Source organism: Coptis chinensis, chromosome 7 (genome assembly GCF_015680905.1).
Source record: "Coptis chinensis isolate HL-2020 chromosome 7, ASM1568090v1, whole genome shotgun sequence".
Taxonomy (NCBI): domain Eukaryota; kingdom Viridiplantae; phylum Streptophyta; class Magnoliopsida; order Ranunculales; family Ranunculaceae; genus Coptis; species Coptis chinensis.
In genome coordinates this window covers 63,713,660-63,785,748 of record NC_141462.1, presented here as the reverse complement: position 1 = coordinate 63,785,748, position 72,089 = coordinate 63,713,660, and the positions used below count along the sequence as shown (strand labels likewise).

The 72,089-nt window shown below is 40.2% G+C and overlaps 4 protein-coding genes and 1 non-coding gene across 5 annotated transcripts; all 5 read right to left on the bottom strand.

Annotated features, from left to right (window-relative positions):
• Positions 1-21,774: 21,774 nt before the first annotated feature.
• LOC147488372 (uncharacterized) lies at positions 21,775-22,875 on the bottom strand. Its single transcript, XM_086573117.1, has 2 exons — positions 22,750-22,875; positions 21,775-22,225 (listed from the first exon to the last, which is right to left on the bottom strand). The coding sequence occupies exon 2, from the start codon at positions 22,218-22,220 to the stop codon at positions 21,819-21,821; it is 402 nt and encodes a 133-aa protein (XP_086429243.1). The 5' UTR covers positions 22,221-22,225; positions 22,750-22,875; the 3' UTR covers positions 21,775-21,818.
• A 1,032-nt stretch (positions 22,876-23,907) lies between these two features.
• On the bottom strand, positions 23,908-23,994 carry TRNAM-CAU (transfer RNA methionine (anticodon CAU)). Its single transcript is given in 2 exon segments — positions 23,908-23,943; positions 23,957-23,994. It is a non-coding gene; the product is annotated as a tRNA-Met (tRNA).
• Positions 23,995-32,059: 8,065 nt separating this feature from the next.
• LOC147488370 (uncharacterized) lies at positions 32,060-34,470 on the bottom strand. The gene is made up of 2 exons (XM_086574357.1): positions 34,097-34,470; positions 32,060-33,398 (listed from the first exon to the last, which is right to left on the bottom strand). Exons 1-2 carry the CDS (start codon positions 34,468-34,470, stop codon positions 32,060-32,062), a joined length of 1,713 nt encoding a protein of 570 aa, XP_086430483.1.
• A 213-nt stretch (positions 34,471-34,683) lies between these two features.
• LOC147488369 (uncharacterized) lies at positions 34,684-36,147 on the bottom strand. Its single transcript, XM_086574356.1, has one exon. The coding sequence runs from the start codon at positions 36,145-36,147 to the stop codon at positions 34,684-34,686; it is 1,464 nt and encodes a 487-aa protein (XP_086430482.1).
• A 2,436-nt stretch (positions 36,148-38,583) lies between these two features.
• On the bottom strand, positions 38,584-51,723 carry PAH1 (Lipin family protein). The gene is made up of 11 exons (XM_086570018.1): positions 51,546-51,723; positions 49,903-51,431; positions 49,169-49,767; positions 49,020-49,093; positions 46,796-46,880; positions 45,106-45,192; positions 44,469-44,541; positions 39,476-39,519; positions 39,255-39,383; positions 39,065-39,163; positions 38,584-38,965 (listed from the first exon to the last, which is right to left on the bottom strand). The coding sequence occupies exons 2-11, from the start codon at positions 50,333-50,335 to the stop codon at positions 38,909-38,911; spliced, it is 1,680 nt and encodes a 559-aa protein (XP_086426144.1). The 5' UTR covers positions 50,336-51,431; positions 51,546-51,723; the 3' UTR covers positions 38,584-38,908.
• Positions 51,724-72,089: the final 20,366 nt, after the last annotated feature.

The following is a 72,089-nucleotide window of genomic DNA, read 5'->3' as shown; positions in this document are numbered from 1 at the left end:
TCCAACTCTTTCACATCCATTAAACAAAAAGTCGTGGTCACAAGGCCACAAACAACTCTTTCACAAAAAGTCATAATAGTAGAGTGTGATTGACCAGGAGAGCTTACATGCCTGCACACTTTTCGTACATATTACATCTAAATCCCCACAAATAACAATTTTACATACCTTACTAATTTATATATTAAAAGTGAATAATAAGATCCTAATCTCCACAAGTCATGCTCTAAGCAGCCCAATAAAATAGCCAGGAGCAAATACAGTACATATATTGAGGCAATATCGACATCCATCATGATTATAAAGGATGAAACAATAATTTTCACTGTGATTAAAACCTAACCTCGACTCTAAAAAGCTAGTAATCTCCGGTTTTGAATTCTTACCTTGTTTTAAGTTATTTAAGGCTGACTATTATCTGCAGGGTAGCTTCCAAGAACTCTCAAGAATGTAGCAAATTCCTGTCAAAGAACTAGCATTTTAATAGCTTTTACTTGTATCACTCCACGAACAAAGGGACTAATTGAAGAAACCATACCTCTAAATGCCTAAGTGCATTTTGAGAATTGGGATTAGCCATTGAGGCTTCAAAGTCCACGTAAAAGAGATAGTCGAAGGACCTGGATAGTCAGAATAAAGACTTTGAATCAGAGTAGTGTCTCGTGCAAAGCATTGTTCTAATAGGGATTCTACACACAATTGGGTGTACAATGTTCTGTAGAACATAAAATAGTGCAAAATTTAGAGTCTTGCAGCACAAGACAATGTTTAGAGTCTTGCAGCACAAGACAAGAAAATTTAGAGTCTTGCATAGTACAATGTTCTGTACTATGCCGCCAAAATCCCAGATCGCAGCACAAGCAGCAGATCGCAGCACAACAATATTCAAAATCATCCATCTTGCAAATAAAACTGAAATCCTCATTTCTCCATACAAATGAAGAGTCCAACCAACAGCCAATAGCTGAAAGAAGTACATTGCATACAAGGGTATGGCACAGAGCAGTCTGCAAATCACAGCACAAGTAGCTGACTATGCAGATCGCAGCACAAGCAGTTTAGAAAACCGAAATCCTCATTTCTCCATAATATGAAGTTTCCAACACTGTCCGCAAGGAAGGGGGAAAAGTTGGGTAGGAAAAGTTTGTTGAGATTGGAGGCTGTGAAAATAATCAGAGGTCCTACATGCAACTCCACTCTTCCAACTTTTCTCTGATCGAAGCCCAACTTGTGGAGTCGCTGAATCGCCTATCTACCAAATAAATGCGGTTGCTTTTGGTGCAATCGGTATCTTTGGTCATGTACATTACTTGTTCAATTTCAAAGTAGCTCCTACATCCATGATGTAGACCAACCAACTCCACATCATATTATCTCAAACACAATAATCGAAAGAGCAGTTAAAAATCTCATTTGTATGTTTAAGCTACTAAGCATATCAAAATGGTCTTTAAAAAGCACATTTCCAATTGGATTTAGTAAGCAAACAAGCATGCCTCATGGCGTAAGCGGAAGAATTCATTCAAGAATAACGGACGCCATTACTATTTACTAGTCTAGAATATGTTGTTTCAAAGAAAGAGATCATTCTAATACCATTCCATACCCCTAACCGAAATAAGATCTCGATCGACTCACACTTAAAGGAAACCGAATTTCAACCAATCGAAAGTTCATAGACTAGTTGGCGAAGGATTTAGTCGCTAACTTATGTTTTAAATGTCACCGCAATTTCCAAATTTTACGAGACAAGATGATTTAAATATAACGATAATGGAGTGTTAATAACTTAAAAAGAAAGCAAGGAAAAGCACCAATTACCTCCTTCCATTGGCCACATCTGTAATTTCAGCTCTAGTAGGCGGACTGACTTGACAAGTGACTCCAAAACCTCGTGTTGCCCGGATGACTTGGAATATGAGCAGCAGCTCCATATATAGATATAATTTCTTCTTGAATGTCTCCGCTAGCCTTACCCATCCACATTCTACAAAAAGATCACCTCGGCAATCATAATCCCCAAGGGATTAGGAGACCGCATTGCTGCAAAGACAAAAGGGCAATTTCTCAAATGCACTATGGGTCTCAATCTTCAATACAACCCCCAAGTTCCTAAACTTCCACTTCTCCAATTCTTTCGTAGAACAACAATATCATGAACATCTCACACAAATGATACCCCAACCATGTGCGCTTGAAAAGCGAAGAACAAATTCAAGATCCATAAGATCCTTTGGCGTGAGGCCTTCAAAACCGAATTTCGCGCAAAATACAAATTATCTCATATAAATGCAATGAAACGCACCAAGTCAATTTTGGGCTCACCGAAAAGAATATACAAGCCAACTTCGTGATTTCATGTATAAATTCATTTAAAAGTTGACTAAATTTTCCATTTTACATGGTACCAATGGAATTAATAGAGCATTCTCCTGATAACAGTTAATAGTGAAAATGAAAAGAAGAAAAATAATATATAGAAAAGATGAAGGTGCTACACTTACATGGTTGGAAACCGAAAGCATTTATCCGCCAAGAACCAAGTGAAATTTTGCATCTGCATGCCATCTAAGAAATGATATTCAGAAAACGACAATATATGACTCAATAATTCATATGCGAAACTATAGAGATACGAGAAATAATACTACCCAACTATAGAGATATGACAAAATCAAGTAATGCTAATGCAATCTATATACCAGTGAAACAAGAAGAGTGTAAGTGACAACCGTCTTAACTAAGCTAGGCACAAAATTTTTTACATTATTCGACAAGCTACAGAAACACCAACAAGAGAAACTAAACTAAGTTACAACATGTTAAGCAAAGACTAGTACACACCTTTAGTTCGAGAATCCCAACATTCAATGGAAAAATAGTCCAAGGCTCCACCATCCTCCCTCCTCCTTTATCCGGGCTTGGGACCGGCAATGCAAACCAATTATATTAATTTGAACAGGCGGAGTTAAAAATGGGTTAGGGCTTTCTTAAACCTTCTAAGCAAACAAGCATACATACACTGCAATCAAATTTAATAAATAGATATAGTACGAATATATTAAAGTTAATACTCATCCATATCAAAAAAAGACCATAAGTTTGTCAAGTCACTATGACATCCATATTAAACAAAAAACAAACGACATTCAAAACATAAAGAAGCCAAACCATACTAAAAAATCCCAAGTTCAGAAAGTTTGCATATCCCAAACAACTTATTAAGAAAACTGCATCCTTGACTCGAGCCAAATTAAAGGACCTCCAAAGACTAAAACCATCCAAAAATCTAACTCCATCTTGGGGCCCATCAGAAACAAGAGCATCACCAACCAAGACTTCCTCTATGTAGACCTTTTTTTTCACCATGAGAACTTTTTCGCCATTGCAATCTCCAAATTGTCTCTGTCATGACATACCCCTTAGCAACCACTACACCATCCCTATCTAATAAGGATACATTTGGTGAAGAACCAAGCATCCCGTAAGGGAGGATTCAAATTTGCAAACATATTCATCAAGTTTTGTTGAGTCGAGTGACGAAATTTGGAACCGACTTCGGTTTCGGTGTTAGGCAGCATCTGCGGTTGTTGAGTAGTTGATGTTCCATTGTTTTAAACAACCTTAAGTACATCCCCGACAATTTATAGTAACAATTGGTCATACATAATGAAATTGTATGCAAGAAAGCACAAGTGCAAACTGCAAACTCACCTTTAACACGCCTATGACATTAGATAAGGAAGACTTCATCTCATTCATTTCCCCTTCAACTTCGAATGGATGAAGAGCTTGCTTTGCTGCAATAATGCCTTGGCAATACCTATACACGTTGCAATTGCTTCTTAGACTTGTTGGAGCTGATTCCACGTGTTCTACTCCCTTTGTCAGGCCTAAAGACTTGGACAACTCATCATTATCGGTCTACTTCCATTACACTGCCCCTCACCACCAAGACTTGCTTCTTTTCTTCTTTTATTAGAAGCCTCCACTTGTTCCTATATGAGTAATATATGCATAAATTATGAGAATGGTATGCAAGTATGCAACATAGCCTATATACAATACCAACACACGGGTAAGTTCAAGCTTCAATGTTATTAGAACTTACATAATGGGTTTGAGCTTCGCTAATATAGTTCCATCCACGGCTCATGTCCTTTTTTCCAACTATCTACCCGTCCATGTTTTCTATTAGGATCTTCTTTATCCTACAAAAATAATCCTTAATAGTTGTTAGCATAAGGTGATAAGAAAACGCGTTAGTACAAGAATAGACACCTACCATTTTATCCAATTTATGGGCATATGTGCCCCACCCATTAGTATGTCGATATATATTCTTTTTGGCATTCTCAAAGCATTCTTTGCGCTTCTAGCTCTCACTTCAGCGGTACTCTCATTTTCGACAAACGCAGCCCAATGATTTGGATCCTTGCCATCTCGGGCATGCCGCAATAGCTTCTTCCACGCCCCTGCACTTTACGAAAAATCTCTTTCGAAAGGCATACTTTGATGATCCGAACTTTTGGGGAAAGTCCTTTTCAACTTCTCGGCGTCGCTGTTTGGGAAACATTAGGCTCAAATTCTTCCTACATGAACAAAGTGATGTTTGTTCATTTCATATTAAGTAAATTTACACACATAGGGCTGGACAACATGTAGATATAGGATTGGAAAAACATACTAATTATCAAGAATAATGGATGCTATCAATGAAATTAAAGTACATGTAAACCATACCATTAATTTGTTCCAGACATTATCCTTGAAGCTTCCATCTATTTTTCTCCAATCTTTGTAATGAATTGGAATACGAGCTCGAACATAAACTCCAACCTGGGTATTCCATTTGGCATGGTTAGGACCCACAACGACGCCATCCTCATTGAACTCTATAGGTAACTTGGTAATCGTTGGTAAAGCTTCCGAAGGCTGAGATGTATGTGAGTCGAAAGTTAAATTATGAGATGGAAGTGGGACTGAACTTCGAAGAAGGCCGAAGCAAGATGTTGTGATTGACCCGATGACATTATTAAATAGCCTAATATGACAAAAAAATTGTTAGAACAGAGAGGTAAAACTAGGATACCACAAAAAAAAAATGACAAAGTTCAAAAGTATACATTTATAAAGACCACTCTTGATAATAAAAAAACATAACTCTCACCTAATTGCACAAACAAACTTCAAAAAGTAGAAAATGAGAAGTTCGTGATGCAACTAAGAATCTTAAAATATCTAAGAATCTTAAAAATGTGATAATGCAACTATTACAATCGGGTTAGACTTTGTATCAAAGGCTGCAAATTAGGTTGGTCCTCAAGAATAGATTGGAAGTCGGTTGGTGCATCTAGTTCATCAACTCGACTTGTCAATCGCCTAGGTGAATTTATCACTACCTACCAATTAGGATTTCTCAAATCCTTTGAGTAAAATACTTGACTAGCTCTCGGGAAGCAAGAATCGCCAGCTCATCAATATACTGATCAACACTCTTTAGCCTATTGAGATTAACCATCACCAAATTAGAATCTGGACAAAGTTTACAACCATTGGTCTTGTCCTCCACCTTCGCCCAATTGCAGTAAAAGACAACATGCTGGAAGGTCGTATAGTCCAGCTCTATTATCAGTTCGATAACCCCATACCACTTAGTCGATGCATTAATGGGATTTTTGTCCTTCCTACTTGACATAAATGTAGTGATTGCATTCATGCAAACACCACTGTCTTGTGTAGCAACTGTTTCATCATGCGACCTAGTAGAGAACACAAAACCATTAACACGATACTTTTTATAAGTTTTAGCTTTGAACAATGGTCCTTGGACAAATCGCCATAAGTCACAATTTGTGTCTTTTTCAGCCAACAACCGTGAAGTGAAAAAAAAACGACAATTAGAAAGTTAAAAGTACAAATTGTAATATCCTAGTAAACTAAATACATGAATAGAAAAAACATACCTTGTCATATAACCACACAATGAACTCACCAGATCTCCACTTCGCCTTTGATATCCCTTTTCTTCTACCACGTGTACTTTTTTGCAAGGCACGATACTCAATCGAATTTGTTTATGCAGTTTGACATGACTATTTATTACGACTTTCTAGACTAGTAATTTCAAGTCAAATGTGTCAAAAAAGAAATCAAACCTATAATGTTCATCAAGCTTTTCGACGCCTAGTAAAAAAGAACCCATCTACGGATCTCAGATCCATTGTTCCTTGCCTAGGGTCACAATTTTACCCTCAAGTATAGGCCCCTCATCACAATACTCTCCATCTTCATCTAGAAACACCTCACGAGTAGCTTTGTGATTTCCATCCCGTGAATTTGGCATGTACCATAGCATACCTAATGATTCGTAAATAATATAGGACTCCATAATAGAGCCTTCAACATAGCGTTTATTGCTCGGAATATTTTTACACTCCTTCATTGCCTTATTAAAATAAACAAATCCAAAATTGTACTTAGTAGTTTCGATGATAATTGCCATTAAATATGAAATAAAGGTAAAATTGTACATACCGTTCAAATGGATACATCCACCTAGGATACACGGGTCCACAAATCAGCCCTTCATCAGCCAAATGCACCAAAAGGTGGATGCTGATATCAAAAAAAGCGGTTGGAAAATACTTTTCCAGCACACACAATGCCTCTGCTATCATGTATTTGGCAACTTAGATTTCCTTTCGGATTAAGACTTTCGAACATAGGAGATTAAAGAATAAGCTAATCTGGTGAATAGCTCTACAAAATCACTTATGTTTTGGAAAAGTGTGTTGAAGCAAAACCGGAAGCAAGTAACACATAATCAATGCGTGATAGTCGCGGTGATTTCATTGTAAGCAAACCAGAGGACTCAAAGTGACAACATTTTTAAATTCGATTTAAAACCCAAGGAAGCTTCAAGTTCTTCAAAATTGTGCAAAACTCAAGTTTCTCATCTTTATTCAAGACAAATGGGGCCATTGGTTTAATCAGATCTCCCTGTGATTGGGTCCGCTTTGCATCCACTCCACCACTATGAATCCCCATTTTCTTCAAATCCTCTCGCTTTATCAGATCCTTTGTTTTCTCTTTCTTATCAAGAATCGCATTTTTATTATGTGTTCCGCCACATTCTTCTCATCGCATCACATCAATAACATGTCGAATCTTATGTTTTGGCCAATATTCCAGTTCAAAGAGAATAGACCTCTTATACCATGCTTCAAGAATCATAATCTTCATCATCTCCAATAGCAACCACATCTACATAATCTACACTCCGCTTTGGCACCTTTTAATACTTTACCGTATACATAATGGACACGACTTAGCATTTTCTCAATTACTTCTCCCTTTAACCTTGGTGGAGGGGGTTTAACTCTTTTGTCTTAAGTCCTAAGTACTTGCCCTGCCTAAATGGGTGATCGATTTAAGAAACATCGTAATTTGTATAAACGATCTTCCTTGCATTCCCAAGATGCATAGACGGAGTTTCATCACCACAAAATAGGACAAGCTTTGTAACCATGTGTTACACGGCCGATAAGTTACCATCACGCAGTAAATCATGAATCCCCCACATCAACATAGCCCTCAAAGTAAAGTGCTCTCTTTTGTACATGTCATAAGTTGCCACCCCTTTCTTTCCATAATCAAGTAACTCATCAACTAGTGGTTGAAGAAATACATCAATGTTTTGACTTCGGTGCCTTCGCCCCGGTATTAATAATGACATCATATGGAACTCAGATTTCATGCAAAGACGGAGGGAGATTATAAGGAACTATGTAAACAGCCAACAATCGTAACCATGGATTGAACTCCATGTGGATTGAATCCATCGGGGCTTGCAATCCTGCCCAAACATTACGCCCTTCCTTAGCAAAGTCCGCCAATCATCTTTACATGTCTTCCACTCGTGAATCGATTGGGTGTCGCGATATAATTCCAAGAAGGTGTCGCCTCTATCGTGCCATGTCATTTCACGCTATCCATGCTATTGTGTACAACCTCTTGAGTCTTGGAATCAAAGGAAAATGTCTCAATACTTTTTCTCGCCTATTTTGTTTCTTTCTTCCTCGTTTTCCCCTCCTTCACTTTGTATCTAGGTGTTTCACATTGAGGACATACCGTTAAAGTCGACTTGGGCCTTCCAATATAACATACGATTTGTTTTCGCGTGCATCTATACACTTGGCTTTCATTCCCCAAATCTTTTAACATTGCCTTCATTCACAGGATACTTTAAAGGCAACGCGTGTTTCCTTCCGAAACCATTTTCTTAACATGGACAAGAGAGCGGTCACACCGCTTTTCGACCAATTATATTGCTTCTTCAAAGTTTTGTAGGTCCACCACCTGCCGAGAGAGTTGTTATAGGAGCCTCGCATGAAGGGTATAATTTTTTCTTCTGCTTTTTGTTTATATTCATTATACCTTTTACCCAAATCTGGTTCAAGAACATATGGTGGTTCCAAATCTCCACCCTCACTTTCATCGCCTCCATTCAAATCACCTGCTAGCCCTTCATGTATGCCATAAGCAACGTCAACAAGATTCCTCATTCGAGTCCTTGAAATCATCGTTTTCTTTTTGCATCTCGGTCTACCATTCGATCCTTATATGGGTTCTCACCATGTAAAACCCATACACGTATGTTGATTCTATACCATGCAAAATCAAATGTTTTCTCACTATATCAAACGAAACCTTTTCCTATTTTGCACTTATTACAAGGGCAAGGACCGTGGTCGATGTAGGGTCCTTGTCACTAGCAAATTGAATAAAATCCGACACCCCTTGCTTGTATACAATCCCAAATCTGTCAATTTCATTCATCCGATCCTTTGGAATTGGTTGAGACATACCGCAAAATAACTCCTTACACTACACCGTTTAGAATAAAATAAAATCTACGCAAAATAGTTTAGAGGCAAAGGATGAAAGTGACTTGAGCTTGCAATATGACATATCTGAGACCAACTATTTACTTAACTTCATTATACCAAATCGGGGAGTTCCTTCAATATGCAAGTCTAGTATAGGTAATAGCGGAGTATCATTTTTTTTTGTAGAAATATCGACAAAGTATCAAATCATTAAGGTAAAGTATACTCAATATTTTAATCCATTCACCATAACAAATTTGACAAAGGAAACACTAAAGAAAAATACAAACACTTTCGAGTTCACTCATGACAATGACGACAAGATATTTGTCCAAATAATGACATATAAGAAAAGATCTCTCAAAGTCGGTTTTAACACCATCGATTAGTTTACTTACCACAATCATTTTACTTGAAAAAACCATAGGATAAAACAACGATAATAACATGTAAAACGGATAATAACCACAAAGATGCATTTCCACAAACAATCCGGAGACTCAAAGAAGAGTTCAAAACAGCATAGTATTCATATATTGAATAGTACTAATAGAGCATACCCATTACATGCCCGATTAAACCAACAAACTGAAACGAGAACTAACAACTCCAAAACAATTGTTTTATGCCCGATTGTTATGTAATTTGCATTTTCTTGGTTACAAAATTATTTAGCGTGAGTTTCTAATGGGCTTTGAATTTTATATTGTATATTTCCAATCGTTTTTGGATGTGTTTTAAGGGGTTGCATTTTTATGGCAAGTATGATGTGGTCTTAGGGCTCATGGCATGTTAGGGATTTCTTACGTTTTAATATGATAGTTCTGTTTTTTTATATCGTAAACAAGTTTGAACAATCTTATCTGATTTAAAACAGATAAGTGTCCTTTTCATTGCACATCATGATATGGTTCCTATTTCGAAATAGAGATTAACATTCCTTTGCATAATTGTATCTAATCATTCTTTCATGGGTTAATTAGACTAAACCCCCCATTTTATGATTCCTGATAAAACATAAAAATGAATAGTTTACCTACGAAATGAACGATGAACTCAAAACGTAAGTAAACTAACTATCTTTTATGTGCCTATTTTTTTATCAAAGATTTCTACTCTCAATCCTATGAGATATAGTGGAGTAGAGTGATTCGTTCCACTCCTAGTCCTTCCGCATGCTGTGTCTCTACGTATAAGTACTCTTAACTCTAAAATCTAATGAGAGATTTACGAAGTGGCAACTAGACTACGATGCAACTACCCACAAGATGCAACTAGTCGATTATCAGAACAACTATGGGAATGCTACGTTGATTCTATGATAAGGAGTTAGAGGGGGGATTGATTCCACCTTAACTCGACTTAATCCTATTAACGACGAATAAATTAAGTAATCAATTTGAACTGCTTCGCAGAACAATATGGTTTCTCCTAATCTCTAATTACACATGGCATTTCTACCAATTCATAACTAGCATGTGAACGATTAAACCCATTCTCATGGTGAACTAATCGTTTCTAGATTGGAAAGGAAATTACGACGACTCTATGATAATCGGAGTCAAGCTTTCATCAAGGATTCTCAACCCCCTCAATGGAGGTTTAGCCGAGAATCATTACGCAATCATTTCCGATTAAATTAAAACTAAACATACTATAAAGAATTGAAATTTACTAATCTAAATTAAACAATAATTAAAATCTAATTAATAACTAATAATTGAATAACAAGTAATAAATGAAATCGGTCTAACACAATGTAAATGACAAGAATCGAAATTGACAAAATAACTATTTTATTTATCTAATCAATCAAGAATAATGATTCTAAGAGTTTAATCTAAAACAAAAATTGAAATGGAACTAAACTTAATTAATCTACTGAAAACTAGATCTAGAATTCTATATATTTTTAGGTCTAACTAGCTACCATTAACTATCTACCCTATCTACCATTAACCAAGAGTGAAGCTTTGGTTTTTTATACATTCAGATCCAAAAATCGTGCATGGGCTTGGAGCCATGTTTTGGGCCAGAGAATCAGGCCTAAAACCCAATTCTTTCAGTCCAAAAAGGCCTCTTCAGCTGCAGTTGGCTTCAATAGACTTTTCGTCCACTTTTGATCCTCTGATTGGGTCAAGGCTTAGACCATTGGAAATCTCTTTCCGAGCCGGTCGTTTTGACATAAAGTAGGCCTAATTCCGAGGTCTGAGGCCAAAGATACGGCCTTCGGAAGTTCTGCTGACTTTGTGTGTTGTTTCTGCCCGCGTCGACTTTTCAGCTTTTGACCGGGCTTTAGAAAGGCTTTGTCTTCTTCAATCTTGGCCTTTAATTACAGAACTCCTTAGCCTAAAGTGGCACATTTCTGCACATAATGGACTTTGAAGCCTGAAATGCATAAAAACACGTAAGCGATGTTAACTCTTAATTATTACTCACATAATTGGTCTAAAAGTATGATCAGCATTACGGGGATAAAACTACAGTTTTGGGCTCTTATCAAACCACCCCAAACAGCATTTTGCTTGTCCTCAAGCAAAATGAAAATTAGAATAAGTGACCAAAAATGGAGTTCTAACTACTACTCGTTTACACAGTCGCGATTGCATTGACCATATCTGACAGGCCTTAAACCACTAGGAATTCCCTAGTGGAAGAGTTATAACCTCGTGAGAGTTTTCGATGAAAGGTACTCACAAACTTCATCTATACTACAAACGACTAAGAAATAAAACTATTGTTTCCTTATTCATGCTCTAAATTAACTATTCCTCTCACTAGCAATGCATATAGAGTAATCAAGTCGAAACCTAAGCTAATATATGCATAATAATCAATCATCTACAATAAACATATATATATAATGAGTAATACTATGAAATGTCTAGCGGGTTTGTTTTGAAACTTCGGGATAAGCGTCCTTAAAGTAGGTTCTCACAATAATAGTCAAGATACAACACTCTGATTTTTCCACTCAAGTTTAATTTACTCCGGTGTGCGATTGGGCACACTTTACCTTACAATCTCAATGACAACAAAGGAAGCGGAGTCGATCAAACACATCCGCCACTTACTATCACACTAACCTATTCCTAATTGAGCTAGAGGTCTTTTATTAGGTGTTGCGGGAATAGGAGATGGTTTAAGAAGGAAGGAAATGGATATTCAAAAAGGACAAGTCTGAGATAATAGAGTCTTCAAATTATGTAACTAGAGAAAACCTTGTTATTTACTTTTGCTTCTACACTTTGTTTCCATCCTTAGCCATATATATATATATATATATTTTTTTTTTTTTTTTTTCTTTGGCTTTTGACTCCCTTTTATTCTATTTTTGGAGTTTTTATTTTATTTCTATTTTTATTTTTATTTTCTTTGGATGGAAACTTCTTTTCTTAATTTTCTGAAGCCATTAACTAACTTTGTTTACACAAGTTTTTTTCTTCTTCTTTCTTTGTCATTCTATTATAGTAATGAGAAATTATGTCGCGGAGGACTATTCGGGGCTCCTGGTGGAGGTTGTAATGGTTCGCGGCATACATGATACGCCAAAAATTGTCTATACCCTGGCAAGGGGGAATGTTGAAATGGTTACATACTTCGACATCTAGTAGAGACAGCGGTAGCCGCAAGACAGAGACAATTTGACCAATCGTGGCCACGAGACATCCAGGTCTGGGGGGAACTAAATGGGGGAAGTGAGTCACGTCAGGCACGTGCTCAAAAGGAACGTCGTCTGGTATACCATAGCCAACCCTAATCGCTTCTAGGTTAGGTCGACGGGAGCGTGGGGGAGGCGGTGGAAGTTTGAAAGGCCGCCCAGTGGTGGAGGGGGCCACAGTGGGATCTGACGGAGGAGAGGACGCCTCCACATATGACTGCGAGGAAGTCGGACCCTCTAATTGGAAATCCAACATGGGGAGAGAGCTAAGGAAGATGAACAGTTCACGAAAAGAAATGCAAAAGAGAAGAGGAAAGACTACCAACCTGATGCATTAACCCAACAGCAAGAGCAAGCGCCTGAGCAAGCAAGGTATAGAGAAAGGAAGGGTGAGAAGAAACCTAGAAAGGGGAAAGGGTTGAATGCAAGGAGCAGAGAGAGTTGTGAAGGAAGAAAGTAAGGAGTTGAAAAATGGCATCTGGTGATAAAGAAGAAGAAGAGTGAGGAGTAAATGAGGAGGAGAGAGGGAGCGAGTGGAAGTTGAAGTATGAAGTATGAAGGGGGTAAAAGGGTAAAAGAAGGGGAGTGGAAACCAAGGAGCCGTCAGTTGAACTAGAAGATGTGTGACACGTGGAGGAACGGAAAACGAGGCGATCCGAACCAAGCACGCGTGGGACACGTGTGCCAATAACAAGGAAGCGTGAAACAGAAGCCAAGAGAAAAGGCGGGCAAAAATGAGTTCTCGAGCCCACAAACATTCAGGAGGTTCGCGGACTCGAGAGGGGGCATTGTAGCGACCCAATTTATGATGGCCGGCAGTCCGGCGGATGATGGATCCAGAAAGAGGACATACAGTGGGGTGAGAAGCATTCTAGAAGGGTCGCGGACATAGGAGTCAAGTATGAAGGTTGAGAACCGAGAACCGACAGTGGAGAGCCGCGACTTGAAGGGATAGTTGACCTGGAGTTGTACCATCGGGACACGTGCCCAGCAGGAGCATGGGGAAAACCCTAGGGTCGTACGGGAACCCTCCACGCGGCAATCAATGGACCGAGAGATGGATGGACAGGTGGAGGGCCTAAAAGAGAGATGAGGGATTATAAATAGAACTGGAGAGGAGAAGAGAAAGATAGGTCACAACATTAACGTCTTACCCAATACCCATCATATATGTCCAATCACCGATTTCATTCTAACCAAGTTTTTATTCTTGGAAAGCAAGAGAAAGAACAAGTGAGGGTGTTGTATGCCATAATTTCATCTCAATCGTTTTTAGTACCATTAAAATGTCATGCCCATTTCATTTCTATGGTCGTTTCCTTTCCGTGGCCTTGCTCATGATGCTTTTGTTGGAACATTAGATTTTGGCTTATTACGGTGTTCACTAATCTTTTATAAAGTGTACGGAACTAGCTAAAGAAAATTTTAGAGAGAAAAGCTTCTAAAAGATGAAGGTCTATTTCAGTTTATTTTCTTGGGAGGGGTTCTAGGGATATGGGATATATTTTATGTTGACACCTAAACAAACTCAAAATTATTAGAGCATTTATAAGTTTTGGATTAGGCTAATATTTTGTAGATATGATCTCTTAACTATTCTAAACATTGTCACAAATAATCAAAAAAATCAAAAATTTCTAAACTTACCAAATATGGTATCAAAAATAGTGAAAATGAACGGTCTACAATTAGCCAAATTTTATAAATTGTTAACTACATTTGGCAAGTTTGGATTTTTTGATTTTTTTGATTATTTGTGATAATGTTTAGAATAATTAGGAAATTATATCTACAAAATATTAGTTTAATCCGAAACTTATAAATGCCCTAACGATTTTGAATTTGTTTACGTGTCAAAGATAAAATATGTCCCTAAAACCCTCCCTATTTTCTTTATCTTTTTTATTGTTAAACATTTCAAACAAAATTAAAAGATGAAAACCAAAGAAAAATATTACTAAAAATAAAAACTTATCCGGTAGTACGAGCGGTTGGTCCAGTAGCTTAAGTTCACGAAGTGGCCTAATCAGTTTCTGTTGTCCACAAATTTAATGTATGTCCACAAATTCAATCTCAAATTTTTGGAGGGCGAGACGCATATATATATATATATATATATATATATTGAGGAATTTATGTACTATCTTTTCCATGGAAAATTTTCTATCTAGAGATAACAGGCGGTAGGGATGGTCATTTAGCTACCCAAGTCGAATTTTGCTATACTTGAGCTTGACTCGAACATGCAGAAGCTCGATTCGAACTCACCTTCGAGCTTTAATATTGGAGCTCAAGCTCGACTCGTCTAATTCTACTAATAGCTCGAGCTCGATTCGGCTCAACTCGTTTTACACTTCAAGCTCGAGTTCAGTTATGCTCGACTCGAAAAATTTATATATAAAACATTAAAACTAGTATAAATTGTAAATTATAATTGGGTATAAAATATAAAATGACGTATAAATTATATACTACGTATGGGCTTATAAAACGAGTATCTCGTGATCTACTCGAGCTCGAATAACTCACGAGTAGCTTGCGAGCTACTCGAACTATTAAATTAAGCTCAAGCTTAACTCATACTTTTATGCGGACGGGTTTGAGTCGAGTCTTCGACGAGCCGAGCTCGAGCCGACTCGAAATTGGAAGTCATTTTAGCGAGAAATAATAGTTTTTTATTTATTTATAGGAAAGCGGGGTTTTAAGAGATCCCCTACCCCTTTTCATTAGTCATATAAAATATAGCTGTGGTTACATCCTTGAGTACTTCCTCCCTATTGCATCCTCATATACATTCTAATATCCTCTTTCTACTAGTTTTACCGTTGGTATATTATATAATTAGCTGCTAGAGCATCAGCTAACTTATTGAACTCCCTATACACTTGTCTAATACTAAACTCTTCCCTTATTTGTGTGCGAAAAAAAAATACTAAACTCTTCAAACTGGTTCACCAAATGCTTGATCCTGTCCATCAATGTGGTTTGCTTGCCATGGGTGCCCTTGATTCTTCATATAAGCTATCACATTATCTGAGTCTGTTTGCGCGCTTATCTTCCTTGTATCATGCTTCAAAGCCATTTCCAGTCCACATTGCGGCCCTTGTAACTCTACTAATGCCCAATAGAAATGTAATCTGATTTACAATGGCTTGCTATAATAACTTGTCCACTGTCCATCTCGAATTGCAGCTGCCCATCCACCCAATCTCCGTTGAACTGTACCATCCGTGTTCAGATTATAAACTCTTCTTGTGCCCTCTCCCAAACACACATAATAGTGTTCTGTTTTGTAGCTTCGACATCCATGTTCCATACTGTAGGATTTTATCGATATCTCATGCATGATTCCTACGATATATACAATTACGTTATACCACATGCATAAAATAGCGCAGCGGAAACAGAAGATCGTACCTTGGTCACAGCTTTCAATTTGAAGTTCCAAGCTTTGATCTACAGGAGAAGATGTTCTTGGCACACTCAAGATCTTCTTCTTCTTAACTTTGCTGGAGTCAAGTTCCAACCACGAACGGGAAGCAACCTTTTCTTTTCACGAACCAAGAACCAAGAACTGACAATGGCTCGGGAGGATACCACCTATGGAATCTCCATAAATTACTGGCTTCTACTTTAGAAAATGTTGGAGGCTGCCATTAAAGGAGAGAGAGCTTTTCTTGTTGTTCGGATGATTCATATGTGAGAGGTGGGGGGTCTATTTATAGAGGTTCCCACCTCCTCAATATTGGATAGGATAGAGTCCTATACTCATCTAATATCTGATAGGATAGAGTCATATACTCATCTAATATCTGATAGGATAGAATCCTATACTCATCTAATATCTGATAGGATAGAGTCCTATACTCATCTAATATCAGATAGGATAGAGTCCTATACTCAGTGGTTTATCCTTATCTTGGTGGGCGTCTATCCAACCTTATTTCCAACATCTCCCACTCGCAACGCCAACGCGGGGAAGAAGGTTTCTAAGAGAAGCATTCAAGTAGAATGCTTAGCCATTTGTGTGTCTCACACGGCAAATGGTTCGTGTGACCCTAGCACACGTATCATGATATCTCGTGAAGTAGCAAGTCGTAATGAAAAGCCGCGACCGCGGTGATCTACCATGAAAGTGATCTTAAAGAAGATGAATCCGAAAACCTAATATCCGGAGGTGTGTGTGTATACCCCAAGATCTGTTTGTTTCATCACTTTGACAAATAGCACTCATCCCTATGAGTCCACACCATAAAAGTCAAAAAACGTATCACATGATTCACAATTATCATCAATTGTCACGCCGTAGAATCCCGGTGATTGTGTTATAAACCTTCAGTTCTTTTACCGCTTTGCACGCAAGTCATTGTCGTCGAGTTCTACCAACTTCCCAAGATGCATCCAAAAATTACCTTTTAGTAAGAGCTTGTGGGGAGCAAACCAAAGTTACGAGTAGTCCTATTATTTTCTTGACAAGGTCAAAAGTTCAAGGAGGGTACCATTCGATATGTTTTAAACAAAAAATATATCAATAGAGCTCACATAGCAAGAATTTTAGGGATATTTCTTTTCTTGCTCTCAGGTGGTCAACTATACACATGTTGTGTATAGTATCTAATTTGTCATGGCAAGAGTATCTAATTTGTTTACTCAACAATAGATATCTGTATGTCCACTCATACCATGCAAGTGTTGTCATCCCTAATGACAATTCCAAAGATACTATGCTCCCACTTGGCAACAACCGTTTGTAGGTTTAGACAGAATCTTCCCTATGAAGCTGTTTCTTCTTATCCATTTATAAGAAGGGGCATGACTCGGCACTAGGTCCACCCTTCCTATAAGGTTTAGTGACTTGTCAAGCTAAACTCCCACTGTTTAAAATGGAAGTGACTGTTCATGTGAGTGAACCAGTCAACCCTACTGACATACATCTGAGATGATAAACAGTATAATGAGAATGTAATCGATCTGGAAAGAATGCACTTTTATTCATTAAACCATCAAAGTGTTCTTAACATAATCACATCCTCTTTAACCCAAGCATTTTTACATGTGCAAGGAAGAGTTCCTTTGGAATAGGTTTGGTCAGTGGATCCGCAACCATCTGATCAGTGGATATATGTTTTAAAACCACTTTCTTCTTCAATATCATTTGTCGTACGTAGTGGTATTTTAACTCTATATGCTTGGTTCTTCCATGGTACTTTGGATCTTTAGCATATGCAAGAGCAGCCATGCTGTCAGTCCAGATGTGAACTGGTTCAGCAGCTCTTGAGAACACTGACAAGTGTTTGATGAATCGTCTGAGCCACACAGCCTCCTGTGGCGCAAGCAACATCATGATATACTTTCGGCTTCCATAGTTGAAAGTGCTATGGAAGTTTGCTTCTTCTTTGCTCCAGGATATAGCACCTCCATTCATTATGTAGGTATATCCCGAAGTTGACTTCCTCTCATCAAGGTCTCGGCCCGGTCGGCATCGGAGTTACCCAATCACTTAAGATCTTTCCCTTGGTAGACAAGTGAGTAGTCCACGGTGCCTTTTAGATACCTCATTATCTTCTTGGATGACCTTCCAAAGGATTAATGCGACCCGTGGATTTGTTTGGAACCTTGATACTAACCCAACTGCATAGCAGATGTCCGCCTTGTACCTGACATTGCATACATAAGGCTTCCATTTCCCGACGGCTTGAGTATGGTACATTTTGATAGCCTAAGTTTGATGAGGATTCTTGGGGAGACATTTTAGAACTCAAAGACTCTCCTAGACTTACTGGGAGATCTACTTGCTTACAATCAGTCATGTTGAATCTTTCCAAAACCTTCTTGATATATGTCTCCTGAGACAAAGATAACAAGCGTTTGGGCCGATCCGCGAGTTTTTTTTTTAACTCCTAAGACATAACTAGCTTCACCCATGTCCTTCATTTCAAGTTTAATGACAACCACTCCATAGTGGAATTTATCAATGCCTTATTGTTACCTGCTAACAAAATGTCATCCACATATAGAGATAGAATCACAAAACCATTTTTTAGATGTCTTGACATATACGCAATGGTCCTCATTTACCATTTCAAATTTGTCTTGAAGCATTGCTTCATGGAATCTCAGATTCCACTGTCTAGAGAGGCCCTGTTTTTAAACCATATATGGATCTCTGCTCAGTTTACACACTTTGTGTTCCCGACCCTTGATTGAAAAACCAAATTGGGTTGATCCATATAGATTTTCTCTTGTAATTCTCCATTGAGAAAAGCAGTTTTGACATCCATCGTAAAGCTCTAAATCTAAATGGGCAACCATTGACAAGAGGAGACGTATGGAGGCAAATCTCACTACTGGTGAGAAGGTGTCCTCATAGTCTATTCCTTCTTTTTGGGTGTAACCTTTTGCAACAAGCCTAGCTTTGAATTTGTCTATGTTCCCTTCTGCATTTTTCTTGATCTTGAGAACCCACTTGTTCCCAATAGATCTCCTGTTTGGAGGTAGATCAACTAAGTCCCATACTTTGTTTTTTCATCGACTCCAATTCTTCCTTCATAGCTTCCATCTACTTACTTTTATTGGACCCGAAATAGCCTCCTTGAACGTTTTAGGTTCATCGATATTTCTCGTAAGTGCATTGGTCATATTTATCTCCCCTTCAATCTCAAACCGGCGTTTGGGGATATGGCCTCTAACACTCTTTTCGAGGTTGGGATTGATCAATCATTTGACCAATGCCATTGTTACTAGAATCGGGGTTGATGAAAGTTTCATCTTCGCCTTTTGTTCATCAGCCAGTTATAAGGTTATCAACTTCGTAGTTGTATACCCTTATCAACCTCACCCCTCATTGGGTATTGATCCTCTAAGAATCGGCGTTACGTGCTTCTATTTCTCGTGACATGCCCTTGAGTATCCTCCCCCTAGGAAGACATACCCCTTAGAAGTCTCAATCGTATCTTATAAAGATACACTTTTTCCGAGAGCACTCAACTTTCCAAATTCTCGATTTTGAGAAGTGACAAAGGCAAAGACACTCCCATGGTCTAAGGTAGTTCAAAACGGGTTGTCTACCAAATCCATAGTTCATAGGGTGTTTTGTCAGCAGTTTTTGAAGGAACTAGGTTAAGTATGTGCTTGCAGCCGTTAACAATGCATCACCCCAAAATGAGATAGGCAAGTTAGCCCGAGCCATCATAGATCTAACCATGTCCGGGGGGTTCTATTCCTTCTCTCGAGACATCATTCTCTGCGGGGTATAAGGAATAGTTAGTCATCTAACTATACCCTTATTTTCACAAAGTTCCTTAAACTCATCGTAAAGATATTCACGTCCCAGCGGTGGGTTCTTTAGGCCTTTATTGTCCTATCAAGTTGATTCTCAACTAGGTTCTTGTACTTTTAAAACAGTCCAAAGGCGCCCTGATTTGTGAGACATCAAGTACACGGGTCCCATAACATGTATAGTCATCCGTGAAGGTAATGAAATACAAAGCCCCATGCCTTGTTTTACATTCATTGGTCCACGGATGTCCGAGTGAATAAGTTGTAAAGGATAAGTTACCCTTTGGGCTTTCCCAAAAGGTTTCTTGGTGGCTTTTCCAAAGAAGACAACTTTCACAGGTTTCCATTTTAACAGGGTTAAGTTACCTAACAACCCTCCCCTTGCTAAAAGCGGTCTATCCCATCATTGTCTAATATGTCCTAGTCTAGCATGCTACAATTGGCAACCAACCATTTTAGACATAAAAAACTTCAGTTTGTGCTAAGTGTAATGTCATAAAAGAATTCATTAAATAAGCATGACCTATCAAACTCATTATTTAAAGATATCTCAAGCGAGTTCGGGAAAAATTAAACACATAGGATTCTTGAAGTAATTTCAAAACTGATAAAAAGATTTCTCCTAATTGAGGGTACAAAGAGTACTTCTTCAATAAGGATGGATCTCCTACTCATGAAAATCCAACCTACAAGTGCACGTTGCCCAAAACATCAGCTACACTTTGGTTTCCCATGTGGACTCTCCGAGTTCCTTGTGGAAGTTTCCGAAATCTTCAAACAGGGACCTATCCTAGCTTATGTGGTGCATGTTTGCTGAATCTACAATCCAATATTGTGATGAATCGACAACATGACAATACTTATCACATTGATTGATGATTAAAAGTAAAACTCACCTCGGAGAAGGACATGCCCTAGCATAGTGTCCCATCGATGACAACGAAAGCATTCAACACTAGTCATGTCTATCGACTTCCTAGGTTTCTTTTGCTGTGGGTTAGGCTTGGCCTTTTCCTTGCCTTTCCCTTTTCCACTTTTCTTGTTCCAAGGAGCCTTCCTCTTTTTGGAGTTGACAACATTTGCTTCAGTTTGAACAACAGGCTTTTCATTGAGAAGCCTTTGTTCCTCAAGCTTACATTTCCTTTGCACCTGTGCAAAGTTTGTGATACTGTCGTCATGCGTCAAGATAAGACGAAATTGTTCCCAAGTTTAAGGTAAAGACCTAATGACAGCTTGAATTTGTTGTTCATTTGACAGGGCCTGTCTTGCTTGGGCTAACTCAGCAACCATGTTTCTCATCACCGTGCAATGTTGTGTCATAGAGGTATAGGGTAGCTTGATAAATTTGTCAAAGCTCATTTGTAGCCTCCTCAGCTGTGCAGTAGTCGTACCCCCAAGGTCCGCCTTTACTGCTTCCCATAGCTCTTTAGTCGATCCAAGGCCATCATACAGCATCATGAAGTCATTCCTCATGGTGCCAAGTATGGCAATTCGGGCAACATTATCTTTGCTTGTATACTCATTGTACTTCTTAAGTACAGCAAAGATAAGCGACTTGTGTTAATCCTTCAAATGTAGGTTTCTCTCTTGTCTCGGTTATTACATCAATGACCTTCCTATCTCGCGAGAATTAGCCTAACTTTCTTAGACCAAAGTTCGTAATTCTTATCGTTTAACAAGTCCTTTTCGTAGCATCGTAACGGGATTTTCCATCGGGTGCCATTCTATCAAGTTTGAATTCCAAAAATAAGATACTAGGAATAAGAATCATCTCTTAAATTAAATCTAAGTAATCCACATTTTCACATATGAGATGATCATGATAATCTGCTAGCATGATTCTAGCCATTAAATAAAATCAATGCATTTGACTATCAATAACATAGAATATGCAAAAATCTACTACTTAAATTTCCATTTCATAAAATTGTTTCTACAAAAAGAGTTTCCTATCTTTCAAAAAACAATGTAGAACTAAACAGAGCTAGTCAACCATGAACATAGAAGCGTCCTGGGTGCCCAGGGGAGTCATCCTCATCCTCACAGTCACTATCAGCCATTTGAAAATTACTAGCCACTTCCTCTGTTTCCCCGTGAGGTGGGAAAATAAACCCTGATGACACATCATATGGATTTGGTTCCTTAGCATCGTCCCATAATCGATGTAGGAGAGATTTAAGTGGTCGAGCCTCATTCCTATCCTGAATATGACTGGGGCTCTTTGGTGTATATTCTGGTGATGGTGGCTCTGTCTCTATCTTATCAGATTTCAAGACAGTACTCTTGAAAGTTCTCCTATATTGCTTAGCAGTCATGCGTTTCTTGGAAGCCCGTCTCCCAAGATCTGGTTCAGTTTTCCTACAAGTTTCGGGTCTATGTGACTTAGGCATTGTGCCTTAGTTTTCATATGACCGTTGATAGAAAACAAACAATTTTATATACATGCAATAGTAAAAATCCAGATTCAAATAATTACTGCATGGTAAAAATAAACATCCTAATGTCAATTTTAAATTGTGGAAAAATACATGTGAAAAAAAAATCTTAAAATTTATAGAGAAATAATCTCAGAAATAAATTTCCATGTAAAAATTTCTAAGAAAAAAAATTTCCTAGGAAAAAATTTCCACTAATTATTTCCCATAAATAATTTATTTTTGCAAAAAAATTAAGCAATATCTAATTAATTTTAAACAACCTAATTATTTAAAAATTAATTAAAAGATTTTGAAAAAACCGCAGTTTTTCAAAAATTGTAGATCACAAGATCAAAACCGCAAACAAAAACATGCAAACCATGGAAAACTGGCTCGATGCCAATGTAGGATTTTATCGATATCTCATGCATGATTCCTACGATATATACAATTACGTTATACCACATGCATAAAATAGCGCAGCGGAAACAGAAGATCGTACCTTGGTCACAGCTTTCAATTTGAAGTTCCAAGCTTTGATCTACAGGAGAAGATGTTCTTGGCACACTCAAGATCTTCTTCTTCTTAACTTTGCTGGAGTCAAGTTCCAACCACGAACGGGAAGCAACCTTTTCTTTTCACAAACCAAGAACCAAGAACTGACAATGGCTCGGGAGGATACCACCTATGGAATCTCCACAAATTACTGACTTCTACTTTAGAAAATGTTGGAGGCTGCCATTAAAGAAAAGAGAGCTTTTCTTGTTGTTCGGATGATTCATATGTGAGAGGTGGGGGGTCTATTTATAGAGGTTCCCACCTCCTCAATATTGGATAGGATAGAGTCCTATACTCATCTAATATCAGATAGGATAGAGTCATATACTCATCTAATATCTGATAGGATAAAGTCCTATACTCATCTAATATCAGATAGGATAGAGTCATATACTCATCTAATATCTGATAGGATAGAGTCCTATACTCATCTAATATCAGATAGGATAGAGTCCTATACTCAGTGGTTTATCCTTATCTTGGTGGGCGTCTATCCAACCTTATTTCCAACACATACTTGCATAACTCGATCTCTTTCGGGTCCTGGATCCATCTTGTATTTAATTGAGTGCAACTTAATATTTGCATCATTGAATACCAATTGAGCCACTTGCAAAGCAGTACAAGACATACTATCAAAGATTCTTGAGTTGCGTTCCTTCCAAATCCAATATAAGAAGGCTTATTGCATCTTGCTTTACCCCCTTACCTGATCCTACTATTTTCATCCATATCAGTTCATTCTGCCATGTGTCAACCCTCTGTCTTCCGAAACATCCAGCTTATGAACGAATGCAGAGGAATTCTATTTGGAACTAGTGATGGGACACTGGAATCAGCAGTGGAAACTAGTACGTAGGATGTTTTGTCGTGAGCAGAGTAACCACTAACCAAGCAAGTACCATATTCATTCTAATAAAAAGTTATATTCTTCATGTAACACGTTAAGCACATTGATGATTTCAAGTGCTAAAAGAGGCATGCTTTCAGTATTAGTCTCAGCATTGTAGACAAAATAAAAAATCAATGCGGTGCGCATGGATCGAACACGCGACCTTCAGATCGACGCTCTCCCAACTGAGCTATCCCCGCAAATATTAGGTGGGGTGAGAGAGGTTCGAACTCTCGACCTTAGGATCACTCTTTCTAGCTATGAGACCTACGCGCTAGCCAACTGCGCCACCACCCCTTTGTTGTTTAGGCCTTACCATCTTTTGCTACTAATTTGTGTTTTATAAAAGGAACTTGTAAAAGAGCGTTTTGGTTTTCCTTAGTGTTTGCGATGGGAGAGGGAAGAGGGTTGAGATTTTCTGGAGGGACTGAGTTCGCTTGTGAGCGAGCTGCCTACGTATCCTCTTTTTAGTATTTTCTCTTTTCCGAGAGAGAGGAATCAGGTCCGACGTAGTTCAAATAGGTGGTATTTATAGGCTTGAGGAAATGTCAATCCGGGGGACATGTGTGTCTTGTGCACACGTGTAAGGTGGAGATCGTGAATGAGTGTTGGGCTGGTTGTATTAGAAGTCATGTGCTGATTGGGAGTTGGCGCGGTCGCCCCTATTTCCCGATGGTGGGAAATACAAGTAAGATTTTGGTAATGATTACCCCTGGTGGTCATCTTATCCGAGGCGTTCTGTCTCTTGCAATGCATTCGTACTGAGACATCTTTGTTCATACCACCTACCTGAAAGGAACTGCTCACAGATCGGTCTTGGAGGTCGATGTCCTAAGTTCGCTCATGCTGCGCACATGTGTGTTCACAAGGGAGCTGCTCACAGGTCGGTCTCGAAGGTCGATGTCCTGAGTTCGCTTATGCTCCACACGTGCATGATAACTTTATGAGGATATCACTCCCCTACACAGCCCCCTCTCAGTAGAGTGTTTATGTCACGGGAAACGTTCTGCTGAGAGAAAAATGAAAGAACGTGTGGAACATGAGCGACCTGTGGTGGACGACCCGACGGGGATGGCGCCACTTTTGAATCATGTGGCCTGACAATTTGGCGGGAAAGGGAAGTGGTGGCGTGATGTGCACGTGACAGAATCGTAGCAGTTGAGGAAGAAACGTGTCGATGCGTTATACGGAACTGCTGAAAAGACAGTATCTTGGAACACGTGTGCGGGCTAGAGCATAGGCTGTAATCATAACTTCTTGGTAACTGAACAGGCGATTTATAAAAAATCAAATTTGGGACAATCAAAAAAGGTATTTTGTGTTTGCTTCTTCCGCAAAAATGCAAGCTAGGGTTCCTCAGGTGAGTGCTTTTGTTGCTTTATCTTTGGATTTTCACTTTGCATTCCTCTCTTTCAAGTGTGATTCGGTAAATACGTAGGTCATTGTAAGGTTGTAAGGTTTAAGCTTGAGTATTTGATAAAAAAAAACTTGTTAGAATGTCTGATTCTGATGATACTCGATCAAAGGAAGTTCGGGAGATATCATTAAGTTGCGGAGAGTATAAGGACGAAGAAGCAGTAAGTGTTGGCATTGAGGCTGAGTTGGATGAGGAAGCTAGGGTAGATGAGGGAAATACCCGATCTAGGTTAGAAGGTGGCGTGGCCAGTACGTTAGGTCGAGGGGAGATGTCGTCATCAAGTGACGTGCCCCTTAGAAGTGTAAACCGTCGTGCTGCAAACTCGTTCCCCAAACTGAGGGCAGCGTATGGGATTAATGTCCCCGACCTAGAGATATACGAACCACGGTTGAGTGAAAATGTTCGTAGTGAGGAGTACAACCCGCCGAATGGTGGAATAATAATCTGTGAGGGCCAGCTGAGAGCGCATATGCAAATACCGTTCTCGAAACTGGTATGTGACTTCTTGGCCCATTGTTGGAAGTCTCCTTGTCAGTTCGTGGGTAACACCGGCGATTGTTTAAGGTGTTTGACCAGTTGAATGCGAGTGGGGAATACGACATAGGGGTAGCCGACATAGTTGAGCACTATGTTGTAAGGCGATCTGGTAATTTGAACTTTAGCTTGCAAACAATGACGACGCGTTCTGCTGTGATCGATGGTGTAAGCAACGAAGCCTGGACAAAGAGGCCGTTGCTGCTAGTTGGCAACTACTGTGCGAACGGGTGTAGATTGCAAACTAGGATTTGTAACATATCCGGTGGGTAGGAATATTTTTCTGTTGTTACTTTATTTAACAACTGATAGTTGTTCTAACAGGCCCTTGTCTTGCATTGGCTGCAGAGTTTTCTGTGAAGAAGCGAACTAATCGTGGGGAGATAGAGAGGTTCGCTCGGCTGACGCGTGAAGAAAAACAAGTGAAGTTGCCTGAAGTTGCACATTTCTTTGTGGAGAAGGGTAGGCCTGCGATTCGGGAAAAAAGGAAGGCGCAAAAAGATCGAGCTCGAGGTCAGACAAGGGAAGAGGCGATGGAGGCACGAACGAGTGACTTGGTAATGCGAGAAGAGAGGCAACGGGCACATGGCGGCGCGAGGCGACCTGCTAGAGGTGGTGCCTCGGGGGCTGGAGGATCGATCCCCGAAGGGGTTCGATCGATGCGCGCTGGTTGGAAACGGTGGTTTTCAACCCTGCGAGGCGGTAGGGTCGGAGAAGGGCGCGCTATGCGGCACCGAGGAAGACGCCGCTCGAAAGTCACGAAAGTAGCGCGGCATGCTCTTGGGAAAACTCTAAGCGGGGGGGGATAGTTTAGGGTTTTAGGGTCCCTTCGGCTGACGCGTGAAGAAAAACAAGTGAAGTTGCCTGAAGTTGCACATTTCTTTGTGGAGAAGGGTAGGCCCTGCGATTCGGGAAAAAAAAAGGCGAAAAAGCTCGAGCTGAGGTCGGACAAAGGGGAGAGGCGATGGAGGCGCGGAGCGAGTGACTTGGTAATCTTGAGAAAGGAGCGGGCACATGGCACATGGTTGGCGACCTGCTAGAGGTGGTGGTGCCTCGGTGGAGGATCGAAGCCCGATCCCGAAGGGGTTCGATCGATCGCTGTGGAGTTGGAAACGGTGGTTTTCAAACCCTCGCCGGGAAGCAGGTCGAGAAGAGGCCGCGCTATGCGGAAAACGCTCGAAGTTGGCTCTTAGGAAAGCTGGTTTCGTTCGGGATAGTGGCCGGGGCTATGGTTTCTCGCCGTAGTGGAGCGCGGCCTGAGCAGGTTATGGACTTGGCCACTTTTGGGGCGGGGTCTAGTGTGCCTCGACGGGGCGTGAATCCAGTCCGGTGGCGAAAGCGAAAGCTCCGTGTAAGGCGAGTGGAAAGGCTGTTGTGGCTGCTGACGAGCTAGAGGGACAGTTTGTGTTCCTGGACGAGCATGAGGCGCAACGAACTGTGAAGCGAAGTGATTGTAGCTTCAGATCGAGTAAGATATCGGGTTGCCTGTTAGAACAGATAGCTCTGGATGGCAACCACAAGGAGCTGGATGAGAAAGGGTTGGCTGATAACTTGAGGCGAATGGAAATTGCACAATGTTTGGTACGCATGTCTATTTTCGTTTGATGTATCTGTTTTCGTATACACGCTATTATTTTGTGGCTATTAACCATGCGTGTGTTTTTGCAGCTAGTAAGTGGGTTTCAGAAATTGAAGGAGATTGCCCAGTTCGCGGAGGCAGATAGAGAAGCGGTGGTGAAGCTGTCTGATGAGCTGAAGAACGTCCAGGAGGCCTCGAAAATGGAACGTGAGGAACTGAAAGATCTGAAGAAAGCTCATCAAGCGCTGAGTCTGGCCAAGATGTTGAAAGACACTGAAGCCGAAGATCTGAGGCAAAAACTACAGGGAGCGGAAGAGAACGTCTTAGCAGCGACTGTGGAAATTGGTAGGCTGAACGATTATACCTTACACTGCAAGAAGGTTACTCAGGATGCTACCAAAGCCTATGACGTTTTGGATGCAAACTTCGTTGAACTTGAGGCGGACTACAACGCTTTGAAGACAGATCATGCATGATGTACATCACACATGGGGGTAGAACAGGTGCGGGGGAGAATTAGTAGTGCTCCTGCTGCTTCAGAGGTCGTGCCAGAGATTGCAATACCGCGAACTGATGCTGCGGCGCCTGATGTGCTGATGAGCTTAGACTTGGATGGAGTATCTGTTATGATGACTGGGAGGGATGCTGAGATTGATGAATCACTGGTGCCCGGAGAATTAATTGTTGAGCCCAGAGATGGCGATTTGTAAGTTTGTGATGTTATGCTGTCGGCTTATAAGCTGTGATACAATAGAACTGGTTTCCTGGGGTAACCCGGGCAGTTCGTCTTCTTAGTTGTATGTGCCAACACTGCGAGTGATCTGGTACCCCATTCTGTTTTGGGGTATTCATGTGAGGTCGAATATTGTTTAGTCGGGTTGGATTTCCTGAGTAGTCTCAGCAACCCGTGAACTGACTATATTTCCAACTTATTAGGACAGGTCGTTGTTTGTGTGTATGCCACGCTTGTTGTTTGTTCCTCTATTATGTATGAATCGCTTGCTTGACTATACTGCGTAGAACAAAGCATGGTGGGTGCATTGCAGTGACAATGTCCCTGCACATGATGGGGAAGCTTGCATGAGCGTCTTGTTGTTAAGTTGGTTGCAGCTGTGAGGTGGTGTTCGTAACGAGGCCACCAGGTCGCTGGATTCTGGTTCGTGAAGGAGGTCGAATCGTGTTGTGTTCAATGCCGCTAACGGCAATGTGCCCTCGCGTGCGTGACACGTGGAGGGAGACGAGCGGTTCAAGGAACATAATGATGGCGGGCAGATGGCGTTTGGCGTCTCAAAGGTAATTATGAGGCGCTTAGGAAAAGACGTTTCCTATTGAATAAAACTACTCATCAAAAATCAAAAAAGTATTTGCTCGTCGTCGTGCCTAAGCTTAAGTCTGTCTTCCCGCTTTGCTCTTTTGCTGTGTATCACCATCGTTGCTGCTCGTTTAGGTAAGTTCATTCTCCTCTGAGAGTGTTATTTCGTCGAGAAGAGTTTGGAATACAACTGTAGCTCATGTGACAGTACCTTTGTTTGCTAGGTTTTATCATGGCAAGGTGTCGTCCATTCATGAGGGGAGAAAAAAGCATGAGAGAAACGTCTCCTCTGATAATGGAGAGGATGGAGTTTGAACCTCACGTGCATGGTGATCGCGGGAAGAGAAAAGCTGCTGCTGTAGAGGCGAAGGGTCATAAACGACCTAGGAGGGCTGGACGTCCAGCTGGCGGCATTGTATTTAGGTCACCGTAGCGGGTAGGCGACACTGATCGTCACGCTGCGGAGTGTAGCGACCTGAGGCAAGGTCGGCCAGTCGCTGGTGAGAGTTCGTCCCCGCGGTGTGGTGATGTGGGGAGTGAATTTTACTACATGGGGAAGACAGGGAAGAAGCGTATGGTGAAACACTCAGATTGTAGCTTCCACTCGGCGCCCATAGCGACCAGCGTTCTGAAGAGGATCGTACTGGATGGTGATAAGGCAGAGGTGAAAGATGAGGACATGGATACATTGCTGGGGACGATGGATATGGCTGCTTGTTTGGTAAGATCAAGACACACTAGGTTGTTATGTCAGTTACTAAGGCAAACTGATTCTTTAACTTGCTTCGTGCAGTTTCTTGCAGGATATGATAAGTTGAAAGATGTTGTACAAAACACGGAGATGGATGACAACCCTCACGTCGAGCTAGGGTGTATGCGAGCTGCGTGGGGGGCAGACAAGAGAAAACTAGAAGTGATGACTACCAAGTACCAGAACGTGATGGCTGAGAATGTTGCGTTAGTGACTGACGTGACGGAGTTAGAAAGGGAATTAGCTGTGGTGACGGCTTATGCTAAGAAGTGTCAGAAGGTGACGCGTAAAGCGAAGAAGGCGTATACCGAAGCCTGTATCACCTACGCCGCTCTGGACGAGAAGTATGATGCGCTGAAGAAAGCGATTGTGAGCAATGAACGAGGGCATGAGATGCGTGTGATGCTGAGGTCGGCCCGGCATACTGCTTCGACTAGCGCGGCACCAGAAGATAAGCATGTCATAAGCGAGATTTGATGTCGTGATCTACTTTTGGCTCTGTCAACCATAAATTGTAAGTTCTATTTACATTTCCCTCTCTTATACGAGAGTTAACAATAGAGTTGTGTTTTCAGGCTTGCCTGAGCAGTTCGCCTTTTTCATGCAGAGAACTGGTTTCCACGAAAGTGGCAGTTCGATACTCTGTTAATCTTGTAATGAGCACCGATTTGGATTTTCTGGGTAATCCCAGCAGATCGGTGGATGTAGTTGTTATGACGAGTGGTCATATATTGTTATTGGTTATGCTGTGCTTGCATGTTACCGTGTACTTGTGTGTAACTAGCGTCCTGCTTATGATTCTATAAATAGACGTCCTGCCGTTTAGTCGACCCTAGAAATTTAGGTCCTCGACGTGACAGGGATTGGAGAGGTTATGTAGCCTGTGAGCTCCAGAGAGCTATCTACTCGCAGGGAGCGTTCTCGTTTAGTCGATCCTAGAAATATAGGTCCTCGACGTGTCAAGAATTGGAGAGGCTATGTAGCCTGTAAGCTCCAGAGAGCTGTCTGCTCGCAGGGAGCGTTCTCGTTTAGTCGATCCTAGAAATATAGGTCCTCGGCGTGTCAAGAATTGGAGAGGCTATGTAGCCCATGTAAGCTCCGAGAGAGCATGCGCTTTCGCGAGGAGCGTACTCGTTTAGTCGATCCTAGAAATATAGGTCCTCGACGTGTCAAGAATTGGAGAGGCTATGTAGCCTGTAAGCTCCAGAGAGCTGTCTGCTCGCAGGGAGCGTTCTCGTTTAGTCGATCCTAGAAATATAGGTCCTCGACGTGTCAAGAATTGGAGAGGCTATGTAGCCTGTAAGCTCCAGAGAGCTGTCTGCTCGCAGGGAGCGTTCTCATTTAGTCGATCCTAGAAATATAGGTCCTCGATGTGTCAAGAATTGGAGAGGCTATGTAGCCTGTAAGCTCCAGAGAGTTGTCTGCTCGCAGGGAGCGTTCTCGTTTATGAGAGCGTATGGCGCGTTAAGCGTATGAGAGCGGGGAAGTAGACTGGTCGTGGGTCGGATGCGAGCTGGAGGACATTTGGATGCCAGTACATGGAATAGCTTATACTAGGTGACATAAAAATTAAGCTGAAACTTATAGTGCTTAAAAAAATAGAATATACAACAACAAAGGTTTTAATTGATAAAAACGTTTCAGCAAATAAGTATTCCATGGGCAAGGTAACAATTTTCCTTCTTGAGTTTTTATCTAGTACGCTCCGTTGCCCACAACACGTTCTACTATGTACGGACCTTCCCAATTAGGGGCTAGTTTGGAATCGTCTTGCTTCTTTTTGAGCACCAGATCGCCAGGCTGGAATGATCGAGGATGCACTCATTTATTGTAGGAGTTCTTCAGGGTTTGTTGATAAGATGCGACTCTGATGGTAGCTAAGTCACGCCGTTCTTCGAGCAAATCGACCTCTCATGCTAAGACAGAATCATTGTGTCCGGTTTCCATGAGCTCGGATCGAGTCGTAGTGACTGTCAGCTCGGTGGGAATGACAGCTTCTGTGCCATAACACAAGGAGAATGGAGATTCGCCGGTACTGGACCGAGCTGTGGTGCGATGAGCCCACATGATGTTCTCCAACTGGTTCGGCCATCGACTCTTGTTCTTTTCAATCTTTTTCTTCAAATTTTCTAAAATGGCCTTGTTGCTGGCTTCCGCTTGACCATTACTCTGAGCGTACTGTGGAGTAGAAAATGCATGAACTATCTTCCACTTTGCTAGAAAGTCTTTAACTGTTCGGCCTTTAAATTGGGGTCCATTGTCCATGACGAGTGTATGTGGCAACCCAAATCGGGTGATGATATGAGTCCAGATGAAATTTCGGACATGCGATTCTTTGACATGTGCTAAAGGAATGGCCTCGACCTACTTTGTGAAATAGTCAGTTGCTGCTAAGACGAACCGAAAACCAGTGCTTTTCTGGGGGACGAATGGTCCCATAATGTCCATGCCCCACATGTGAAATGGCCATGGGCTTGCTATATTAATCAGCTCGCGTGCGGGCTGAATGATGTTGTGGCCGAATGTTTGACATTTTAAGCACTTGAGAACGTATGCTTTGGCATCGGTTTGCATACGGGGCCAAAAGTAGCCTTGGGAAATTGCCTTGTGGGCTAAAGAACGACCTCCGGCATGGTTTCCACATTCTCCCTCATGGATTTCGGCAAATATCAATTATCCCTGCTTTGGAGTAATACATCGCAAGTGCGGTCTACCAGCAGATTTTCTAAACAACTTATCATGTAACACGCAATAACGACGCGCTTGATATTAGATTTGCCTGGCTTTGGCACGCTCTATAGGGAGCGTGCCCTGTTGGATGTAGTCCATGAGGGGTTGCATCCAGGTCTGGCGCAACTGATCGGCTATAACTAGGGTATGTTCGACCTGGTATGCAGGTCGATCGACTACCTCAATGAGGAGTTGTCGTGGAGCACAACTCGGGGTTTGAGTGCCTAGGTAAGCTAGGCTGTCTGCGTGACGGTTCTCATCACGCAAAAAATGGTGTATGGTAGAATTCTTAAAAGAAGGCAATAAATGATGAACGACCTGAAGATACTTTGAAAGGTTACCTTCCTGAGTAGTGTACTCCTTAGCAATCTGGCGAACGACCAGTTGTGAGTCACTAAAGACTTGAAGCTCTTGCACACCGAAGCCATCATACGAAAGCCCATGATCGGTAACCAGACTCCCTTCGTTATTGGAAGATGCGAAGTCGAGTCGAACTGATTTTTCAACCATAACTCCTTCGGGGGACACTAAGACGACCCCGATGCCACTCCCTCCGGGATTGCTAGAGCCATCTACAAAGAGAGACCAGACTGATTTGACACGCTCTTTGACAACAGCGAGCTCCATCTCTGACTGCCAGTGTGGGTCCTTAACAGGGAAATCGGCGAGGAAATCGGCAACGACTTGACCTTTCTGAGAGGTGCGAGGTACAAACTCCATGTGGTGTTCTCCGAGCTCCTTGGCCCATACGGCCATACGAGTAGTTTTGTTTTCTTTGTGAAGGAGTTTCTTCAGTGGCAGGTCGGTCAATACGTTGATCGGATGTGCTTGAAAGTATGGCCTGAATTTCCATGCCGAATACACCAAAGCAAGTACGGCTCGTTCAAGGAAAGAATAATTCTTCTCAACTGGCGTGAGCGTCTTACTTGTGAAGTAGATCGGCTTTTTCTCTGAGTTGTTCTCCTCTTTAAAGAGAACTGAGTTGATTGCAAAATCTGATACTGCCAGGTAGAGCCCCAGTGTCTCTCCATCTACTGGTGTGGCTAAAACGAGAGGCGTGGTGAGATATTCTTTGAGGGTGGCGAATGCGTGATGGCATTGATCGTTCCATGAGAACTGCTCGCCTTTCTTATGGAGTTGTAGGAACGGACGACACTTGTCTGACGCCCTGGATATGAATCGATTAAGTGCAGCGACCATACCTGACAATTTCTGTATCTGCTTCTTTGTCTGTGGGTCAGGTATGTCTAAGAACGCTCTGATTTGGTCTGGATTCGCTTCGATCCCGCACTGTGACACCTGATATCCGAGGAATTTACCAGAGGACGCTCCAAAGAGGCATTTCTCTGGGTTCAACTTTATTCTAGTGCGGCGCAATCTGGAGAACGCTTGCTCAAGGTGAGTAATATGGTCAACTACTTTTTTGCTCTTGACGACCATGTCGTCGATGTAAACCTCCATGGTCTCTCCTAACATGTCCTGAAACATGTCAGTTACCAGACGCTGATATGTCGCTCCGGCATTCTTAAGGCCGAACGGGAGGACGTTATAACAATAAATTCCTTGTTCGGTAATGAACGAGGTATTCTCTTGATCTTCCTCAGCGAGTGGGATTTGATTGTATCCACTGTACGCATCCATAAAGGAAAGAAGTTCATGTCCGCAAGTCTGGTCGACAAGTCGGTCAATGCATGGCAGGGGAAAACTATCTTTCGGTGTTTCTTGATTGACATTCGTGAAATCGACGCAGAGGCGAACTGTGCCATTCTTTTTGGAGACCGCGACAATGTTAGCGACCCAATCGGGGTATTCCACCTTTCTGATGAAACCGACTTGCTTGAGTTTGTCGACTTCGTTATTAATGGCTTTCTACGAAGCCTTGAGAGATAACCGGGCGAGGTCATTTGCTTAACCGGCTTAGCATTAGGATTTACATTTAATCGATGACAGGCTACACTAGGGTCTATACCAGGCACATCGATATACGACCAGGCGAAAACATCTTTATTCATAGCCGGAAAGTTTACAAGTTGGGTCTTGAGTGTAGGGTCAAGGTTAACCCCTACATATACAAACTTAGGGTCATTATCAGTTCCTAAGTTGACCCGCTCTCTGTCGACCTGTTGGGGTGCTGGCCTGGGTGGCGACGCTTCTTCACGTGGAGGCACCGCAACGTCTTGAGGGAGAGTGCATCTATTCACCTGGACTGGATCGGCAGCTGTGGTGACGAGAACAGGAACTGGAATGGCTTCTGTGGGCATACTAAGAGGAGCTGTAGTAACTATCGGCAGGAAGACTTGAGGTGTAACACGTGTCTGTGAATCCATTGGAGCGGCAACGGCTGGATTGACTTCTGGAGTGTAAGTGGACGACTTCCTCTTCTTACTGGAGCCCCCAGCGTGCTGCTTGGATGTGTTGACTCTGACCTCTACAACCAGGTCTTTGGCCATGGTATAACTGATGGGTTCACTACTTGTGTGGAGTGGTGTACTGTCGGTCTTTCCGGCTGACAAGATTTGGTTACAATGATATGCTTCCAGTTGATTGCTTCTCAGCTCCATCAATCCTCTGGGGCCCGGGAAACGGAGAACTTGATGCAACGTCGAAGGTACAGCTTGCATTTAGTGGATCCATCGTCGTCCTAATATGGCATTATAGGACGACTAGATGTCCAAGACGCTGAAGCGCGTATTGCAGCTGACTTTGTCCTCTTTAGAACCCACTGAGACGGGAAGGATGATATCACCGACTGGGTCGGCTCTGGAACCATTGAAACCATAAAAAGGGGCAATCGGGTTTATCAGAACTGACTTGGGTAAACTCATTTCTTGAAGAGTGTGGTAAAATAAAATGTCACAGGAACTCCCCGGGTCTATCAAGACACGCTTCACTGTCCAGTCGCTGATCTTGACGTGGACGACTAATGCATCATTGTGAGGAAGGCAGACCTTGTTGAGGTCGGCCTCTGTGAAAATGATATCTCCTAAATGGCGGCCTGAGCGACGCGGAGCATGTTCTGCTTGGGAAGTAAAGTGATATACTTCGTGAAGAGCGCCAACACGACGTCTTTTCTCTCTTGATGAGGTAACTGAATCATCGGGGAAAGTAATCATGTGAATTGTGCGAGCATTGTCCCGATCTGAGGAGTGTTGTCTGCGCTCGTGACGAGAACGCTCTTGGAGTCGTCCTCGACGGTGGGGACGAGCTTGGAAGTCTTGATGATAACGGCGAGGGGGAGAGCGACTGCGCACTCGGCGAGGTGGAGATCGGCTGTGCACACGGCGAGCCATGAGTTTATGATGCAAATCACCGTCAGGAATGTTGGTGTACTGTTTAATGTGACCAGCTTTGACAAGGTCTTGAAGATAGTGCTTAAGCCCCCAGCACGCATTCGTGTCATGACATTTGGCTCTATGGAAGGCGCAATATGGCTTGCCAGGTCGATCTGCTGGCTGCTTCACGTCTGGGCGGAAGTACGAGGCTCGCCGGATCTTGTCGAGGATGTAACTAGGAGAGCGAGTCAAGACAGTGAATTCTCTGTTGTTATCTTGGCGGGTCCCAACCTTAGGTGCCAGCGACCTGGATCGCTGTTTGGTACGCGGGGTATGATCAGAGATCGCTGCTACCTCCTGGTTCTCGGCTAAACCACTGGACTTCAAACTTTCTTGCAACTTGATATACTTGTCAACACGGGCGTACAGTTCGGATAGCGTTTCTAGGCGTTCCTTCATGAGCGATCTGGAGAGGTCGGTATTACGCACTCGACAAGCATTAGAAAATGCCAGTGTGGCAAAAGACTCTTTCAGTCCGCTTTCCATACACAATAGTTCAGCCTTGAACCGTCCTAAGAATTGGCGAATGGTTTCATCCTCTCGGAATGATAACTGGAACAGCGAATCGAGATCTGCCTTCTTACGTCTGTTATGCACGTATTGGCTAGCAAATAGGTCAGTAAGCTGCTCAAAAGTTTTAATAGAATCAGGTTCGAGAGAGAAGAACCAATCAAGTGCGCCATCCTTGAGACTGGCCGGAAATAATCGACGCGGAAGATAATTATACTCGGAGAACGTAGAGGGCCAAACTCTGAATGTATCGAGCCACATGTTGACCGGGACAGGTGCTGCCATCATACATGGGGAAACATGGCTGGATAAAATCTTGAGGAGAGAATTTACCGAGAACGCGTCGGCCGAAAGCGGGGATCTTGGTATGTCTTGAGCATTTTTGAACAATTTGGGTTCGTCTTTTCCGACCGCACTTTGGCCTATCCTATGTGACAATTCGTTAATCTGGCGATTAACCTCATTGATGCCATTTTCAAAGAACATTACCGACCGTTCTTTGTTGATAAGCGTCGACTTGGGCCGCAAAGTAGCATTTTCTTGCCTGAGTAAGGAAATGCTTTCATTTGTTACACCCAGTTGTTCTGCAAGGTGTTGAACCTGAGCTTCGAGGCTGACCATGCTTCGTGGGCTTGAGAATTGGAGAGTTGGTAGTTAGGGTAACGTGATTTCTCAAGTAATCGAAACCACAGATGGCGCCAATGTAAAGGAGCGTTTTGGTTTTCCTTAGTGTTTGCGATGGGAGAGGGAAGAGGGTTGAGATTTTCTGGAGGGACCGAGTTCGCTTGTGAGCGAGCTGCCTACGTATCCTCTTTTTGGTATTTTCTCTTTTCCGAGAGAGAGGAATTAGGTCCGACGTAGTTCAAATAGGTGATATTTATAGGCTTGAGGAAATGTCAATCCGGGGGACATGTGTGTCTTGTGCACACGTGTAAGGTGGAGATCGTGAATGAGTGTTGGGCTGGTTGTATTAGAAGTCATGTCTTTGATTGGGAGTTGGCGCGGTCGCCCCTATTTCCCGATGGTGGGAAATACAAGTAAGATTTTGGTAATGATTACCCCTGGTGGTCATCTTATCCGAGGCGTTCTGTCTCTTGCAATGCATTCGTACTGAGACATCTTTGTTCGTACCACCTACCTGAAAGGAACTGCTCACAGATCGGTCTTGGAGGTCGATGTCCTAAGTTCGCTCATGCTGCGCACATGTGTGTTCACAAGGGAGCTGTTCACAGGTCGGTCTCGGAGGTCGATGTCCTGAGTTCGCTTATACTCCACACGTGCATGATAACTTTATGAGGATATCACTCCCCTACAGAACTTATAACCGACTCCAATGTAATGCCCTGAACTATAGTTTGGTGATTTGATTATTAGATAATTCATTGCAACAAATCAATAAATCCTTCTTTACCAAAAAAAAAAATCAATAAATCCTTTGCAGCGGTTGTTTATTTTAAACCACATCGGATCCTTTATATATACATGTTAAACGTTTAGAGATATTGTTTTCTTTGGAATTGTTTAAAGTTTCATAGATAGTTCACAAATTTATGGAGGAATCAACGTTTCGATATGACTCTCAATTTGAACTTCTTGTTTTTGTTGCTTGACTTGCTTCACATGTCCAGAGACTTGTCCGCAAAGAATCATTACAGTGGGAGAAGTTGTGGACTTATGACTACTTTGGATTTATCCAATAGAGAAAGGGACTGCATTTTTCCACGAATCCTTTTTACACTTACCCGGATTTACAAGTTGTCTCCAAACAACTGGATATGCTCAATTTCTCACGTGTAAACTTTTCTTCTGCATTTCGTCATCTTCAATTCTTTAACACTAACAAAGCAACAAAACCCATCAATATTATCGATCTTCTTGCACCATTAATCACTTTGATGATCTTAATCCCTTAAAATCTTCTGCAAATCTTACCTTCTCGATTACATTAGAAAAAAAGTTGTTGTCTATTCGATAAAACCCCATCGGAAAGTTGTAGAAACTGATCCAATTATTTGTTTTATAAAGCTTTCTTCCTTTTGAATCGTTGATTGAAATGAGCTAATGAATACCCATTGTAGATTTAGATGATACTTGGGTTTGAAGGAGTGTTACAATTTTAAAAAATCGCAATTTGGCATCCGCACTGATTTTCTTATTGCTTGATTTATTTCTTATTATGTTGCTATCACCCCAAATTCCCAAATAACAACTTGTACAATTAACAAGAAGTACTAGCATCATCATGAAGTTAACTAACACTCCTCACTGAAACATCGTGAAGAGCAATTTGGATTTGAAGCCCATGTACTGCTGTTCATAAGACTCATGTTTATATTTTACTCACTCACGTTTTCCTGAATTACAACCTTTCTAACGAATAGAATTCTATTTAGCATTCATGCTTGTAAAACGAGATTGTGGAAAAGTTCTTGTTGGTTCCTTCCTGAATCCGGAGTTTAGACTTTTCATATCAAATTATAATTAGGGGTATTTATGTCCAATGCACTGAGACTCCGAGGAAGTGGTAAAAACCTTCGTGGAAAATTGTGTTCCCTAGAGAAACCTTTCACAAACAGATACCATGTTTCAATCATAAATTTAGATGGTTTCACAACAATATTTTTAGATTTGCTTGGAGAAGGATTCTGTTAGACTAGAGCGTTCCCAAATCCCAATATTTACCCTAAAAAATACTTTATAAGTTAGTAATACACAATGAAAGAACCAAATAGAGCTGAGATTGGCTTAAATGCAAAAATGAAAAGAGAAAATTGAAATGATGTTTTATTCTGTAAGAGATCTTTCGTGGGAATGATCCAAAATTTCCAGAAGATTGATTATGTGTTACAACTTACAAGTTACAACATCAGCACCTCATTTCAGGTGCAGAAAGAATGAGCAGACTAAAGCTGTTTCTGGCCCATGTATAAATTAATTAAGGTCCCCTTTCCGTCAACTGTGGAAAATTCTGTGTGGTCTGTTTGAGCCTCTGGAATTATGAAATGCCCTGTCAAAAATGAGAGCTTTCTGGTGCTTTCAGATTAAGCTATAAGTCAATACTTGGCAACGGCACCCTCCAGTAATTCCACGAGTTGAAATCCTCCTGTAAGTTTCATTGTAGAGTTATAGAATGGCAACAGATCATCTTCAACTATTAAGAAAAAGTAGATGGTGTTAACAATTAGAATTGACGAGTAATCACCTGCTCCACCATTGAAGTGGGCGGGAACATGTCATTGACTAGCGTATGCAAGGAAGTATACGACTTTACACCAATGCGATGACTAATGGCCACCTCACCCTGCCAATTTTTGTAGAGATCAAATTATACAAATCCTCAAATCACTTGCAAAATCTGTAAATTAGACAGAATATAAGAGAAATTTAAAGACCTTTGGGTTAATAATGAATATTTTGCCTTTAGGGATACCAATCTTTCTATAACTGAGCTCATCGGTGTCTCTATTCCCAAAGCCAGCATAGAACGGGTTATATTCGGAAGGAAAGAGCGCTTTAATGTCCTGTTGAACATAATTAAAAATTAAAACAAGTACTGAAAAGACTAAAGAAAACAAAAACACGAGAAGAAAAAGTGTGCTGCTCAGGATAGTACCTCTAAACATGCAATTTTGAACTCATGAGGTGCTCTTCTGATAACTGACAATTAGAAGGAAAATTCAATCATAAGAGTGAAGTAGGACGAAACGTAGTAGATAATTTTAAAAGAATAGCAAGCATGTGCATATGTTTCTCAGACTCGTATGCATATTCCTTTACAATCGATGACATATATAACATAAAGGTAAAGCAGTTCCAATTGGAGAATATTCCACTAAGACAAGGCCCATAAAGCTGTTTTGTTTGTAAATTAATAGTTATAGCACAACATGGTGATAGTATTCTGAACAAATGACACCACCCATATCACAATCAATCAGAAGCCCCATTTGCGAGGTGTTTGCAACTACATCAGCATCTGCAGCCAATTATTGGCAGTTTTTTTTTATTAGTAAAATTTATTGATTAGGCTGTAAAAAGTGTACAAATGTGAGAGAGAAACTCACTTACATGGTGCAACCAGATACCTCCCGAGACCTAATGCCCATTCTAAGAATCTAAGGTTACGCCCTATAACGATCCCAATATCCCAATTACAAGTTCTCGACTAACTACATCCGAAAGTTAGACGAGAAATCCCACTTTTTATCCCTATCTCTAACTAATACATCATTGCTAGCGATATATTCAGTTAGTCTACAAGATTATCATCGTGTTTCCTCTCCATGATAGGCTGATTATTGTCCGAATCAAGCCCCATTGTTTGCCCAATCCCACTCCTTTCGATTATTTCTATGTAATTCCCCAAAAAGTTTTTGAAGACCTGTATTTCCCAAACCTGATGATATCCCCAAGTTGGCTGTTAAAGGCACAACCATATATTTGATCCAATCCCGAGAGTCGTCACTATTTCGACCATTGTACATTCTACTTGCAATTTCCTCAACATTTCTTTCATTAAGATTGTCATTATGCATCCTTCGAGGACAAACATCCACCACCAAGTTATCATTTGAGCCTGCCTTTCTCCCTACATTACTGCTACTAGATAATTCGGTGATCCCCTCGTGATGCGTCGACATGAACAGCATCACCACTTGGCTCAGTCTCGCTCACTCCTTTAGCAGCCACTTCACCCCCTTCATCAGTAGTAACCAATACAGACCTAGCAAAATCTTCTGTCCCAGTTGCATCAAAAATGCTTTCCACTTCATCATTACAAAGACCATTCCTGCTCAGAACATTGCCTCCCCAAGTAGTTGACTTTCCTCTAGGACCCATGGAAACCGCACACCCATTTACCTTTCTAGTTGTTGGTTGCTCCTCCTCTCTGTCTCCCTTAATAGATTGAGCCAAGCTTTGTTGTGCGAATTGCCGGCATCAAACTGTGGCTGATTTGTTTCATGCAGAATGGGATTTAAAGTATGTTCCTCTTCCTTCTCCCTCCACACAAACACCACTTGATTGTCTGCAGATCCACACCCATCGGCACAATTCACAATTACTGCTTGAGGAGGTTTATTTTCTCCAATTGTCTCTGGTACACATACCTCCAAGACCATAGGAATGGATGTAGGACCATTACTGGTGGTCTGCGAGCTCCTACAAAGTCTTTCTACACTCTCCAATGCATGCATAACTTTTTCCTTTTTTTGATGCTCGGATCAGCCTTTTAATTCTTGAACTTGGGCTTGAGCGGAAACTTTGGACCTTATTTAACACAAGGTCCAATTTATCCATAAGAGCTTGATTCACCTGGTTCGCCCCCCTTCTCAAGACATCCCCTTTCTTCAGAATGCGCACTATCAATTGACAGATTGAACATTACTAAGGGACCCATTGTGGTGGCCCTGAATTCGATTGGGCCTGAACCACCCACATATTGGTTGTCAAGTCCATCAACAAGGCCCATAGAAACTCCATCCATTCCCGAGCAAATAGCACTATTATTCCCAACTTCCTCCACCACATGTCTACCATCCACTTCTTCATTCAAGTTGACATTCTCCACCCCTGTGCAACAAAGTACTCCAACACGTGTTGGATTCACAGCTGGCAAAGGATGAAGCAAATTCAAATTCAAATGTTCTGCACGTGTCTCCTCCCCCATTGAGATCTCTCCGACCACCGCTGAAGCAGTGTCAAGTGGACTTGTTCTGTGCTCTCCTGCTTCGTCCCTCACAATACCAGCCACTGATCTATTTTCAGTGTCCTCTTCGAGACCATCAATTCCGGCGATACAGTATTTTCTCCATCTTACCGACACCCAGACACCATCTTCATTGAACACCACCTTTTTCTCCTGGTCGGTCCCTTCTCCTTTCTCCTTCAAGATCAATCTCTTACAAAGCTTGATTTTCTCTAACACACTATCCCAAGCTAGATTCTCGTTAACAACCCTCACCTGAACTTCAGCTATGATTGGTTCTTCCTCTTCCCCACCATCATGATTGTGTCTCACTCCCCCCCTTCAGCCTCATCTTCTCCCACCTCGCCCTGACCCTCCAAATTGTTTTTCTCGGTACCATATTCTATCCCAACTACTCATTCACCTCCCCCATCGAGCAAAGCATGGAGATAAGAACCAGTCTTCGATCTCTCCTGTTTGCCATTGTCTCTCAAGTTAAGACCAACTGTCCCTGTTGGATTAGCATTCCCATTCCCTTGATTTAAGATCACTGTAGAACCTTTTGTGAAACCTTTAAGTGATGTAGCAAATTTTGTCCAACTTTCTCCATTCTTGACTTCAGGTACACAGAGAAAGACGGAACGACCTTTGCTGGAGCGTTGGCTAATAAAGATTTGCACAGACCTACCGTTCTTGTTGGTTCTTATTCCAACGCTCACTGCAAACTGAGCATCCCTTCTTCTGTTAGCACAAACATCATTTGTATTCTCGCTTGCAGCGAAAGAGTGGAATCTGTTAGCAACCCACAAAGCTGTCTCTTTTGTTAGAAACCCTTTGGTCCTGTAACCCCCTCTACTCTCAGTAATTCCTATCAAGCTTCGACCCCTAATACCATTCCACCCCACCTCAAATCTCTTCCTCTCAATAAGAATAACCATCATCTGATGAGCAATGATTCCCAATTCTTATCCCACATGAAACCCGTGTGTTTTTTCTCCTATGACACCTAAGAAAGCTGTATGAGATTCTTGCATCATATGATGTGGGTTACCCAATAGCAGCCTACGTATGCATGTAGTATGTTGCTTATTATCATGTACTTCAGTATACAATGAAGTTCGAGATAACATGATGTAATAAGCGCCCCTAATTGACCTTTTCTTTATTTCTTTAATTTTGTTTTAAGAGGCCATGTTGGCTCAATGAACAAAGCCAATCTAGAGTATTTTAGGGTTTAAAAAAAGGCAAGATCACTATAATTGGGATAATAGCCTCCTTATTCACTAGTTCTTGTTTTTTAGAGAATGCTATTAAAACGAATATTATTGTTACCGAGAAATTTTAGAGTGATTATGATTTTGAATGTCAAATTGGGTTGAAACCCTACTTATTGATTTGTTTATTTATTATTATTCCACTGTACTTTACATCATAACAAGTACAGTAAACAATCAAGTTTGCATTCCATGACCTTCTACGTATATGCAAATTCCTTTATGGTTCTTCACAGCCAAGAGTTTACCACTTACAATCCCCAAACATCTGCCCTTTCTATGGTCAAAAACAAAACAAAGAAAATTACTTGTGGCACAAAGACACTGTTTATCATGACAGGTCGTAACTCATAAAGGGAATATATAAGACTGACACACCCACCACATGCGCACGTGTGTAAAGAAAAACAATTATAATTGATAAGTAATTAAGATAGTTTCTCCTAGAGCTTCCCAAGTCCCACAGGTTTAGCTAGCTGGAAGTTTAAACATGACAAGCCTAACTATCCAAGTAAAACTTCGAACAGAATATAGGAACGTAAAAGTGGATAAAAGAATCTCCATCAAATATCTAGTTAGGTATTACATAGATATGTACACATACAAAACATGATTAAAGAGTTGCTTTTCGCTCCTAGCTCTCTAAATGCATGGTGTGTTTGATAATCTAGGGGAAATGTTTCCCATGGAAACCCCACTTTTTAGCTTAAATCCTTCATGAAACACGCACATGCATGGGAGTTTTCCGCCACCTTCAAGAGTTTTCATGAAGAACTCTTCCATAAAAGTTTCCAGATTGGCGTCATATTTAATTATCCCATCAAAATTGCTCAAGAGTTGAGAAAATTTCCAAAATCATATTTCACGAACATCTACACGAAAAGTGAACATCCTATGGGAGTTGTTCTCATGTGATACAAGCACACCAGAAATTGATTGTACAAACCTACCTTCAAGTTGTGTATCTATGGGGAAAATCTTAAAGCAAATTCGCAATTACATCAAACATAGATTTTTGGGTTTTGTTGTGTTTTGTTTTTTCTTCTGGGTCAAGTCAGTCTTGGTCTGGGATAGATTAGGTTGATTCATACGGGTATACGGGGCATTGGATACTCCAATCTTGGCTTTGTACGAGCTTCTGCCGATTGTAGGAGTTGATGTGATTTGACTGAATTATAACATAGAAATAGACTTCTGACAAGTACCATAAGGATGCCTAGGCTCTTATAGTAAGATTTATCTTAGTCGCTATAGTTCGAGTGCTAATTACATGCACGCAATTACTGGTAGGGTTTTTAGCAACCATTATATTTGTACGTTATTATGGATATTGAAAATGTGTACCGAATAGTAATATTTTGTTTTGTAAATATATAGTCATCAAGTCATGTGCTTTTTTTGAAAATATGGCCCTTTCTTTCCAATCAAATTGGTTTAGTAGAGTACAGGAAATCCCTCAAAAGTAACAAACTCAATGCCCTACTCTATGAACATAATCACTAACTCTAAAAATCATTTGCTTCTTCTCTAACTTTGGGTACTTCTTCTTAGAAACATTTCTCCTCTTAGAAACATTTCTTTTTCATTTGATCAACAAGAATCAGCAAGCAGGAACACAAAATTATTTTCTCAGGAAAAAGAGTTACCTTCTCGGTATAATGAAGGAAATAGCCCGTCAGGTGAAATGACAACAGGCCCATTGGGTAAAGTTTTTCCGTCCTGCAACCAAAAAAGAGTTGGTAATTCTTTGCAGCAGCTTTTCTATTAAAATTTTGATATAGTAGAATACTAGAATCTGATCCTGTGAAAGGAGGGGATCTTGGCTAATCAAAGCCAAGAGGGTGAAACTGAGAGAACTTAATGTCCACATTTTGTTTCAACGGCAATAGGCCAAGAGGCTCAATAAGTTGAATAGTTGATAACAAAAGTTATTATAGAGCAAAAGTTATTCGTGGTGCATAATGGTCATATAATGAGTGAAAAATAGGTAATTATTTTCTTATAAAAAACCAAACACACAACATCATAAGCCAATGTAATTAAGTTAGACCCGACCCACTATAATTTAATCAGAATATAATCATTTCCTTAGAAACTCTAGAGTACCTGGGGTGAAGAGCATAAATTTGTATAAAGGCTGAGAACCTTTAATAAATGATTTCATGAATTTTTTTTACCATACACAGGGAGGGATCAATGCTGAGAAACCACATTGATCCTTAGCACCCAGAAGCCAAAATCAACAGACTACAGAACAAGCAACAAACAAGGAATCTTTAGTACCTGCTTTAGGTTGAGGAGAAAACTTCTAGTTAGATAAGCCTGAACAATTGCACGTGCACTCAGAAAAAGTAGCTGATATCCATTTTCCTGCAGCTCAATGTAGTAAAGCATCAGCTCAATAAAACTAGAAGAACAACGGTTGCAATATGTATAATCTGACTCTGATGCAGGAGCATGGAAAGTTAAAGTTAATTAATATTTAATTTTAACCACAATGGTTATTACATGAATAATTTTGTAAAAATTGAATTTTCTTAGAATTTGGAATATATTTTTATTAGGATTAGGAGTCGTTATTTTAACCACAATGTTAGTTCTACAGCGTTTTCCCAAAGCTTCAACCTCCTTAAAATCGAATTTTATTTGCTTTTGAGAAAAGAAAAATAGAAACTTTCTCATATTTCACGGTTCTCACTGTGGCTTCAATCAAGATCATCATTACTGCACCACTCAGCTAGTCCACCACCAACCTTAGCTGAGAGAAAGTATCAACAACACCATAGTCGCTTCCAAAATCAGTCCAATCATTCAACTCCACAACCACCATCTTTTGCTCATCACAAACCTGGAGTCTTTCATATTTTGTTCATCTTTGTTTCCTCCCATTGTCTATCTTCTTGACTTCCAATTTTTGTTGCGACTTATAAGTCTTAGTACATTTTTCTTTTTCTTTTTCTTATGACTAAAAGATATATTATAGATGTAGCCAATGATCCATCACATTAACTTTTTTTTTCGTCCATTACATTATCACTAAGATCATTAGCAAGCAACTAATGACTCGCACCATTACCACTCACACCATAAGACTACCCACATTGTCCTAAATTACAATACCAAAAAACATACGCAGAAGTGTAGAATAATACCATACCAAGTACATAATTCTATCAAGAACGACACCCACAAAAGTCAAACAATCATTCCACGTCTCCACCCTCTCCTACTTGAGCAATGAATTACATGTCTTCACCAATGAATCAAGTACTTCTTGTACTGTTTCAAAATCATTGTGATGATGATGTAACTTTGTGGTGTGCTACTTTTTATTTATTTTTTTGTATGGATATGTTCAAGCCACCCACCATTTTCCACCTTATTCTTCTTCTTTAACAGATCTGTTTTTTTTTTTTTTGGTTTGAATAATCGGGTTATCTGAAACCGAAACCGACGGAGTACCCGATCCCGTCAGATAGAGAGCAGGTTTCAGTGGTTATTTCTCCTCCTACCAGAACCTGAGACCGATCTGAAACTATCAGTTCAGTTATCAGGCAACCCGAAACCGATCAAAAACCGACTTTTCGGATACGGGTTACCCAAACCGACCTGAATGTACACCCCTAGTTAGATATAACGTAATCAAATTATAATAATGAAGAATTGAGTTTTCTTCGAAAAGGTAAAGTTTTACTTTGTCATTGCCTTAGATTGATGATAATTACTCTGTGCTGCAATCTGCCCAAGAAAATGGACCAGGAAAAACATAAAGACTGAACATGAAAGCAGACGAGATCATATTTGACACAAATGTGAAAGCCTAATATATCTAACATCAAGGAAAGAGGCAAGGAGAAGGTCTCTTCCTGTCAATGTCTGAAGGTAGGGAAAAAACTTTTACAGACTGTTTGCATTGAAATGCTAGCAAATAATAAGAATCCACAAAAGATAACTAAGATGGTCAATGGCATACCTTAATTGCCGAAAAAAGCCGTGCTACCCCAGATTGCGTCCAATCCTTCCCAACCAATGGCATAAACTGTCCTAGGACATCCGATCTAAACACAGAAAATACACTTATCAAATTCTATTTATGTAGGAACCCTAGCACTAATCTAGTAAATATGAGAAGGATGTAATGATGCATCCATTCTGGTTATACCCAAACTATAACTCTCTAATATATGTGATCATAGTCATCAATATTGTAAGATACAAGATACATATCATATCAAAAGCAAAACGATATGTATCACACCATAGCCATAGTTGTCAACTCCCGAATCGTATCGCAAATTGTTTTTAATTTTCAGTGAATCGAGAATCGAATCGAGTCGCGAATCGTAAGATCCACAAATTAATAAATCGTTTTATAGATATGTATATTTTCTTTTATATTTTATATTTTATTATTATTATTATTATTAGTATCCAATTACAGAAAGTTTAAGGTCCAAGGATGGCGAATGTTTAAATGAGCCATTTGCAATTGTCAGATTGAGAATTTAAGTTATGGTCCAAGTGAAAGAAAAGTCCAAATAAATTTACTTACTAAGACTGGCCCAGTTTTTAAAGACCACCCATTTCTTTAAAGTAGTCACGTGTCTTTCTAACTAAACCTAATATCTTCGACAAAACAAAAGGTGCCGCAACTCCTCTCTTTCTGTCTCTCTCTCTCTCTCGATTCAGGCAAGAAAAAAAGAAAAAAGTACAAGAAGAAGAAGATCTGAAATCTGAAGAAGAAAAGACTTTTTCACTGAATCGTTGGTCATTGAATTGTGCGATTTTGACGATTTTGTCAGTTCGAATCGCGATTTTAGAGCGATTCCACTATCATCCGATTCATACCTGCAATTCCAAATTATTGTACTTCGACTCGACTTGAATAGTACGATTCGACTCGTGAATCATACGATTTTGACAACACTGACCATAGCATCCAAGATATGATAAATGATACATCCTGTATAAGGCGATACACTTCAAATGCATGAAATGATGAAAACTTATATGCGAAAACGAGTTTTGAGATATATTTAGTTTTTCTTCTCTTTTCTAAGTTTTGTAAAGCCATCTTAGGTTTTAGTTATGATAAACAATAATCCAAAATCAAAGAACCTTTACTTACTCCTGTACAGCCGTACAGATAGCCAGTGTTCTAAAAAATGTTAGGCGGTAGTCGGGCGGTGGGAGAGCGCCTATGCCTAGACGGGCTAGGCGCTAGGTGGTTTTTTTTCCTAATATATATAGTAATACACACATATACTACAAGAAATGAAGAAAATCATTTACCATAACTCAAAAAATAAACACAAACAAAGATACTTATTACAAAAATGCGTAATAGTTGAGGAATATTTACTTCATATAAAAACATACTCTTTGTTATAGTGGAATATAATTTACATTAGACTTAAGTCTTTTAAACTCATTCAAATCTTAAGCCTACACGGGCCTTTATTTTTCGACATTTAATCACTCAAAAAAAAAAAAAAAAAGCTTGACTGGACCGCCTAGCCGGTCTGCCTAGTCGGTCCACCGATTTTTTAAACGACTAGGGCCTAGGCGAGTCGGTTGGGCACCGCCTAGCGCCTAGAGACCGCCTAGACCGATTTTTAGAACCGTGCAGGTAGCTTAGCCCTTCATGTACAATACTACTTTGGGGCCAAAGGTTTAAAATGATGACATTTTTTGCCCCACACTAGTAGTATTGTACATGATAAGACTTTACTCATGTATGTTTGTGGAGGAAACTTACACACACATGCACAAAGCCACAAACACATACAAATAAAAAATAATATGTTTTTAAGTGTTACAGTAAAAATGAAAACCGATACACGAAACGATATACGATTTGATAACTATGTCTGATCAATTCAAACTCAAACTCAAATTGTGAAAGCAGGCAGAAAAACAGTTAAAACCAGCTAAACATTTACTTTGAGAAGTCCTTGCAATCTCTATTAGCATGCATCATTTCTAGCTAAAATAACGAGGAAGTAAGCCAGCTGCATACTTGTGTTTGTGTGCACAGAAGTGTGTGTGGACATCAAATAGAAGCAAAAACAACCGTTTAAGCAATGCTGCAAGAATAACGACTGAATCGATGCCTCGAAAGAAAGGTAGCATGGACAGAAACTTCACACATGTATCAGTAACTAACAAAAGCACCTTAGTCCATTCGGAAATCTTACTTGGTGATGGTTCCGTCCACATCAGAAATAACTATTCGCGCATTCCACTTCCACAAGTATATATGTGCATCAACCTGTTGAATATCAGTTAGTGAAATATTAAATTAATACATACACAATATACAAATGCATGAAACGGTACACCAGACCTGTTGTGTCCCTAGGACCATGGTTGAGAAACTAAAGGTAATCATATTTTGACCATCTTTCAGATTCAAAGAAGCAATTTGCTCCGTTGTGGGGATATTCGTCCTTACAAGCTTCTTGTGAGGAGACTCGCTACCCGCATTCGGTGATGGAGTCAGTGCTGAATGCGGTTTCTGTGAACCGGATTCAGAATCAACAAATACTTCCTCAGTTGATGAGGTACTACTTGTATGCTGAATGGTCTTAACTCTTCTGAACGGAATCGGCCAGAGCCTCCATCTGCGCCCAGAAGGAGTAGAGGTGATTTCTGGAGTATCTCCGCCAGGTTTTGGTGTCTCATTTAACTCAACATGAATTGTATCTTCTGTCTCATCAAGCAAATCTAAACCGAATGCAGCCATCCCAAGAACAAGAGGAGCAGCTTTTCCCCATGACAAATACCTTTCTTTGAACCTGACAATAAGGTTTTCTTCCTTTATAATTGATGCAGCAGAAGCTTTAAACACCTCCTCGGATATGCGAAATGCATCAAAGGCTTCAGCAGCAAGACTCAACCCCATACCAGGATGGAGTAAGTTCCCACATAAAGATATCTCAAATCCTGCAAGCAACAAGAAGATTGAATGAAAGTATGAAACTGAATGAATATTCTATATGACAAGCCAAAAAAAAAAAAAAAAAAAAAGAACTAAAAAAAGGATATTCATCATTATAGCCAAGAGAGTTGGATTCTTACCCATGCCCACGTTGGTCTCTCTCCCTGAATCAGAACTTCCCGTTTGTGGTTGCATAGGCTCGCTGCTGCTACATTCTTGTTCGGGTACAGATAATCCTGAACTGTTTTCTACCCCTTGGGCCTGCGGAGACACATCAAACTGATCCTCCTTCCATTCGAGATCATTACTAACAGAATGGAGAGAGATGCTATCTGAACCCAAGCACCCTGAACTATCAACAATCAAAGCATTGCTCTCAGAGGCTTCAACTCCATCCTTTATTTCCTCAGTTGACGGAATACTTAATGGTGAGTCTTGTGGTGAATTTTCAAAGTTGTTTTTAACTCCTACTTCAATGCATGAAGAATCCATATCACGAGACTTGGAATCTTCACCACGTTCATTTAAGTTTGTCAGTTCCAAGCAGCTTCTGAAAGTGTCTTCCTTTTTCATACCATCAAGAGGATCCACAGAACTAATATGCTCAACACTATGGATTTCTACGTTGTCAATGCTACAAGTCACTTGAACTTCATCGACTACCTCTACATTAAGCGTGCTATTCTCTGAAACTTTCCCAAAGGCATTGCTATAATCTTCTCCAGAATTAAGAGGTGCCGAAGCCTCTATGTCACCAAAATCGGCAGTCCATGTTTCCTGACCAGATGTATAATCCTCATTGTCTCCATCAAAATCAGCTCCCTCGCCAGGACCCAAATGAAACTGTGGGGTGCTCAATTGCAGATTATCTACATTGTCTACTTCTAAAGAGATGGGTGCTGTTAGTACATGGCCATCCACACTAAACAGTACTACCTCCGAATCAGAACTCTGATCGTCAGCTTGTTCTAACCGCTCATAATAAGCTCTATAATCTGTCGACTCAACAGAATCTTCACAAGACGGTGGTTGGCCTTCGAATTCATATAACCTCGTTTCACCATCAAGTTCACTGTTCTCAATTCCATCACTACGCTCAGCATTATCTACATCACTCTCGTTTCTACAAATACTCACACTAGTATCTTCATTCTTCTCACCACCATCACCCCCCGTGGTTACCAAACTATCCAAATTCTTATCCCCATCCTCATTACTCAAACAACAACCTCTCTAATAAAATATGCTTCCCGAATTATCAAGATACATATGAAAATTCGCTTCAACCCCATTAACCGAAATCCTAACCATCTTCTCAGCACCTTTCAAAACACCTTGAAATTTACCGAACCGAACATACCAAGGCGTTTCGATAAGTCCCATCTTGTTGTTCAACAACAATAACATCTACAGCTCCACCAAATGGATGAAATGGTGTTGCTACTGAATATACCCCTTGTGATATAAAACTCCCTACTTTACTAATCATTATTCAAGACTATAGCTCAATTCTTTCAACAGATTAACATAAAATTAATCTTTTTAATTATTTCTAAAGCCAAGAAACAAAAATGCACAGGCAATAAAAGAAAAGAATATAAAAAAAAAAAAAAATCTCTTTCCTTATTTCTTACTTTTTTTTTTTTTTCTGTCTTCTTATTCTTGATATCTGCATGCAAAGAAAACAAGAACCAAATGTTCAAAATTAGAGTTAAATTATCATAACAATGATTTAAACTATGTATACATGTATTACAATTGATCAAAAAGAACATAACTTTACCTGAAAATTGCTAAGTTAGGAGAGAGAGAATGTGAATTTGGAGTTTTGAGTTTTGAGTTGGGTCCTCTCCTGACAAGCTGAGAAGAAGAAAGAGTGATGAAACAGATGACTTCTGTTTTTTCCTGGTAAATATTTTCTGGGGAATTGAAATTGGATAACGATTAGTGTGAAAAGTACTGGATATTACTTTTATAGCCTTCGTGGTTATGTATTATTACGTAGTGAACTTTATTACTGGAGTTGTGAATGGGGATTAGTGGGAAGGGGTTTTTGGTACATTGAGAATTTGTTGTGACTTATTGGTACGTTACATAAACATAAAAAATGGGAAAATGGAATAATAAGATTAACTAAACACGTGTTTGTCGTTTTTGAGTTGCACACGTACGACACTGTGTCTACTGGGTATGTTCCTTGTCGCACTTTGCTAGCAAACTGTTGATCAGATGGAAAACGTGGGAGGTGCGTTAAGATTTTTAAGGTCAGTACTCCATATACGAGTGGATATCATGAGCTAATAATTTTTGTTTCGTTGGTTTTGCTCCGAATTTTATTATGGCTAAATCTATGGTGCGCACGTCGTATGATATGCTATCAAATTTGGGCTACTCATACCAAAGGGTGCGTGTGTATTGCATGGCAAAAATACTGATCCAAAGGCCCACATTACCTGCGCACCATACATCTCGCGCACTGAAGACATGCTCTTTTATTATACCCTGTAATGAGGCGCATGCAAGTGAGCCGTTTGATGTGGAAAATTCCGTTCGCACCAATTCAGACGATTGTACTCCAGTTTCTATTTTAAAATACAAAAGAGTCAGCTAAATGCAAATATAATAGTTGTTTTATTTAGGGGCTAAAAAGTAAAAAACGAAACTTACTGCTGTGTGAGCTAACTTTCTTGATTGAGTTGTCTCTGTCAATACAAACTATTGAACGCTTTTGTCCCTATTTTGCATCTTAAATTACAAGATGATTGTTTTTATATTATTTTAATATTTGTTATGTTTTTTTTAGGGGTTAAAATGTATTAAGAATTTTTTTGAAAACATTGGTCGGTGCAAATTGTGGCAAAGAGTGGCATAGCCACGTGTGTTCAAAACTAGTTTGTATTAAAAGACAAGAAAAGGGAAATAGAATTGTAGAGTGGGTAGTGACAGGTTCAGCCCTCACTGAAGGAGTAGCCATCTGGTTGCTAAAATGTTCTGAAGAAAGTACAAAAGAAACCTTGAGAAAATTTGAAGGTTGGTGAGGAGCTTCCATCTGGTGTTCCAATTCAATGTGGCCTACACTCTACCATTCATTATCAGCAGTGTCTGCGGAGAAGTTTACTTCTGACCGCGACCCCATTGATCGGTTGGTAGTGTGGTTGCTTATTTAGCTAGTTTGGTCATGGAATCAAGTCGTGGTAAAACGCCAAAAAGAAGCAAATAAAAGAGAAATTTAGTTCTCTCCAAACTGGAGATGTTATCAGTTTTAGTAGACTTGGGTACAATTCTTCCACATGTGCGTTACTTGCCAAGGTTGATAATTAAAAAGGTTAACTAGTATTACACTTTCTCTTTCTACACCGAAAAAAACACACGGTCAAACCCAATTTTTTATTTTTTTATTATTTATTTTATTTTTTTTTTAGAAGGAGACCTAATTTCCCATCGGGCTCATCTAGTAAGGGTGTAATACTAGTTAACCATAATTAAAAACTAACACAATGCCTGTAGAATCACATTCAACCCAAAGGTATGTCCAACCCTTCTCAATGGCTTGCTCAACACCTTGAACAACTGCAAGACACTCATCCATATAGTTTACAGATATCCCTATCTTTATCTTTCGGCAATAGACAAAAAGAAAGGTTTCATTGAAGTCAATGAAGGTGCACCTACACAAGCATTCCCATAATTACCAAGTCAAGCATCGTCAATGTTAATATAGTTGGAGCATTAGCTGGTAACAACCAGGGACACTCTTGTGTCTGTGAGCTAAGTCCTCTTCAACTCTGTATTCCAAAGTAAATTCAATATAGAAATTAAAGATCACTGGTCCACATATATATGAGTTTTAGAGAGGTTAGAAGAGATCATGATCAAATTTCTTATGTAATCGATGCATTTGTTGCACATTTTGTTGCTTGTCATCAAACATGACTTTGTTTTCGTGCTTCCACACTGTGGCAACAATAATCTCAAATGATTGTGATTGTAGCATACCAAAGATGTTTGAGGAGGGAGCTCAAACATCTTCGTATTTAAAAACTAAAAAAATAAAATAAAAAATACCGACCCAAAATATGGATTGGTGATTATATAACTTTTAACAGTTATTTTTATTTATTTTTAACTTTGAGTCAAATTGAAAATATGCTAAAAAAAATTGGCACAGGACAAGGAATAGGAGATGGTGGTAGAAAATGAAAAACGTAGACGATAAGAAATAAACATGAAGATTTATAGGTTGGACTACGGGTTGGTGCGTCCATAGAAGATCTTTTTTTTTTGCAAGGATTTGTTTTGATGATATCTCATTGCACCTCTTAAATTCGAATTGGAAAATGGATAATTCTTATTTAAATATCACATTTCAGTTTTCCCTTTTCTCCTTGACGAACTGAAAAATCGAGAATCGATACTTTTACCAAAATCAGTTTATGTTGTTTTCTTTTACGAAATGGGTTTTTTAGACATAACCCCCAATTGAAGTCCTCATTTGATATAGACTCTCAATTTTTTGGACATTTGTTTTGAACCCCAATTTCACTGTTGACTGGGTCAGCTGTGAGTCAATGCATGTTGACCGGTCAGTTTATTGTTGGGTTTTTTGTGAAGACTTAAATACCCTTAGACACGTGTGCAATTAAATAGACGGCTGAGATTAGAAGGGATTTGAAGTTGGTAGTTGTTATCTTCCTCAAAAAAGCAAAAGCCTAGATCTAAGAAGATGTGGAATAATGAAGAAGAAAAAACATTTAAAATTAAAAGAAGGTGAAGATGAAAAGAAATAAATTCGAAACTTTACACAATCGCTCTAAGGGAGAAGATGGGTGGTAGTTCAATTAACAAATCTGTGAAGGTGATGTTTTGGTTGTTTTATTCACCATTTTCAATACTTCATACTCTAATTAACAAAATATTAGACCCCATAAACCCCCAAAATAATACATAGTACATGAGTTCATCTTCATTTAAAGTTGGGCTCGCAACAAACAATGGCCTTGTTGGATTCCTAGATTATTGCATTCCAGCTGGTGTAATAAAGTGTTGTTGAGGAGTATGAACTGGAGCTCTGAAGAATTGAGGTGTTGCGGGGGGATCTAAACCTAGCTGCGATGACACGATCTTGGTGCAAAACCGCTTTGTGGTGGCGGGGTCTAAAGTGCTGATGCGCTAGTGCTCTGGGTTGATGTTGTGATGGTGCTCCCGCTGCTGCTGTGTTGATGCTGCTTGTAGGGGAGTGATATCTTCATAAAGTTATCAGGCACGCGTGGAGCATAAAAACTTTAACTCACGACATCGACCTCCAAGACCGACTGCGGAGCGCGCCTCCCTTATGAACACACATGTACGCGGCAAAGATAAGCGAACTCGTGACATCGACCTCCAAGATCGACTGTGAGCGGTTCCTTTATGAACACACATGTGCAAAGATAAGCGAACTCGGACATCGACCTCCAAGACCGACCGTGAGTAGCTCCTTTCATGTAGGTGGTAATGCGAACAAAGATGTTACTGCATTTAACGCATGACCGAGAGACGTAACGCCTCCGAATAGGATCACCACCGGGGGTAATCATTACCAAAATATTACTTGTACTTCCCACCATCGGGAAATAAAGGCGACCGCGCCAACTCCCAATCAGCACATGACTAATAATATAACCAAACCCAACATTCATTCACGATCTCCACCTTACACGTGTGTAAGAGACACACGTGTCTCCCGGATTGACCTTTCCTTTAGCCTATAAATACCACCTATTTGAACTACGCGTCGGGCCGATTCCTCTCTCCCGGAAAGAGAAAATACAAAAGAAAGAGGATATCGTGAGGCGCTCGCCACAAGCGAACTTCGGTCCCACCCGAAAATCTCAACCCTCTTCCCTCTCCTATCGCAAAACACTAAGGAAAACCAAAACGCCCCTTACATTGGCCCGCCTGCGGGTTTCGATTCCTTGAGAAATCACGCTACCCTAACTCAACACTTTGCACTTCTCAAGCCCACGGCATGGTCGCTCGAAGCTCGGGTTCAAAACCTTGCCGAACCATCGGGTGTCACAAATGAAAGTATTTCCTTGCTCGGGCAAGAAAATGCTACTTTACGCCCAAGTCGATCGTGCAGACGACAGCAACCGATCCCGGTAATGTTGCTTGAAAAAAGATCAACGAGGTTAATAAGCGATTAACGAATTGTCACATAGGATCGGCCAAAGTGCGATTCGGAAAAAGATGCAACCCATATTGTTCGAAGATGCTCAAGACATACCGCTGGCCCCCGCTTTGTGGCCGACGTTCTCGCATAAATCCTCTCCTCAAGATTTTATCCACCCACGTTTTCCCCATGTATGATGGCAAAGACTCGTCCCGGCCAACACGCGGGCTCGATATATTCAGAGTTTGGCCCTCTACGCTTCTTACGGTATGATCATCTTCACTATCGATTATTTTTACCCGGATCAATGATGGCGCGTGATTGGTTCTTCTCTCGAGCCCCGATTCTATTAAAACTTTTGAGCGACTTATCGACCGCTTTGCTAGCCAAGACGCCTGATGACGCACGCAAGAAGGCGATCTTGATTCATTGCTCCAGCTTATCCTTCCGAAGATGAGACCATTCGCCAATTCTTAGGGCGGTTCAAGGCTCAACTGTTGCGGTGCATGGAAAGCGGATCGAAAGAATCTTTTGCCACAATGGCATTTTTAAACGCCTGTCGAGCGTAATACCGACTTTGTCCGATCGGCGATGAAGAACGCCGAAAACGTTATCCGAATTTATGCGCCGGGTTGACAAGTATATCAAATTGCAAGAAAGTTTACAGTCCAGTGGTTTAGCCGAGAACCAAGAGGTCGCAGCGATCTCTGATCTTACACCGCATGCCAATCAGCTGCTCCAGGTCGCGGGCACCAAAGACGGGCACCCGACGCGATAACAACAGAGAATTCGCTATCTTGACACGTTCTCCTAGTTACATCCTCGACAAGATCCGGCGAGCCGCGTACTTCCGCCCAGATGTGAAGCAGCCAGTTGATCGCCCTGACAAGCCATATTGTGCCTTCCACAGAGCCAAATGTCATGAAACGAATTCGTGCTGGAGGCTTAAGCACTATCTTCAAGACCTTGTCGAAGCGGGTCACATTAAACATTACACCAACATTCCTGACGGTGATTTGCGTCATAAGCTCATGGCTCGCCGCGTGCGCAGCCGATCTCCACCTCGCCGAGTGCGTAGTCGCTCTCCCCATCGCCGTCATCATCAAGACTTCCAAGGTCGCCCCCCCCGTAGAGGACGTCCCTAAGAGCGTTCTCGTCATGAGCGCAGACAACACTCCTCAGATCGGGATAATGCTCGCACCATTCACATGATTACTTTCCCCGATGATTCAGTCACCTCATCAAGAGAGAAAAGACTCGTGTTGGCGCTCTTCACGAAGTATATCACTTTACTTCCCAAGCAGAACATGCTCCGCGTCACTCAGGCCGTCATTCAGGAGATATCATTTTCACAGAGGCCGACCTCAACAAGGTCTGTCTTCCTCACAATGATGCACTCGTCGTCCACGTCAAGATCAGCGACTGGACAGTGAAGCGTGTCTTGATCGACCCGGGGAGTTTCTGCGACATTTTATTTTACCACACTCTTCAAGAAATGAGTTTACCCAAGTCAGTTCTGATAGACTTGATTGCCCCCCTTTATGGTTTCAATGGTTCCAGAGCCGACCCAGTCGGTGATATTATTTTTCCAGTCTCGGTGGGTTCTAAAGAGGACAAAGTCAGCTGCAATACGCGCTTCAGCGTCCTGGACATCCAATCGTCCTATAATGCCATATTAGGACGACGATGGATCCACCAAATGCAAGCTGTACCTTCGACGTTGCATCAAGTTCTCCATTTTCCGGGTCCCAGAGGATTGATGGAGCTGAGAAGCAATCAACTGGAAGCATATCAGTGTAACCAAATCTTGTCAGCAGGAAAGACCGACAGTACACCATTCCACACAAGTAGCGAACCCATCAGTTATACCATGGCCAAAGACCTGGTTGCAGAGGTCAGAGTCAACACATCCAAACAGCATGCTGGGGGCTCCAGTAAGAAGAGGAAGTTGTCCACCTACACTCCAGATGCCAATCCAGCCGTTGCCGCTCCAATGGATTCGCAGACACGTGTTACACCTCCAGTCTTCCTGCCGACAGTTACTCCAGCTCCTCTGGGTATGCCCACAGAAGCCATTCCAGTTCTTGTCCTCGTCACCACAGTTGCCGATCCAGTCCAGATGAATAGATGCCCTCTCCCTCAGGACGTTGCAGTGCCTCCACGTCAAGAAGCGTCGCCACCCAGGCCCGCACCCCAACAGGTCGACAGAGAACGGGTCAACTTAGGAACTGATAATGACCCTAAGTTTGTATATGTAGGGGCTAACCTTGACCCTACACTCAAGGCCCAACTTGTAAACTTTCTAGCTATGAATAAAGATGTTTTTGCCTAGTCGTATATCGATGTGCCTGGTATAGACCCTAGTGTAGCCTGTCATCGGTTAAATGTCAATCCTAATGCTAAGCCAGTTCGCCCGCGACCTCGCCGGTTATCTCTGCGCTTTCAGAAAGCCATTAATGACGAAGTCGACAAACTCAAGCAAGTCGGTTTCATCAGAAAAGTGGAATACCCCGACTGGGTCGTGATAAGAGCCCAAAACTGTAGTTTTAACCCCTTAATAATCATACTGTTAGACCAATTATGTGAATAATAAGTAAGAGTTAACACTGATTCGCGTTTTTATGCATTTTCGGGCTTCAAAGTCCATTATGTGCGAAATGTACCACTTTAGCGAGATCTGAGGAGCAAAGTCGCAGAACTTCCAAAAGCCGTATCTTTGGACTCGGACACTCCGAATTGGGCATACCTTATGTCAAAACGACCGCTTTCGGAAAGAGCTTTGTAATGGTCCAAGCCTTGACCCAATCAGAGGAGCAGAAGTGGACGAAAAGTCTGTGGAAGTCAACTGCAGCTGAAGAGGCCTTTTGAATTTGAAAGAATTGGGTTTTGGGCCCGATTCTCGCCCAACCCATGGCTCCAAGCCCATGCACGAATTTTGGATCTGAATGTATAAGAACAAAAGCTTAGTTCATTGTTAATGGTAGATAGTTAGGTTAGAAAATAAATTAGATTAGTTAGCCTCCATTAAACCTTAGTTCTAGATCTAGTTTTTATATTAAAGTAATTAGTTTTATTCTTGTTTTAAATTTAGTATTGAATGATTGTTCTCCTTGAATTAGATAATAAATTAGTTGTTCTTGATTCAATTTCGATTTGTCAATTACAATTGTTAGATCTAATTTCATTTACTACTTGTTATTCAATGCTTAGTTGTTAATTAGATTTTTGTTATTGTTTAATTTAGATTAGTTAAATTTCATAAAGTTAGAATCTTTATATTATGTTTAGTTTAGATTCAATGGGAAATGTTAGTTTAATGAATCAAGGCTAAAACCTCCATTAGAGGGGTTGATGAAGCCTTGATGAAAACTTAGTTGTTAGTGTAGAATTGTTTGTAGATTCTATTCCACTCTAGAAAGTCGTGTTTCGCCATGAGAATGGGTGGACGACTTCACATGCTAGTTAGTACTCGGTAGAAATGCCATGAACACTAGGGATTAGAACTCGAATTTCTTGCCGTAAGAACGTGAGAATCGAGATACAAGAATCTATACTAGGTTATTAAGTTGGATTCGAGGTGGATTCAATTCCCCTCTAATCCTTTATCTAGATTCAAAAACAAGCATATTCCCATAGTATTCGTAGTTCAATTCAACGTAGACTCATTTTAGTTTCATCGTAGTATAACACCCTTCTAATGCTCTCATAGACTTAAAAACGACTAGTTAGATTAGAAAACATCCATGCTAGGGAACTAGGAGTGGAACGAACTTCGTACTCCATTTAGTGCAATTCGCATTGAGAGTAGAAGCTTTGATAATCAGACACGTAAAAGTACCAAGTTTAGTTTACTTACGTTTTGGATTAAGTAGTTCATTTCGTAGGTAGACTATTCATTTTACAGCTTATCAAATGGCATTTTATGTATCTTAGTTGCACTTTAGCATTGTTTTCTTTGTAGAAGTAGTCATTTTAAGTCCCATTAAACCCACCCACCCTTGTTTGATTCATACCGTGGTTATTCGTTTTGTCGAAAAATTCGGAAAAAATACCTGAGGCCAGCCAAGGAGAGAGCCGAGACCCGCCGCTATGTTCTTGGAATTTCAACAATACACCGAAGGCGCCGCAAAGAGCGCGACCCGCCAAGTTATTGGAATTTTCTTCTTACACGAAGCGCCCTTTAATGAGAGCCGACCAGCTAAGTTCTTGGAACTTCGAATTTACACCGAAGCGCCCACTAAAGTCGTCGGCCAGCGCTCTTTAGCTGAAATTTCTGGATTTCCCGAGTTTGATTCAACTTCGAGTTGTCAAGTTTTTCAGTGTTCTAATCTCTTATTTACACTGAACACGCGTAAACAAGACGCTATTCAAACGCGTAGCAAGGAGGCATTCAGGTACTCCTTCTTCCACTCCTCGCATCTTCTGTCAGAGGAGTTTTAATTCTAGTATAATCAGGCTTGTTTTTCGTAGAAATAAATACAACACGCCTATCTAGAAATTTCACACACTACACCGATATTATGGTGAAGAAAGAGAGACCCCTCTCTCGACTTTTATAAAAGCTTTGGCGATAGCCCTAAATCTTGCATCGTTCTAGCGGAATCTAACGGGATTTTCGAATTCCCCAAACATATTTAATCTGCTTACCCGTTTTCCATGGTCTAGACCATGAAAACCTTACCAACACACGCGTAGGATTGAACAAGTCCTTACAACATTCCATCATCCTACCGTTGGTGCGAACAACATTAAACCGAGGTATTTCCCTTCACCTTAGGCGATAAAAGTCTTGGTTAAGCGCCCAAGCGCCTAATTACGTGGACTCGTGGGCCAAACTTGTTCACTATTTATGGAACATTTTTACCCACCCCTAAAGACGGATGAGATGCTTTCCAAGATTCATTTTTTCCGACAAAATCCTCATGAATCATTTTCTCGGGGCTTGGAATCGTTTCACCGATCTCGCTTATAGAGTGTCCACACCATAACTTAGCTAAAGACACGTTAGTTAAATGCCTTTTTCAAAGGACTTCTACACCACCATAAAGAAGTCCTTCACATAATGAATGGGGTAGTTTCCTAAGTAAAGGAGCAAATGAGGCTTACAAATTTTTAGAGGATCAAACTAAGCGAAATAACAACCGGGGTAGTGACGATTCCCGCTCGCTAGTTCTTTCTTCCACGCTTAAGGCTACCAAGTATGTTTGAGGTTAAACCCGATCTAGAACTTAAAAATTTAATCGAATCTCTAACTAAAAAGGTTGAGGCCATTTCGCATACAACAAAAGCCTATCCCCGTCATGAATATAAATTCAAATCCATGTAGTTTACGGGTTGGAGTCCCGAAAGATCCCCGAATCCCACCGGCCCTATAGCCTATGAACATTCTTGTTCTATTAATAGTGAACCTAACCCCTTGGAGACAAAATCCCAACTTCGGTTGGAGAAATAACCAACAAGTCACACCTCCGGGTACAATAATCAATATGTTAGGCCAACACACGCGTTATAACCAAGCTCCTCCAGACAAGGATTGAGTCGGGTAATTATAATAATTATAACAACCAAGCACAACCTCGACAAGGTCAAGCACAAGGTCAATATAGTTATAATAATTATAATACTAATAAAGGTATCGTTCCGTAAATAATAACTATCACAATCCGCCTATAAATAATCAACGCGACATAGTTCCAAATACACCACCCCACTATTACACCCACACAACCGGATCGTCTTGACACCTTCATACAAGTGAGCCAACAACTTTTCCAAACCATGGCTCAATCTAACCAACACATTCTACAATCTGTTAATAATTTAAACCAACAGTTAGCCCAAGAGAAAGCCAACCAAAAGTGTTTCCAGGCCAAGCGATACCCAACCCTGTAACAAGAAACACGTGACCTTTGAGGTAAACGGTAATACTAGTACGAAACTACAAACGTGGGTGAAGCTAAATGCCATCACCACTCTCCGTTAAAGAGTGGTTGATAACAAAGTAACTATGCCTATAGTTACCCCATCAAGATTCTCCTACAATCCGGATATCGAACTAGATAATCAAATAGAAACTCAAGAGCCTACAACCGTAGAGGTACCGGTTAAAACCACAACCTAAGAAACAAAAGCCAAGGTTAAACATCCTGTTGATTCATATGCTAATTATAGAGAAAAACACCGTTTCCCCAAAATTAGCCATGTTAACTAGGGATACAAATTATGAGGAGATTAGGAACGTTTTCAAAAATCTAACTATAAACCTTCCCTTTCTCAAGCTATTAAAAAGCTACCACACCATGCTAAGTTTCTTAAGGAGTTGTGGTACTACTAGGCGTAGCAAGACCAATATACCAAAAGACGCTTTTTACCGTAACAATTCCCAACGCTTATCCGAAAATAATGGAATTGTTAAGTACAAGGACCCCGGGTCGCCCCATCAGATAATGCACCTTAGAGATTCTCACACGACGACCGCGCTTATTAGACACGGGGGCTAGTGTTAACTTACTCCCATTTTATTTGTATAAACAAATAGGTCTAGAGGAGATGCAACCTACTAAAATGACGTTGCAATTAGTGACCGGTCTATTAAGTATCCTAAGGGTGTGGTTGAGAACGTCTTTGGTTAAAGTCCAAAATTTTTACTACCCAAACGACTTTCGTTATCCCCGACCACGGTCAGTCACTAACGACTTGCACTCTATCATTTTAGGGCGCCCTTTCTTGGTCGCCAACGCCGGCCATAAAGCCCGCGATGGTTCGATGTCCTTGTCCTTTGGCCATCTTTCCGTTGAGGTAAATGTTTTCAAAACGAGGACACAAAGATCCCGATTCACCTACAAATGGAGAGGTTAGCATGATCGAGAGCTTAGCTCAAGATTACTTCAAAACATGTTTCCGAGAGAAACAAATTTTAACAAATTCCTTTCCTTCGAAATTCCGACTTTAACAATGACTCCCCGGTAGTAGACGAAATCGAAGAAGAATTCCTTTAACTCTTTTGCACCACTTCTTTACCACTTCATGAGTCCCCCCTGCCAACAACCATTCATCCCTTGATGCTATGACGGAAGATGAATTTTTCAATCTTTATCCCAGTGATCCTTTTCACCCACCTATTGAGGAATGTCTTGCATATATCAAGATTTCTCGATGATATGGACTTGAGAGCTTAAATGCGAGAATCATTCACCTTCCATCACCAATATTCCCCACCTCCACCTTTTCAAAGGAACCTCGAAGTTTGCACTCGATCCTTTAGTTTCTCCCTGTGGCTTCATGATTTTTAAATCCACCTAGTAAACAAATACTTCCCAAGGATAAACCACTTGACACTTTCATTTTCGGACTTGAGAGACAAATCCCTAACTACACCATGAATGAGTTTTGTGCTAAACCCACATCCTCATTTTTCCATGCTTTTCTCTAAAACTTATCCCAATCCACCATATCTTCCACAACCATTCACTTTTCCACATTTATTCACTAGACACCCTCTCGCTCAAAGATGAAACCTAAGGTGTATGCTCGGTTATGTTATAGGTCTATCCTGGCCAGCTTTCATTCCACTAGGTCGTGTCCTAGGAAATCTTGGTGCTTGATTGTGTTTGGATATGTTTGCTGTGATATTTATTTATGGAATGATCCACAACTATTTCGTTGTTGATATATGATAAACCCATGTTCATACATATGTTTAGATAAAGTCTCGAAAGTATCCGGATCAGAACGACTCAATTTACGTGTTTGGTGCACTTCCTTTCATTTCAATATATTATTGAGTGCACCATTCAGGTAACCGGGCCCTCCCTATGGAGTGTGGCTGTAAGTACCGGATCCTAAGTCCACGCTTCACATAATTCACGCTTTCCACTCTTGCATGTTTTCTCGGTTTTGAGTCATGTTTCTCTATGGTGTGAATTATGTCTTTATCGCTTATTGTTTTCCTTTATATTAAACCTAATTCATAAAAAGTAAAAAGTTTAAAGATATATAAAAATAGTAATCTAGCACGCCTCGAATCGACTTTAAAAGACCCGTTTTAAAACAAATTTTTACAAACCCATTTTTCAAAAATTTGTTTGGGGGGGTGTTTGGTTTTTCCATTCTTGATCACTCAAATTCCTATTCTTACCCCCCACCTCGCCCCTTGAAGAGTAGCTAGATTTCTACTTGTTTGTTGTTTTGATGTTGTCTTTTATTATTTTTAGTAGATAGGATGTTACGTTGTTAAATTCCTTAGTTAATTTTGACTTTTGTAGTGAAATGTTGTTTGAATGACAATATGAATATAATGTCGTTATTTTTTTCATTGTCGTGATTAGTTAATGTTGATCCCACCTTCCCAAACTGTTTGGGGGTGGTGTTATCTATTCCAAAGATGATTTTATATAAACTTCATTCATTCTACACTCACAACCCACACTACACCTAACTTCCATCACTCACCTTTCACTCCCACGCTTCGCCTCATTTTTCAATTTTCAGCAACTCCGAAGCACTCAAGGCCTTCTACAGAGCGCTTTTCGGGCTCTGTATATTTTTTGTTCTCCTCAATTTTGCTCGAAGGCCAGCCATAAGCCGAGCCGAAATGACTTCATCTATCGGACCCTAGAAGCGCAAGTACAAGAAGCCACCGACCAGCTAAAACACTGAATTCTAAAATTTCAGAGAGCCTCACTAATATCTGGCAATGAGCCCTACTCGACTTCCGGCGGGACCGAGAAAATTCCAGTTTTCTACCGGTAGTTTCCGTGATCATTCATAGCTATTCCAGGCGTAATTTTGAGATGACATCTCCTATAATAATACCGCAACAGTCTTTCAAAGATTTGTTCCAAAGCACTACTTATGGTGCTTGGTTTCATGAGGTGATCACACACGCAGGCTAGGAACCACTTATGGGTCTTGCTAGCAATTGTTCTTGGACTTGCCATGCCCACTGAAAATACAAGACCCATGATGCTATTGGGTAGATAATATGCATGTCCCGGAGTGGAGGTAAGTTTTAGTTTCAAGTAGTGTCCGCTTATGTCCCAAGCAATTTCATTCTGTTAACCCCATAATGGGTGGAACTCTTATAAGCGTTTCGTCGGTTTTTTATTTCCTATATTAGTACGCTCTAACCTTGTTTTGCGGATGTTTACGAATTTCACCATTTTCAATGGTATTTTTCCTACCCTCTTTATTTAAATGCTTTGAGGACAAAGCATGCTTTTTGTTTGGGGCATAGAATCACGGTAATTAAGACATCCTGTTAGGATATAGATATATATATAATATGCATTTGTTTTCTAGTTAAAATTTCAAAAATTTAAAAATATAAATAAATAAGTTTATGCTATACACTTAGGAATATTGGTATTGTTTTCTTTCTCCATGCTCTTAACAATCTAGAAGTCTCACATAGTTGTTGCATCGTAATAATTGTTAGAAACTTAGGTTAATACGTAGGTAATAATCTTTGCATCTATCTATAAATATATTACATGAGTATCTATGATTGTTAGCGTGAAGTTTCTCAAATCTAGGCTAGAGTACTTATTCTACAAAATCCCGTGAGAATATAGCCTAAAGCCTTATATGAGCTAAACATTTGAGAAATGACACAAGGGAGAAGTAAAATCCGGATAGAGAAATCACACGCCCACTTGCTTGATCACTAAACCATATCCTAAGTGAGAATTTAGGTCTCTTTGGATCGATATAGCCGTAAATTCAAACCTATGAATTATTTTCCTCGCTAGTCGCCACTCGAGCCTTTCATTAGCCCTTCCATAAACCACAATTCCTTTACCCCTGCTACAAAAACAAAACAAAATAAAAAAAAAAAAAATAAATCAACCTACCCAATTTAGAATAAGTCCGAGAATAGAATGAGTGAAGAAAGAAGAAGAGAAAACCTGTGGTAAACAAAAATTGTTAGTTGCTTCCAAAAATAAAGAAAAGAAGTTTCCATCCAAAGAAAAGAAAAATAGAAATAAAATAAAACTCCAAAAAAAAAAGAAGAATAAAAAGGGAGTCAAAGCCAAAGAAAAGAAAAAAAAATATGGCTAAGGATGGAAACAAAGTATAGAAAAAAAGAAAATAACAAGGTTTTCTCTAAGTTACATAATAATGGGGACTCTATTATCTCGACTTGTCCTTTTGAATATCCATTTCCTTCCTTCTTAAACCATCTCCTAATCCCCGTAACACCTAATAAAGACCTCTAGCTCAATTAGGAATAGGTTAGTGTGATAGTAAGTGGCAGATGTGTTTGATCGACCCCGACTTCCTTGTCATTGTCATTGAGATTGTAAGGTAAAGTGTGCCCACCGCATTAATCGGAGTAGCTTAAACTTGAGTGCAAAAATCGTGAGTGTTGTTTCTTGACTATTATTGTGAGAACCTATTTAAGGACGCTTATTCCGAAGTTCTCGAAACAAACCCGCTAAACATTTGATAGTACTACTCATCAGATATATGTTTATTGTAGATGATTGATTATTATGCATATATTAACTTAGGTTTTGACTGGTTATTCTTATGTAATTGCTAGAGAGATGTATAGATAGTTGAGCATGAATAAGGAAACAATAGTTTTATTTTCTTAGTCGTTGAAGATAGATGAAGTTTGTAGAGTACCTTCATCGAAAACTCTCCGCGAGGCTATAACTTCGTCCACTAGGGAATTCCTAGTGGTTTAAGGCCTTGTTGCATATGGTCAATGCAATCGCACTCAGCCAAACGAGAGTAGTTAGAACTCCATTTTTGGTCACTTATTCTAATTTCATATTTGCTTGAGGACAAGCAAAATGTCTGTTTTGGGTGGTTTGATAAGAGCCCAAAACTGTAGTTTTAACCCCTTAATAATCATACCGTTAGACCAATTATGTGAATAATAAGTAAGAGTTAACACCGACACGCGTTTTTATGCATTTCAGGCTTCAAAGTCCATTATGTGCGCAAATGTACCACTTTTAGCGAGATACGGGGAGCAAAAGTCAGCAGAACTTCCGGTATCTTTGGACTCAGACCTCGAATTGGGCATACCTTATGTCAAAACGACCGCTCGAAAGAGCTTTGTAATGGTCCAAGCCTTGACCCAATCAGAGGAGCAGAAGGGACGAAAAGTCTGTGGAAGTCAACTGCAGCTGAAGAGGCCTTTTGATCGAAGAATTGGGTTTTGGGCCCGATTCTCTCGCCCAACCCATGGCTCCAAGCCCATGCACGAATTTTGGATCTGAATGTATAAGAACAAAAGCTTAGTTCATTGTTAATGGTAGATAGTTAGGTTAGAAAATAAATTAGATTAGTTAGCCTCCATTAAACCTTAGTTCTAGATCTAGTTTTTATATTAAAGTAATTAGTTTTATTCTTGTTTTAAATTTAAATTATTGAATGATTGTTCTCCCTTGAATTAGATAATAAATTAGTTGTTCTTGATTCAATTTCGATTTGTCAATTACAATTGTTAGATCTAATTTCATTTACTACTTGTTATTCAATGCTTAGTTGTTAATTAGATTTTTGTTATTGTTTAATTTAGATTAGTTAAATTTCATAAAGTTAGAATCTTTATATTATGTTTAGTTTAGATTCAATAGGAAATGTTAGTTTAATGAATCAAGGCTAAAACCTCCATTAGAGGGTTGATGAAGCCTTGATGAAAACTTAGTTGTTAGTGTAGAATTGTTTGTAGATTCTATTCCACTCTAGAAAGTCGTGTTTCACCATGAGAATGGGTGGACGACTTCACATGCTAGTTAGTACTTTCGGTAGAAATGCCATGAACACTAGGGATTAGAACTTCGAATTTCTTGCCGTAAGAACGTGAGAATCGAGATACAAGAATCTATACTAGGTTATTAAGTTGGATTCGAGGTGGATCAATTCCTCTAATCCTTTATCTAGATTCAAAACAAGCATATTCCCATAGTATTCGTGAGTTCAATTCAACGTGGAGACTCATTTTAGTTTCATCGTAGTATAACACCCTTCTAATGCTCATAGACTTAAAAACGACTAGTTAGATTAGAAAACATCCATGCTAGGGAACTAGGAGGGAAACGAACTTCGCTCCATTTAGTGCAATTAAGTTTGATTGAAGCTTTGTTTGATAATCGACATTAACGAAAAGTTTAATTTAGTTTACTTACGTTTTGGATACATCATTCATTTCGTAGGTAGACTACTCATTTTATGTTTATCGTCGCTAACATCGTCATGCTCCCAAAAAGAATGGCACGCTTTGCTCTGCGGCCGATTTCACGTAATGTCAATCAAGAAACACCGAAGACAGTTTTTCCCCCACATTGACCGACTTGTCGACCAAACTTATGCGACATGAACTTCTTTCCTTTATGGATCGCTGGTGATAATGGATACAATTAAATCCCACTCGCCGGAAGATCAAGAGAAGACTTCGCTTCATTACCAAATAAGGAATTTATTGTTATAACGCCCCTCCCCGTCTACTTTAAACGGATTTAAGCGACGACGTATCCGTAACCGACATGTTTCAAGACATGTTAGCCATTTACGATTTTCGGCGCATTCTTCCACCATTTCATATATCACCCATGGTTAGATTTAATTTTTTTTTTTCTAAATCATTAGATAACATGTTTTATGCTTATCGTTTTCATAGCTTATTCGCAAAAAATCGGACTGCTAATCTAATTGAGAATCTTAGTTTTAAGTTCTGACGAGGCAAAAAGACAGATCGGTATTTAAGAAAAGATTTGGGCTTAGGGCAAAATTCATTTTTCCACCCAACCCACGATATTTACATCCCACCGACCATCCCATTTAAAGTCTAACACCGCCCAACTCCTTCATATTCTCCAAATGAAATAAAACCTGACCTAAATCAATCCCAGTGCATACCGCCTATTAAAACTGAATCAAGCGCCGCTATACCTTCAAAATAGACCTCCACCAATTTTTTACAACGTCTTCCTCTAATCATCCCCTATTTAAACCCCTACCCGTATTCAAATTTCATCCATACAATGGCCCAACCAGTAAAAATCTTATTGGAATTTGCATTTAACGCGGAGATATTCCAGCCATTCTATGGTACGGAGATGCGTGCTAGAGGGTGGGATAGAATATGGTACTCTACTGAGGAGTACTACCATGAGGATTTGGTGTTGACGTTTTATCGGAATAAGAGGATAGTTCCTTCAGGGAGAATGTTTGTGGATTTGGACAGAGTTCACGGGGATGTGACTCATGATTTGCTCGCTACCATCACCGGATACGAGAGAAACAGTCACCTTGACCTTACTGAGATCCCAGTTTGATGGAGTGCATCAGACAATGCTAGAGACACTGCTTGAGGTAGATACAATGATCGTTCTCACTCACTGTTAGCAGCAGTCGAAGATTAACCACCGTTGACACGCGGACGTGTGGCTAGGCAAGAACGTCTGTAGCACTTCTAAGTCGAGTGACATCAGCTTGTCTTTCTTGCACATTCTTTGGGTTTTGCAGAACAGGAGGTATGGTTTTTGCCTAATTGATTTTCTACATGATTAGCTTATGGCTGTAAGCCTTACTACTGCACTCCTCCCAGTTTTAATTACTAAGATTATGTTATTTTGGTGTTGCGTGCCTGAGTCACATAGGACTCATCTTAAGACTCACTCAAACGCAAAGATGTATAGTGAGTGTGTCCAAAGGAATTGGACACTACATGAAGAGAGAGCTAATGGGATAGATCAGGATGAGGATGAGGGTGAATATCATGTTTGTTTTGCTAAGAATGCTATGGATCGTGCTACTTCTAATTTTGCATGCTTTTAACTACTCCATAGTGGGATGCGTACACTTTATGATCATCAACAAAACCTAACTATGCTATGTGAAACGATACAGAAGCGTTAGGGTTCCATTCAGCCTGATCAACGTAGCCTAGAGCATAACGTTCAAACCATAGCCGATAACCACGCCGATATGCTTAATTCGATAGAGAATATGGAAAAGGCATAGTCAGCTTTTCGGGCCGAGGTCTTGAAACGTCTGCCCCAGCCAGGAGGTTCACCTTCTTCTTTTGACTCAAACCGTGAGCGTCATCGTCGTCGTCCTGCTGATGGTTCTAGACCATCTTCTTCCCAGGGATAGCTGCTTTATTTTTGATTTGTTGTGCTGAATTTGATTTATTTCTGTTTTGTAATAACTATTTAATTTTTGTACTTATTTTAGTTTTAGTACTTTAGTTTAATTAATTGTTAATTTCATTTTTAGTTAACTAGTCAGTATTTATTTGTTTATGTGATTATTTATCTATGCACGTATCGTTAAATTTAATGCATGATTAATCACATATTCTTTACCATATAGTTCTTTTGTTGATATTCAGCATGTTTAGGAAATATAATTGATCAATGTCATGAACCCCCCCTCCCCCTCTCAAATTGTTTGAGGGTGGTATATTTTAATATATGTTAACGATAAAAAATTGCATGCCTTAATCACATTTATATAAGTTTTGGGCCAAAATATAACAACTCTTGGGCCTTGTTTAATTTAATTGGGACCACAATGTAATTAGGTACTTGACATTTCGAGGAATTTCAAAGTTTCAAGAAATTTCAGAAGCTAATCTAATAGAGAAACCCATTACATGCAACCCAAGGCATTGTTAAAATTAATTGGGATCCATAATGTAATTAGGAACCTTAAATTTCGTGGAATGTCAAAATTTCAGAGAATTTCAGAGGCTAATCATATATATAAATTCCAAAAACTGAAATAGAATTCTTGTGTAGGAAACTATTCTAAAAATATGTTTTTTCACATTTTTTTATTTTAGCAACCATCCGTCATTTGACTTAGCAACCAAACACTATAAAATCAATTTCTAAGCATGTAGTTTCATTACTGAAAACCCTAAACACATCGCTGCATCTCAGAGCGTGTACACGCCTAACATAAGACCAAATTTAGTACGCACCGCGCTCGTATAAACCTATATCAGCATTCCTACTCGCGCACCGCGCCCACCCAAGGGTTATTTTAAGCGCGCATGCACCCTCACCGCATGCTTCCAGGCTCGGATTTCTAGGTTCCACTTTTCTAACTTCCAGTACTTCAATTCATTACTTGTTTGCTATGTCTATTCAAAAAATTATACCGGAACAATCTTTTGAGGACCTATTTCTCAATGATAAGTACGATGCATACTTTGATGATATGATTATGGAGCACCATTGGGAAACCCTACTAGTAAGACCTGATCAAATTTATTCTCCTACACTTACTATATATTTTTATGAGTGTGTTGAATTCTACACACGCTCCCCTAGAGAAGATGGACACATAGTGACATTAGATGACAAACCTTGTTTACTGACTAAATACTTAATTGCATGTGCCTTAGAAATTCCAACCGTTGCCCCACACACCGAGCTTAACTATATAGATGATAATGACAACCACTATGATTGGGTAAATTTCCACGAGACTTATGGTGCGGGTATATTTCGAGTAGAACACCAAGGCCAACATAATGTATCCTTAGGAATCATGGCCCTCAATACGGGCCTTGCGATGATTTTTCCTTAAGCTTAATATCCTAGGAGATTGGCACTTAAAATCTGCGGATCCCTGCGCATGTAACACTTTCTTCACTTTAGCCGAAGGGCGTTGGTATTATGATATATCCAAAACCATAGTGGATGGTCTTGCAAGAGCACAGACTGTTAGGCATCAGTACCTTCTTATGCCAGTCACAATCACACGTATTATGCTATTCTTTTTCCCTGAATTATGTACACGTTTCACTGATTGAATTGGGTTAAGGTTGATACAATGTGCACAACCAATGCTATAGTCCGTTCTTTACGTGCACCCCATCCGACCAAATTGCACTAAATAGGTTGGCTAGGGTAGATGAAAATAGGATGAAGGCTTGGAAAATAGTCATAGATATGCAAGATTTAAAAGAACCTCATTTCACAAGTGAGGAGTAACCTTAGGAAAATGCATGACTAGAAAAAACAACTATATATGTTAATATTTATTATTTTTCTGTTAGAGTACGCTTATGTCCCAAGCAACTTTTTATTTCCTTTTATATCTATAATGGATGGAACTTATATAGGAGTTGCGTCTGCAATTTAATTCTTTATATTTGTATTGTTTAACTTTCTTTTATAGGTGCTACCATTTACAAGCACATTTCTA

Excerpts from the sequence above, each read along its gene's own strand:
- LOC147488370 (XM_086574357.1), bottom strand. The coding sequence starts at position 34,470 with ATGGCCAAAGACCTGGTTGTAGAGGTCAGAGTCAACACATCCAAGCAG. Across the intron at positions 33,399-34,096 it reads GGAACTGATAATGACCCTAA|ATTGCGCCGCACTAGAATAA; the intron begins GTTTGTATATGT and ends AGCGTTCTCCAG.
- LOC147488369 (XM_086574356.1), bottom strand. The coding sequence starts at position 36,147 with ATGGCAGCACCTGTCCCGGTCAACATGTGGCTCGATACATTCAGAGTT.
- PAH1 (XM_086570018.1), bottom strand. The coding sequence starts at position 50,335 with ATGAAAAAGGAAGACACTTTCAGAAGCTGCTTGGAACTGACAAACTTA. Across the intron at positions 45,193-46,795 it reads GGCTTTTTTCGGCAATTAAG|GAAAATGGATATCAGCTACT; the intron begins GTATGCCATTGA and ends ATTGAGCTGCAG. Across the intron at positions 38,966-39,064 it reads CCACTTCAATGGTGGAGCAG|GAGGATTTCAACTCGTGGAA; the intron begins GTGATTACTCGT and ends TGAAACTTACAG.
- LOC147488372 (XM_086573117.1), bottom strand. The coding sequence starts at position 22,220 with ATGCCTAAGTCACATAGACCCGAAACTTGTAGGAAAACTGAACCAGAT.